The 71,923-nt window shown below is 51.4% G+C and overlaps 1 protein-coding gene across 1 annotated transcript; it reads right to left on the reverse strand.

Annotated features, from left to right (window-relative positions):
- Window positions 1–22,680: 22,680 nt before the first annotated feature.
- Window positions 22,681–45,522, reverse strand: LOC147105425 (type 1 phosphatidylinositol 4,5-bisphosphate 4-phosphatase-like). The gene is made up of 6 exons (XM_086011723.1): window positions 45,304–45,522; window positions 44,114–44,220; window positions 31,779–31,884; window positions 31,605–31,657; window positions 29,521–29,611; window positions 22,681–26,471 (listed from the first exon to the last, which is right to left on the reverse strand). The coding sequence occupies exons 1-6, from the start codon at window positions 45,394–45,396 to the stop codon at window positions 26,328–26,330; spliced, it is 594 nt and encodes a 197-aa protein (XP_085867849.1). The 5' UTR covers window positions 45,397–45,522; the 3' UTR covers window positions 22,681–26,327.
- Window positions 45,523–71,923: the final 26,401 nt, after the last annotated feature.

Below are 71,923 nucleotides of genomic sequence, written 5' to 3' on the forward strand. Positions count from 1 at the left end.
TCCGCAAAGCGGACGCCCAATCTGCGTTTGGTCTCCCCAATGTAGAGGAGACCGCATCGTGAGCAGCGAACACAGCACACCAAACTGCGAGAAGCACAAGCAAATCGCTACCTCACCTGGAAGGGGCGTCCGGGGCCCTGGACAGTGGGAAGGGAGGAGGCAAAAGGGCACGTGCCGCATCTCCCGCGCCCGCACGGGAAGGCGCCAGGCGAAGGAGCAGGGCTGCCGGGGGCGATCGAGGAGCGGACCAGGGCGTCGCGGAGGGAGCGGTCCCCCCGGAACGCTGAAAGGGGAGGTGAGGGGAAGACGTGTTTGGTGGTGGGATCACGCCGGAGGTGGTGGAAATGGCGGAGGACGATCCGCCGAATGTGGAGGCTGGTGGGGCGAAAGGTGAGGACAAGGGGAACCCCACCGTGGCTCTGGGAGGGAGGGGCAGGGGCGAGAGCAGAAGTGCGGGAAACAGAACGGACACGGTCAAGGGCCGTGTCAACCCTGGTAGAGGGGAATCCTCGGCTGAGGAAAAAGGAAGACATGTCAGAAGCACTAGTATGGAAGGTGGCATCGTCAGAACAGACGCGGCGGAGACGGAGAAACTGGGAGAATGGAACAGAGTCCCCACAGGAAGCGGGGTGGGAGGAAGTGTAGTCCAGGTAGCTGTGGGAGTCGGTGGGCTTGTAGTGGATGTTTGTTGAAAGCCGATCGCCAGAAATGGAGATGGAGAAGTCAAGGAAGGGAAGGGAAGAGTCGGAGATAGACCATGTGAAGGTGAGGGCAGGGTGGAAATTGGAAGTAAAGTGAACGAACTTATCCAGTTCAGGGCGAGAGCAGGAAACGGCACCAACACAGTCATCGATGAGCAGGACTGGAACAAAGAATGTTCCACATGTCCCATGAACAGGCAGGCATAGCTAGGGCCCATGCGGGCCCCCACAGCAACACCCCCAATTTGGAGGAAGCGAGCGGAGCCAAAGGAGAAGCCGTTCAACGTGAGAACAAGTTCAGCCAGGCGGAGGAGGGTGGTGGCGGATGGGGACCGGCCGGGCCCCTGTTCAAGGAAGAAACAGAGCGCCCGAAGGCCGTCCTGGTGGGGGACGGAGGCGCAGAGGGACCGAACGTCCATTGTGAAAAGGAGACGGCTGGGGCCAGGAAACTGGAAACTGTTAAAGTGACGGAGGGCATCGGAAGAGTCGCAAATGTAGGTGGGAAGAGACTGGACAAGGGGAGAAAAAATAGAGTCGAGATAGGAAGAGATAAGTTCCGTGGGGCAAGAACAGGCTGAAACGATGGGTCTACCAGGGCAGTCCTGTTTGTGGATCTTGGGAAGGAGGTAGAAGCGGGCTGTGCGGGGTTGGGGGACTATGAGGTTGGCGGCCATGGAGGGAAGATCTCCAGAGGAGATGAGGTCAGTGGCACACTTGGAACCAATGGCTTGATGTTTGCTAGTGGGGTCATGGTCCAGGCGGAGGTAGGAGGAGGTGTTGGAGAGTTGGCGTTCAGCTTCCGCACGGTAGAGGTCGGTTCGCCAAACAACAACAACACCACCCTTATCAGCAGGTTTAATGATAATGCTAGGGTTGAATTGGAGAGAATGGAGTGCTGCAAGTTCAGAGGGAGTTAGGTTGGAGTGAGTGAGGGGAGCAGAGAAATGGAGACGGCCAATGTCACGTCGGCAGTTGGCAATGAAAAGATCTAGAGAGGGTAGAAGTCCAGAGGGAGGGGTCCAAGTAGAACGAGAATTTAGAAAGCGGGAGAAAGGATCAGCCGTGCGGGGGGAAGACTCCTGGCCAAAGAAGTGGGCACGGAGACGAAGGCGACGGAAGAAGAGCTCAGCAACCTGCCGAGCTCGCAATTCATTCAGGTGGGGGCGTAAGGGGATGAAGCTCAGGCCTTTGTTGAGGACTGAACGTTCGGGGTTAGAGAGAGGAAGGTCAGAGGGGATAGTGAAAACACGGCAGGGCGTGAGACTGGAAGAAGGGATCGGATCGGAGGAAAGTAAAGGGGAAGAAGATTCTGGGGGGTCGTTGGTGTCCATGAGTTGACAAAGCTTGCGATCCTTGACATCAGAAAGGAAGAAAAAAAGTATTTTGTTGAAGCGTCGGATGAGTCGAAGGATGAAATGGAACTGTGGACCATTTTTCCAGTTTCTCCATCTCCGCCGCGTCTGTTCTGACGATGCCACCTTCCATACTAGTGCTTCTGACATGTCTTCCTGATATACCTATCAATTCGTCCAATGAAAAGCGACGAGTTAGGAAAGTAACTATAGGTTTTTATTGACTAAATAACAGAGCCCACCCTCATGGGTGATCGGATCCAGCAAGGAGGAATACCAGCCAGTCGACTACCTTTATACCTGGGCAGGTAGGTGGAGCCATGGGCGGAGTCAGTGATGGTCAGCCCAGGTATAACAGTGTGACAAGAGGCGACCTCGTATAGTGATACAACAGTGAGAACAGTGAGAACAATATAACAGTGATAACTATAGTGTAACGATAGTGAACGATAAAAGTGGTTTACCACACTTCCTTTTTCCTCAGCCGAGGATTCCCCTCTACCAGGGTTGACACGGCCCTTGACCGTGTCCGTTCTGTTTCCCGCACTTCTGCTCTCGCCCCTGCCCCTCCCTCCCTCCCAGAGCCACGGTGGGGTTCCCCTTGTCCTCACCTTTCGCCCCACCAGCCTCCACATTCGGCGGATCGTCCTCCGCCATTTCCACCGCCTCCGGTGTGATCCCACCACCAAACACATCTTCCCCTCACCTCCCCTTTCAGCGTTCCGGGGGGACCGCTCCCTCCGCGACGCCCTGGTCCGCTCCTCGATCGCCCCCGGCAGCCCTGCTCCTTCGCCTGGCGCCTTCCCGTGCGGGCGCGGGAGATGCGGCACGTGCCCTTTTGCCTCCTCCCTTCCCACTGTCCAGGGCCCCGGACGCCCCTTCCAGGTGAGGCAGCGATTTGCTTGTGCTTCTCGCAGTTTGGTGTGCTGTGTTCGCTGCTCACGATGCGGTCTCCTCTACATTGGGGAGACCAAACGCAGATTGGGCGACCGCTTTGCGGAACACCTCCGTTCAATCCGTGCGGGAGACCCTGAGCTTCCGGTCACCTGTCACTTTAATTCACCGCTTCACTCCCACTCTGACCTCACCGTCCTCGGGCTATTGCATTGTTCCACTGAAGCTCAACGTAAGCTCGAGGAACAGCACCTCATCTTTCGATTGGGCACTTTGCAGCCTGCCGGACTCAACATCAAGTTCGGCAGTTTCGGATGATAATCCCTGCCCCCATTTTTCGTGCAGTATGATTTTTGCCATTCCCATTTGCAACATTTTGTCTTTCCTGCCTCTTACAAAAGTACAGGATATTCTTTCTGTTTCTTCCTCCCCTCCTGGCCCCCCCCCCACCACTGTCTCTGCGCCTGCTTAATATCTGTTACATCTCCAGCTTTTTCCAGTTCTGATGAAGGGTCCCAGACCTGAAACGTTAACTCTGTTTCTCTCTCCACGGATGCTGCCTTGCCTGCTGAGTATTTCCAGCATTTTCTGTTGTTATTTCCCAATCGACACAACCTCTCCTCCCTTAGCAGAAGGGTCAATAACCAGGGGAAATAGATTTAAAGTAACTGGTAGGAGGCTTAAAGGGGATTTGAAGAGAATTTTTTTCCCCCCAGAGGGTGGTGGGGGTCTGGAACTCACTGCCTGAAAGGGTGGTAGAGGCAGAAACCCCTCATCACATTTAATAAGTACTTGGATATGTGCTTGAAGTGCCGTAACCTGCAGGGCTACGGACCAAGTGCTGGAAAGTGGGATTAGGGTGGATAGCTCTCTGTCAGCGGGCACGGCCAAATGTGTCATGCCCAGCAATGCCTCTCTCCCGGACGAGCTTAACACTTTTTACGCCCGGTTTGAGGCCAACAGCAACAAGGGCGCCCGCGGCTCAGGACGACCGGGTCTTCTCAATCTCCGTGGCTGACGTGAGCAAGACTTTTAAGAGAGTGAACGCCCACAAAGCACCCGGTCCAAATGGAATCCCTGGGCGTGTCCTTAGAGCATGCGCTGACCAGCTGGCAGCCGTGTTTACGGATATATTCAACCGTTCACTGTACCAGTCTGTAGTCCCCACCTGCTTCAAGATGACATCGGTTATTCCAGTCCCCAAAAAAACAAAAGTAACCTGTTTAAATTACTACCGCCCCATAGCACTCACTTCTGTCATCATGAAGTGCTTTGAGAGGCTGGTCAAAACCCACATCAACTCCTTACTAACTGATACACTGGACCCACTCCAATTTGCTTACCGCCCAAAAAGATCTAGGGATGATGCCATCGCCACTGTACTGCACACTGCCTTATCACACCTGGATAAGAGGAACACCTATGTGAGAATGTTGTTCATTGATTATAGTTCAGCATTCAATACCATTATCCCCTCCAAACTTGTCAACAAGCTCAGTGAGCTAGGACTTGACACCTCCCTATGCAACTGGATCCTGGACTTCCTGACGGGCAGACCCCAGGTGGTGAAAATAGGCAGAAACACCTCCTCCACCCTGACCCTGAACACGGGAGCTCCACAGGGTTGTGTGCTCAGCCTCCTTCTGTACTCCCTGTTTACTCACGATTGTGTGGCCACGCACAACTCCAACTCCATCATCAAGTTTGCTGATGACACTACCGTTGTAGGCCTGATCACAGATGGCGATGAGACAGGCTACAGGGAGGAGGTAAGAGCCCTAGCAGAATGGTGCAAGGACAACAACCTCTCCCTCAACATCAGCAAAACAAAGGAGATGATCGTGGACTACAGGAAGCGGCAGGGGGAGGGACACATCCCAATCTACATCGAAGGGGCTGAGGTGGAGAGGGTCAGCAGCTTCAAATTCCTGGGTGTATTCATTACGGAGGACTTAACGTGGTCCCATCACATCGACGTTGTAACCAAGAAGGCATGCCAACACCTGTTCTTCCTCAGGAGACTGAAGAAATTTGGAATGGCCCCCCAGATTCTCACCAACTTCTACCGGTGCACCATCGAGAGTATCCTGTCCGGCTGCATCACTACCTGGTATGGCAACTGCACCGCCACAGACCGCAAGGCTCTACAGATGGTAGTGAAAGCTGCACAACACACTATAGGAATTAAACTACCTGCTGTGCAGCATATCTACCCCGAGAGGTGCCGGGGGAAGGCCCTGAGAATCATTAAAGACGCGAGCCACCCCAGCCACAACCTCTTCGCCCTGCGCCCGTCCGGTAAGAGATACCGAAGCATACGGTCTCGTACCAGCAGGTTTCGAAACAGCTTCTACCCCCAGGCCATAAGACTCATGAACGATTATTTTATTATTATTTATTATTACTGTCTTTCTATTCGTATTTCTATTAGTATTTTTAGCATTGTTATGCCATATTTATTTCAATGTTGGGAGGACGTGTAAAAATCAACATTTCATTGTGCAGTACACACATCTGCTGCATATATGACAAATAAAAAAAAATTGAATTGAAAAATGGCTGTAACTTTCTATGATTCATTAATAAACCTGAAGCTCACGGTAACCTGGCAGTCAACTTGTGCTCCTGTTAACATCGTCATCCACAGTGCAGCGAATGCTGGGCTAATTTGATCAAGGGTGTCCTTGATAATCACCACATGCCCTACAATACCACAACTCCCGTGCAGCTGTCCACATGGAGTGGTGGCACAGATAGTCGTGGCAGCTCATTCGCACTATTTCCGGGTGCTGACGCCCCAGTGTCTGGAGCGTGTTGGATATTTCCTGCGCACACCTTTCCTCTTTCTCAGCAATCATCTTCACGAGGACAGCTGAGAATGATTCCACGTTGAGGTACATTTTAGCAGTCTTTTTACAGCCCACTGGAAGTTCAGAATTGCTCCTTTTGGTGTTAGAGGTTATTACTGCCCTCTCGCTAAGCTGTCTGATGCACTCTCAGCAGCTCCGTTCAGGTCTTTACTCTGTATTCTACTACTCTTCAATCTGAATAAACATTTTAACAAATTAATTTTTATGATCAATGAAAGACTGTCTTTGTTCACTCACTGACGGTCTGAAATCAGATCTCTGGTCCGATGACTCTTTCCTCTCTGCCTTCTTTCTCTCCAAGAATTAACACTGTTTCTTTGCACCGTGTTTCCAGCCAGCTCCCCGGGGATCTTCCAAGGTTGGGGTGGATTTGATGAACGCACTTGCCTTTACGCTCCGCTCTCGTTGCTCGCTTATGCACAAATGCACTGTTTGTGCCACTTTGCTGCATTTTGTCCGCCCCTGTGGTTTCTGTGTTGTTATGGTTTCCATTGTGAGTTACAGTTGTGATGCGGCACTGGGTCATCTGCCCATATAAGCCCTGTCAGCTCTTTGTGGCAGTTTAAGGTGGATGGTGGGGGTTAAGGCCCAGACCTGTGATACAGACAAGGCAACATTCCCAACACTTGGCAGCCAATATTGGATTGAGCAGCTGTTTGTTCCTAATAAAGAACCCACCACACCACAGACACTCAAAGTACTTGTGACAAAAGATGTGGAAATGGGAGTGTAAGGCAGGCATTTCGAGCAGAATTGTCCCCAAATTGGGATGTGCGTGCGTCAGGGATTGAAGCTGCTTAATGACGTCATATGGAAGTTGTGACATCAGAACGCTGCATTGTGACATCAGAGTGGTCCGTTGTGACATCAGAGCGGTCCGTTGTGACATCAGAGCGGTCCGTTGTGACATCAGAGCGGTCCATTGTGACATCAGAGCGGTCCGTTGTGATATTTGTTCCACTCTTCTTATTACGTCCGTGAATGATTGAGACACGGACAGCAGGAGTTGAACAAAACAAGTCTTTACTGATGGAAGTCAATAGTGAAACTGAAACAACAGAGGCTCGCTAGCGCCTTTTATACAGGGGTGGTCACTGCCGGTACTGCAGTCTGAGACCAGTTATTCTCTTAAAGGTACATACACACTTCTCCCCTTTTAAATCTCTTGTTCTCTGTTGCCCACCACCCCAGGTTTCTCACCCACACATCCTCCCTGCTTTCCTCCTTCAGTCTCTGCACTCAATGGCTCCTCATCCTCGGTCATTTCAATCTCCATCTCAACTCCCCTTATCCTTTCTCCTCTGATTTTACTGCCCTCCTGTTGGCCCTTAAACACTCCTACCCATCACGGCCACCCCCCCGCTACTTTGCCATCTCTCCTGGCCTCACTACTTCCATGGTCTCAATCACGGACAAGGCCATCTCTGACCAATTCATTGTATCACCCATAACCCCCTACCACCTTCCAACCCCATTTCCATCTTCGTCCACCCCTGCAAACAACTCTCGCTTACAGGAACATAGGAACAGAAGGAGGCCATTCAGCCCCTCGGGTTTGCTCCCCCGTTCAATTAGATCATTGCTGATCTGTTTCAACTCCATTTACCCACCTTTGCTTCATATGCCTTCACAACCTTACCTAACAAAAATCTATCTCTTTCAGTCTTGAAATTGCCAATTGTCCTAAAATCGAGTCTTTTGTGGGAGACAGTTCCAGATTTCTACTAACCTATGTGTTAAAAAATGGTTTCTGATTTCACCCCTGAATGGCTTGGCAGCTGCACAGAATGATACCTCTCCACTCACTGATCAATGACACATGTCACTTAATGTAGCATCTATTCAGATACAGGACTGTACATCTCCACTCACTCACTGACCAATGACCACATAGATTCATACAGCACAGAAGGAAGTCATTCAACCCATCACGCCTGTGCCAGCTATTTAATTAATCCCACTTCCTGGCTCTTTCCCCATAGCCCTGTAAATATTTTCCCTTTGTGATGAAATATTCCATTCATCACTGCCTGTGACTGTGGTTGGTTTCAGGTTTCCCCTCACCATTGTATTGCCTGTGACTGTGGTTGGTTTCAGGTTTCTCCTCACCATTGTATTGTATATTGGAATGTATGGAATGTGTTGTGTGTAGAGCTCCGCCCATACCTGGCCTCTATGTAAGCCAGCTCAGTCTGGCCTCATATCCAGTACTGCAGAGCTCCAGATGGAAGATACCTCTCTCCACTGCGTGTTATCTTCTAAGTTAATAAAAGCCTTGTTTTGTTCCGCTAACATCGAGTCTCGGGATTATTGAGGCACATCAATTTTATTAACTTATTTTTCAACACAATGGATCAACTCCTGAAACCCGAACGTTTGGATTTGGATCAGCATGCTCCGGACGCATCAGCACGCTTCGGACACTGGTTTATGTGTATGGAATTCTTCCTGGACAATTCCGCAGCCGTCAAAGACGCTACGGACGCTGTGAGTATGAAACTCGGAATTCTGCGGAATTGGGTAAGCCACCGGGTTTACCCCCTCATCCAAGACGCCAACACGTACCTGGCCGCCTGCGACATCTTAAAGGCGCATTACCAGCAGCCTACGAATGAGGTGTCTGCTAGGCATCTGCTCGCCACTCGCGCACAGCGACCTGGGGAATCGGTGGAGGAGTTCCTAGGCACCCTGAAAATGCTTGGCAAAGACTGCAAGTGCCGAGATGTAAAAGCCACAGTGTACACCGACGAGCTTGTTCGCGATGCCTTTATCACAGGCCTCAGCTCCACTTACATCCGGCAAAGACTGCTGGAAGAAACGGGATTGGACCTGAAACAGGCTGCGGACACCGCGCGATCCCTGGATGTGGCCCAGAGAAACTCGGACGCCTACTCTTCAGCCCGCGCCGTCCACGCCGCCACGTGTGCACCAAGGGCGCCGCCATCTTGGAAGGCATCTTCCCCGCCCGGCAGCCCGACACCGTCGGGGCCCCGCTCTCCCCCCAGAAGCCCTACGACAGCCGCGACGCGTCGGGGACCCAACTGCTACTTCTGCGGGCAGCCAAAGCACACCAGAAACCTGTGCCCGGCGAAAGGCACCACCTGCTTTAAGTGCGGTAAGAAGGGGCACTTCGGGAAGGTGTGCAGAGGGAACCCCGCCGGAAAACCAAAACCCGCCACCGCCGCGTGTGCGCCGTGGGAGCGGCCATCTTGAACGCCATCTTGCCCGACCTCGTGGGGTCCGCCATCTTGTGAGCAGACAGCGTGGACGCCATCTTGTCTCGATCAGGGCCCTACAGTGGCATCGGTCACAGTGGACCAGACCAGGCCCCACCCGCTATCCAAATCAATGGTGGACATCGAGGTAAACGGGTGCCGGGTTAAATGTTTAATTGACAGCGGAAGCACGGAGAGTTTTATCCACCCTGAACTGGCACAACAACTCTCCCTAAAGGTGGTCCCTACTCGGGGTACCCTCTCTATGGCTGATAAAACCCAGACATCGACCATTCTGGGTTACTGCACGGTACAATTGTCCATTAACGGGACTGTATACGATAATTTTAAAGTATTAATCATGAAGAATCTATGCGCGAGCGTGATCTTGGGCCTGGATTTCCAGTGCAACCACCAAAGCATCACGCTCAAGTACGGTGAGTCCCAGCCGCCCCTCACAGTGTGCGGCCTGGCTACCCTGAAGGTAAAGCCGCCTTCGCTATTCGCGAACCTTACCCCTAACTGCCGGCCAATAGCGACCAAAAGCAGGAGGTACAGCTGGGAGGACAGGCGGTTTATCGCGACCGAGGTAGACAGGCTCCTGAAAGAGCGCATTATTGAATGCAGCAATAGCCCGTGGCGCGCCCAAGTGGTGGTGGTAAGGGGTAGCGAGAAGAAACGGATGGTGATCGACTATAGCCAAACGATCAACAGGTACACCCAACTAGACGCCTACCCGCTACCCCGCATATCAGAAATGGTGAACCAAATCGCCCAATACCGGGTGTTCTCCACCATCGACCTCAAGTCAGCGTACCACCAGCTCCCTATCAGACCAGAGGACCGCCCGTACACCGCCTTCGAGGCGAACGGACGCCTCTACCAATTCCTCAGAGTCCCCTTTGGGGTGACGAATGGGGTCTCGGTCTTCCAGAGGGAGATGGATCGCATGGTCGATGACCACCACTTGCAGGCAACCTTCCCCTACCTCGACAACGTCACCATCTGTGGTCACAACCAGCAGGATCACGACTCGAACCTCGAGAGGTTCCTGAAAACCGCACAAAAACTCAACCTCACCTACAACGAGGACAAGTGCGTTTTCAACACCACGCGCCTCTGCATACTAGGCAGCGTGGTGGAGAATGGGGAAATCGGACCAGACCCCGACCGATTGCGCCCCCTACGGGAGCTGCCCCTGCCCAACACTCCCAAAGCCCTGAAAAGGTGCCTGGGGTTATTTTCTTATTATTCCCAATGGGTCCCCAACTACTCCGACAAAGCCCGCCCCCTCTTGAAAGCATCCTCTTTTCCGCTCTCTGCTGAGGCCCACGCCGCCTTCAAAAGCATTAAGCAGGATATTGAGCGGGCCACGCTACAGGCAGTGGACGAGAACACTCCATTTCAAGTGGAAAGTGATGCGTCTGACTTTGCCTTGGCGGCCACCCTCAACCAGGCGGGGCGGCCCGTAGCTTTCTTCTCGAGGACCCTCCAAGGGCCCGAGATCAGACACTCCTCCGTGGAAAAGGAGGCCCAAGCCATCGCGGAGGCAGTGCGCCACTGGCACCACTACCTAGCCGGCAAACGCTTCACCCTACTTACCAACCAGCGGTCGGTAGCGTTTATGTTCAATAATAAACAGAGGGGGAAGATCAAAAATGATAAGATTCTTAGGTGGCGGATCGAGCTCTCCACCTTCGAGTATGACATCATTTACCGGCCAGGGGCCCTTAACGAATCCCCAGATGCCCTCTCACGAGGGATGTATGCCAGCGCCACCGGGGATCGGCTACAGACCCTCCACAACGACCTCTGCCACCCAGGGGTCACGCGGCTGTTCCACTTCATAAAGTCCCGCAACTTACCCTACTCGATTGAGGAAGTTCGGTCTCTGACCAGGAACTGCCGCACTTGCGCTGAGTGCAAGCCTCAGTTCTACCGCCCAGATAGAGCCCACTTAATCAAAGCTACACGGCCCTTTGAGCGGCTCAGCTTAGATTTCAAGGGCCCCCTCCCGTCCGTCGACCGCAATGTTTACTTCCTGAACATTGTGGACGAATACTCCTGGTTCCCATTCGCCTTCCCCTGCCCAGACATGACCAGCGCCACGGTCATTAAATGCCTCAACAGCCTGTTCTGCCTGTTCGGTATGCCGAGCTACATCCACACGGATAGGGGGGCGTCCTTCATGAGTGAAGAGCTACGCCAGTACATGCTGTCCAGGGGTATCGCCACGAGCCGTACCACCAGCTACAACCCCCGGGGTAACGGTCAAGTGGAGCGAGAGAATGGGACAGTATGGAAAGCAGTCACTCTAGCTCTAAGGACCAAGGGCCTCCCTCTCTCCCACTGGCAGGAAGTCCTCTCAGATGTGCTCCATTTGATACGGTCGCTATTGTGTACTGCCACTAATGCCACGCCTCATGAACGAATGTTTAGCTTTCCCCGGAAATCTACCTCAGGCGTATCCATGCCATCATGGCTCTCCACCCCAGGTCCGGTATTCGTGCGAAGGCATGTGAGGGGCCATAAGACGGACCCTCTCGTGGAGCCAGTGCACCTACTCCACGCCAACCCCCAATACGCGTATGTCCGGCACGCCGACGGAAGGGAGGACACCGTGTCAATAAAAGACGTCGCCCCAGCTGGTAACGACAACAACCACGGCAATAGCAGCAACAACAACCACAGCAACTCTTACACACCCACTATTCTTTCATCACCCCCGGAAGAACAGCGACCAACGGCACCCCCACCAACTACCCCTTCAACAACCCTGGCGGCACCCCCGGCAGAGACCCAGGAGGCCACCGGGGACACCCAGCCGACACCCGCGACACCACAACAGGCACGTCGGTCGCAGAGGACTACCAAACCCCCGAACAGACTAAATCTATAGAAGGGGTGAATGTGATGAAATATTCCATTCATCACTGCCTGTGACTGTGGTTGGTTTCCCCTCACCATTGTATTGCCTGTGACTGTGGTTGGTTTCAGGTTTCTCCTCACCATTGTATTGTATATTGGAATGTATGGAATGTGTTGTGTGTAGGGCTCCGCCCATACCTGGCCTCTATGTAAGCCAGCTCAGTCTGGCCTCATATCCAGTACTGCAGAGCTCCAGATGGAAGATACCTCTCTCCACTGCGTGTTATCTTCTAAGTTAATAAAAGCCTTGTTTTGTTCCGCTAACATCGAGTCTCGGGATTATTGAGGCACATCACCCTTCTAATATTTATCCAATTCAATTCAATTCAATTTTATTTGTCATATATGCAGCAGACGTGTGTACTGCACAATGAAATGTTGATTTTTACACGTCCTCCCAACATTGAAATAAATATGGCATAACAATGATAAAAATACTAATAGAAATACGAATAGAAAGACAGTAATAATAAATAATAATAAATTAATCGTTCATGAGTCTTATGGCCTGGGGTAGAAGCTGTTTCGAAACCTGCTGGTACGGGACCGTATGCCTCGGTATCTCTTACCGGATGGGAGCAGGGCGAAGAGGTTGTGGCTGGGGTGGCTCGCGTCTTTAATGATTCTCAGGGCCTTCCCCCGGCACCTCTCGGGGTAGATATCCTGCACAGCAGGTAGTTTAATTCCTATAGTGTGTTGTGCAGCTTTCACTACCACCTGTAGAGCCTTGCGGTCTGTGGCGGTGCAGTTGCCATACCAGGTAGTGATGCAGCCGGACAGGATACTCTCGATGGTGCACCGGTAGAAGTTGGTGAGAATCTGGGGGGCCATTCCAAATTTCTTCAGTCTCCTGCGGAAGAACAGGCGTTGGCATGCCTTCTTGGTTACAACATCGATGTAAATATCCCCCATAGCCCTGTAAATATTAATTAGCAATCTTGTTGTACGAGGCCCCTTGGGTCGGAGCAATCATAATATGATCGAATTCTTCATTGAGATGGAGAATGAAGTAGTTGACTCAGAGACAAGGGTCCTCAATTTAAATAAAGGAAACTATGATGGTCTGAGGAGCGAGTTGGGTAGGATTGAGTGGGGAATGGCGCTCAAAGGGTTGACGGTGGATAGGCAATGGCAAACATTCAAAGACCGAATGGATGAGCTACAGAATTTGTTCATCCCAGTTTGGCGTAAAAATAAAACAAAAAAAGTGACTCAACCGTGGCTAACAAGGGAAATTAGGGATAGCATAAGATCCAAGGAGAGCACATATAAATTGGCCAGAAAAAGCAATAATCCTGAGGATTGGGAGCAGTTTAGGAGTCAACAAAGGAGGACAAAGGGATTAATTAAGAAAGGGAAAATAGAATATGAGAGTAAGCTAGCAGGGAACATAAAAACTGACTGTAAAAGCTTTTATAGATATGTGAAGAGAAAAAGATTAGTGAAGTCAAGCGTAGGTCCCTTACAGTCAGAATCAGGGGAATTTATAATGGGAAACAAGGAAATGGCAGACCAACTAAATGCATACTTTGGTTCTGTCTTCACAAAGGAGGACACAAATAACCTCCCAGAGATGCCAGGGAACATAGGGCCCGATGAAAGTGAGGAACTGAAAGAAATCAGTATTTGTAGGAAAATGGTGTTAGGAAAATTGATGGAACTGAAGGCCGATGGTCTACATCCCAGGGTACTTAAGGAAGTGGCCCTAGAGATAGTAGATGCATTACTGATCATCTTCCACAACTCGATAGACTCTGGAACGGTACCCATGGATTGGAGGGTAGCTAATGTTACCCCACTATTCAAAAAAGGTGGTAGAGAAAAAGCGGGGAATTATAGACCGGTAAGCCTGACATCGATAGTGGGGAAAATGCTAGAGTCTATTATAAAAGATGTAATAGCAGAGCACTTGGAAAGCAGTGACAGGACCGGACAAAGTCAACAAGGATTTACAAAAGGTAAATCATGCTTGACTAATCTACTGGAATTTTTTGAGGATGTAACTGGTAAAATAGATAAGGGAGAACCAGTGGATGTGGTGTATTTGGACTTTCAGAAGGCTTTCGATAAGGTCCCACACAAGAGATTAGCGTGCAAAATTAAGGCACATGGGATTGGGGGCAAGGTATTGACTTGGATAGAGAACTGGTTGGCGGACAGAAAGCAAAGAGTTGGAATAAACGGGTCGTTTTCCGAGTGGCAGGCAGTGACTAGTGGGGTACCGCAAGGATCGGTCCTAGGACCCCAGCTGTTCACAATATATATTAATGATCTGAACGAGGGAATTGGATGTAATATCTCCAAATTTGCCGATGACACAAAGCTGGGCGGGAGGGTAAGCTGCGAGGAGGATGTCAGGAAACTCCAGTACGATTTGGACAGGTTGGGTGATTGGGCAGAAACATGGCAAATGCACTATAATGTGGATAAATGTGAGGTTATCCACATTGGTGGCAAAAACAGGAAGGCAGATTATTATTTGAATGGCAATAGATTGGGAGAAGGGGAAGTGCAAAGAGACCTGGGTGTCCTTGTGCACCAGTCGCTGAAGGTAAGCATGCAGGTGCAGCAGGCGGTTAAGAAGGCAAATGGTATGTTGGCCTTCGTAGCAAGAGGGTTCGAGTACAGGAACAAGGATGTCTTGCTACAGTTGTACAGGGCCTTGGTGAGACCGCACCTTGAGTATTGTGTGCAGTTTTGGTCACCATACCTGAGGAAGGACGTTCTTGCCATGGAGGGAGTGCAGCGAAGATTCACCAGGCTGATACCTGGGATGGCAGGAATGACGTATGAGGAGAGATTGTGTCGATTGGGCTTATACTCACTGGAGTTTAGAAGATTGAGAGGGGATCTCATCGAAACCTATAAAATTCTGTCAGGTCTGGACAGACTAGATGCAGGAAGGATGTTTCTGATGGCCGGGGAGTCCAGAACCAGGGGTCATAGTCTAAGGATAAGGGGTAAGCCATTTAGGACTGAAATGAGGAGGAATTTCTTCACCCAGAGAGTGGTGAACCTGTGGAATTCTCTGCCACAGAGGGCGGTGGAGGCCAGTTCATTAAATATATTCAAGAAGGAGTTGGATATGTTTCTTGAGGCTGAAGGGATCAAGGGATATGGGGAAAAGGCAGGGACAGGGTACTGAATTTGGATGATCAGTCATGATCACATTGAATGGCGGAGCAGGCTCGAAGGGCCGAATGGCCTACTCCTGCTCCTATCTTCTATGTTTATGTTTCTATCAACAACTTTTTAGTATAGTACCATTAACTCGAGTAAGGGGCCTGGTATGTTCGTTCACAGTTATGATCTTTCGCCAACAACAAAAGGTCACTTTCAATACCAGACCATGGATCCAGCAATTTGAAGTCACATGGCAAACATGTTCTCTGCTGAAAATTAAGCAAACATGAACATCAAGCCCCTTCCTTTGCCCCTTTTGCTCCCTCCCGCCATCCATCTAATAGCAGTTGGTATTAAATTAGGTTTCTGAATTCAAGCCCTGCTTCATGACTGGAGTCCATGTAGATCTTCCGTGTTGAAGAGATGATTCAGGTCGAGATGGTAATTACCTATCGATAGCTCTAGTGAAGAACTAACCATGCCAAATGCAGTGGGCTGTAAGTGCTTTGGGGCATCCCGAGGTCCTGAAAGGCGCTATATAAATGCAAATTATTTTTTAAAATTTCTTTCACAATCTTCACAGCTTTGTGAGACACGATGGGGTGTTTATGTCTGCACGCTGTCTTCGGTTAATTGCCTTTATTCTCGTTACATACTCCTGAACTGTTCCAGTTTCTTCCGATGAATACTGCACTGAATACCTCCACTGTTCGTTCCTTTGACAGATGGGGGCTTTCCACCTGATCACAGCGGTTAATGAATCTTGCATCACTCTGCTTCCATAATGACGTTTTATCTCCTCTGATTCTGTGCCCCAATCTCTGGTCTTCATGCTATCTGTACTCATTCAACTTACCAATTACAGCAAGTGTCCCCACGGAGTGAATGTCGTGTGGTTGCAGCCTGTTTAGTCATGGGCTGATTAGGAAGTGTTTGTGTGGACTCTGGAACAGTACCCATGGATTGGAGGGTAGCTAATGTTACCCCACTATTCAAAAAAGGTGGTAGAGAAAAAGCGGGGAATTATAGACCGGTAAGCCTGACATCGGTAGTGGGGAAAATGCTAGAGTCTATTATAAAAGATGTAATAGCAGAGCACTTGGAAAGCAGTGACAGGATCGGACAAAGTCAACATGGATTTACAAAAGGTAAATCATGCTTGACTAATCTACTGGAATTTTTTGAGGATGTAACTGGTAAAATAGATAAGGGAGAACCAGTGGATGTGGTGTATTTGGACTTTCAGAAGGCTTTCGATAAGGTCCCACACAAGAGATTAGCGTGCAAAATTAAGGCACATGGGATTGGGGGCAAGGTATTGACTTGGATAGAGAACTGGTTGGCGGACAGAAAGCAAAGAGTTGGAATAAACGGGTCGTTTTCCAAGTGGCAGGCAGTGACTAGTGGGGTACTGCAAAGATCGGTCCTAGGACCGGTCCTTAGCACGGTGGCATAGTGGTTAGCACTGTTGCCTCACAGCGCCAGGGACCCGGGTTCAAATCCGGCCTCGGGCGACTGTCTGTGTGGAGTTTGCACATTCTCCCCGTGTCTGCGTGGGTTTCCTCCGGGTGCTCCGGTTTCCTCCCACAGTCCAAAGATGTGCGGGTTAGGTTGATTTGGCTATGATAAATTGACCCTTCGTGTTAGGGGATTAAATACGTGGGGTTACGGGGATAGGGTGGGATGTGTGTCGGTGCAGGCTCGATGGGCCGAAATGGCCTCTATCTGCACTGTGGGGATTCTGTGATTCTGTGACCCCAGCTGTTCACAATATATATTAATGATCTGGACGAGGGAATTGGATGTAATATCTCCAAATTTGCAGACGACACAAAGCTGGGTGGGAGGGTAAGCTGTGAGGAGGATGTCGTGAAACTCCAGCACGATTTGGACAGGTTGGGTGATTGGGCAGAAACATGGCAAATGCACTATAATGTGGATAAATGTGAGGTTATCCACTTTGGTGGCAAAAACAGGAAGGCAGATTATTATTTGAATGGCAATAGAGTGGGAGAAGGGGAAGTGCAAAGAGCCCTGGGTGTTCTTGTGCACCAGTCGCTGAAGGTAAGCATGCAGGTGCAGCAGGCGGTTAAGAAGGCTAATGGTATGTTGGCCTTCGTAGCAAGAGGGTTCGAGTACAAGAACAAGGATGTCTTGCTACAGTTGTACAGGGCCTTGGTGAGACCGCACCTTGAGTATTGTGTGCAGTTTTGGTCACCTCACCTGAGGAAGGACGTTCTTGCCATGGAAGGAGTGCAGCGAAGATTCACCAGGCTGATACCTGGGATGGCAGGAATGACGTATGAGGAGAGATTGTGTCGATTGGGCTTATACTCACTGGAGTTTAGAAGATTGAGAGGGGATCTCATCGAAACCTATAAAATTCTGTCAGGCCTGGACAGACTAGATGCAGGAAGGATGTTTATGATGGCCGGGGAGTCCAGAACCAGGGGTCATAGTCTAAGGATAAAGGGGTAAGCCATTTAGGACTGAAATGAGGAGGAATTTCTTCACTCAGAGAGTGGTGAACCTGTGGAATTCTCTACCACAGAGGGGGGTGGAGGCCAGTTCATTAAATATATTCAAAAAGGAGTTGGATATATTTCTTAAGGCTAAAGGGATCAAGGGATATGGGGAGAAGGCAGGGACAGGGTACTGAATTTGGATGATCAGCCATGATCTCATTGAATGGCGGAGCAGGCTCGAAGGGCCGAATGGCCTACTCCTGCTCCTATCTTCTATGTTTCTATGAATGCCCAGTTCACTCAGCTTGGTACGACCACAGCTCTCCTTTGTGTTTCAGTGCCGAAGGGCCTACTGGCGGACATGTTAGAAAGTGAGGATCTGGAGAAACACGAGTTGACGTTTTTGAATGACCTGCTGAACCCTAATCCCAGTGCACCGATGACTTCAGCCATGAGTGGCAGAGCACCTTTGGAAGATGGTACACCAGCTCTACAGCAGACGCCGCAACCTCGAAACCAAGATAGAGTCCATGTTCTCAGCCTGTGCTCAGGACACAGCAGACCAGCTACGAGACACCGCCAAACAGACAAGGCAACAAAACTACGCTACCTACATGCACAACAAGAACAGGAAGCTTGAGAAACTCGGCATCACCACCAGCAGCAACCAAGCCTCCCCCGGTACCACGGTTGAAACCACAGGGAAGTTCATCGTCAACTTGTCCGACCACACCGTTCGACCAGACAAAATTGAAGTTCTCAGCCGAGGGCTCAATTTCTGCCCCACCACCAAAATGGACCCCATCGGTCTCGCGGCAGACACAGAGGAATTCATCAGGATAATGAGGCTCCGGGAATTCTTCCACAAATCCCAAGATGTCAGCAGCGAACCCAATGAGACAATCAATGATCCAGAACAGCAGACAGAGGGATCCGCAGTGCAGCAACCGAAGAAGAGTCAAATTGGACCCCTCCGGAGGGTCGCTGCCCTAAGCTTGACATGTATGCTCAAGCTGTCAGGAGATGCATCAACGCCAGATTCATCAGCCGCACTCACAAGACAGTCCAGAATGTTACCCGAGCACAACGCAACGCCATCCATGCTCTCAAGACCAACCGCAACATCGTCATCAAACCAGTAGACAAAGGAGGAGCCATCATCATACAGAACAGAATGGACTATTGCAAAGAAGCATACCGACAACTGGACGTCCAGGAACACTACAGACAATTACCCGCAGATCCGACCAAAGAACACACCCACCAACTCAACAGACTGATCAAAACCTTCGATCCAGACCTTCAAAGCTTCCTATGTGCTCTCATCCCACGTACTCCCCGTGTGGGAGACTTCTACTGCCTCCCACCTCCCAAAGATACACAAAGCCAACACACCCGGACGTCCTATCGTATCAGGCAACGGAACCCTGTGCGAGAACCTCACTGGATACGTCGAGGGCATCCTGAAACCCATCGTACAGGGAACCCCCAGCTTCAGTCGTGACACTACAGACCTCTTACAGAAACTCAGCACCCACGGACCAGTTGAACCAGGAACACTCCTCGCCACAATGGACGTCTCGGCACTCTACACCAGTATCCCCCACGATGACGGTATCGCTGCGACAACCTCAGTACTCAACACCAACAACAGCCAATCTCCAGACGCCATCCTACAACTCATCCGCTTCATCCTTGACCACAATGTCTTCACCTTCGACAACCAGTTCTTTACCCAAACACACGGAACAGCCATGGGGACCAAATTCGCACCCCAATACGCCAACATCTTCATGCACAAGTTCGAGCAAGACTTCTTCACTGCACAGGACCTCCAACTAATGCTATACACCAGATACATCGACGACATTTTCTTCCTATGGACCCACGGCGAAGAATCACTGAAAAGATTACACGATAACATCAACAAGTTCCATCCCACCATCAAATTCACCATGGACTACTCCTCAGAATCGGTTTCATTCTTGGACACACGAATCTCCATCAAAGACGGACACCTCAGCACTTCACTCTACCGCAAGCCCACGGACAACCTCATGATGCTCCACTTCTCCAGCTTCCACCCTAACCACGTTAAAGAAGCCATCCCCTATGAACAAGCCCTGCGAATATACAGGATCTGCTCAGACGAGGAGGAACGCGATGGACACCTACAGACGCTGAAAGACACCTCGTAAGAATGGGATATGACGCTCGACTCGTCGAACGACAGTTCCGATGGGCCACAGCGAAAAATCGCATAGACCTCCTCAGAAGACAAACATGACACACAACCAACGGAGTACCCGTCGTCGTCCAGTACTTCCCCAGAGCGAAGAAACTACGCCATGTTCTTCGCAGCCTTCAACATGTCATCGATGATGACGAACACCTCGCTAAGGCCATCCCCACGCCTCCACTACTCGCCTTCAAACAGCCGCCTAACCTCAAACAGACCATCGTTCGCAGCAAATTACCCAGCTTTCAAGAGAACAGCGACCACAACACCACACAACCCTGCCATGGCAACCTCTGCAAGACATGACAGATCAACACAGATACCATCATCACACGTGAGGACACCACCCACCAGGTACATGGTACATACTCATGTGACTCGGCCAACGTTGTCTACCTCATACGTTGCAGGAAAGGATGCCCCGGAGCATGGTACATCGGCGAAACCATGCAGACACTGCGACAACAGATGAACGGACACCGCGCAACAATCGCCAGGCAGGAGTGTTCCCTCCCAGTCGGGGAACACTTCAGCAGTCAAGGACATTCAGCCTCCGATCTTCGGGTAAGCATTCTCCAAGGCGGCCTTCGAGACACACAACGCAAAATCGCCGAGCAGAAACTGATAACCAAGTTCCGCACTCATGAGGATGGCCTCAACCGGGATCTTGGGTTCATGTCATGCTACATGTAACCCCACATGACGTAGAGTCATCCAGACTTGAGTCGCCGTTGGCTTGTTCTCTCTACACAGATGCAGCCAGACCTGCTGTAATTTCCAGCAAAAAACTGTTTTCTGTTTGTTTTTTGTTTTTCATACAGACCCCAGCATCTGCAACATTTGACCCCTTGTGACCCCACCTCATTGTTCTTTGATGTAATGTTTTCCTGACTGACCTGTTTGGACACCATTCACACCTTTGATTGCTGTGATTATCTCTCTGCCGAGGTGTGATAAAGGGCAGTTAGAAGGATTACCTGTAATCATCTGGCAGTGCTCTCTGACTATATATGCTGTGCTTATATGCATCTCTTCACTTCACCTGACGAAGGAGCAGCGCTCCGAAAGCTTGTGATTTCAAATAAAGCTGTTGGACTATAACCTAGTGTTGTGTGACTTCTCACATTTGTCCACCCCAGTCCAACACCGGCATCTCCACATCATATCTTTATAAAGGGAGTAATCCTGACACACCACCATCTAGCGGCTGGGAGGGCTCACTGCAGCCCGGCATCTTTATAAAAAGTGAGACATCCTGACAGCGCCATCTAGCAGCCCAGAGGACTCACTGCAGCCTCGCATCTTTATAAAGGGAGTCATCCTGACACAGCGCCATCTAGCGGCCGGGAGGGCGCACTGTAGCCCGGCATCTTTATAAAGGGAGTCATCCTGACACAGCGCCATCTAGCTGTCCGGAGGGCGCACTGCAGCCAGGCATCTTTATAAAGATGATAGCTAAATACTGCTGATGCTGGAAATCCGAAATAACAGAAAATGCTGGAAAAACTCAGCAGGCCAGGCAACATGCGTGGAGAGAGCCCTCACCCCTGCCCCTCCCTCCCAGAACCACGATAGGGTTCCCCTTGTCCTCACCTTTCACCCCACCAGCCTCCACATTCAACGGATCATCCTCCGCCATCTCCGCCACCTCCAGCGTGATCCCACCACCAAACGCATCTTCCCCTCCCCCTTTCAGCATTCCATAGGGACCGTTCCCTCTGAGACACCCTAGTCCACTCTTCTATCGCTCCCAGCACCCCTTCCTCTTCGCCCGGCACCTTCCCGTGCAAGCGCAGGAGGTGTAACACCTGCTCTTATACCTCCCCCCTGTCCAGGGCCCCAAACACCCCTTCCAGGTGAAACAGCGATTTACTTGTACTTCTTGCAATCTAGTACACTGTATTCGCTGCTCACGATGCGGTCTCCTCTACATTGGGGAGACCAAACGCAGATTGGGTGACCGCTTTGCGGAACACCTCCGTTCAGTCCGTAAGGGTGACCCCGAGCTTCCGGTCACCTGTCTTTTCAATTCACCGCCCCATTCCCGCTCGGACCTCACCGTCCTCGGGCTCTTGCATTGTTCCACGGAAGCTCACTGTAAACTCGAGGAACAGCACCTCATCTTCCGATTAGGCACTTTACAGCCTTCCTGACTCTCTTCCACGTGGCAGCTGTCTTTCACTCTGCCAGCGTATTTCACACTTCACTTAGAGCCATTGTCTATTCTTTACCTATCCTATTACTATCTCGTCTCAGCCTGAATATCTCTTAATGTCTCTTCTTTCATCCCCTCCCCCAGAGTCCAGGGAATTTTGGTATATTGCAACCAATGCATCCACTATCTCTGCAGCCACTTCTTTGAAGACCCTGGGATGCAGGCCGTCAGGTCCAGGGGACTTGTCATCTTTTAGTCCCATTATTTTACCGAGTACTATTTCCTTAGTGATAGTCTTTAGTTCCCCACTCCCTGTGGCCCCTTGATTATCCATTATTGGGATGTTGTTAGTGTCTTCTACCGTGAAGACAGATACAAAATATTTGTTCAGAGTCTCTGCCATTTCCCCGTTTCCCATTATTAACTCCCCAGTCTCATCCTCTAAGGGACCAACGTTTACTTTAGCTACTCTCTTCCTTTTTATATACCTGTAGAAGCTCTTACTATCTGTTTTAATGTTTCTTGCCAGCTTACTCTCATAATTCATCTCTCTATTATTTTTTTCGTCCCGGGCACCGGGAGCGATCCCCAGGATTCCCAACACAGTCACTGAGAGTGATTCTCTCACTACCCCATCCCCAGACTCAGGTCGCCCCCCCATCTCTGTCGATGTTAGTTGATTCCTTGCAGAACGGAGGGAAACTGCAGCTATCAGAAGGAGGATCCAAAACTATGATGTAAAATTGTTTACTTTTTTATTATGTTAAATCAACGTAGAATTTTTTTTAGTCAACACTTTAAATAGAACACATGATACAATGAGCATTGCAGTTAACATGATTCACCAGTCTGAGGCGCTGTGGACCATACAATGAGTGCTGAAGTACCAACAGGGGGCGCTGCGGGCACGATACAATACCGCGCCCCACCACCAGGGGGGGGGAACGCTGCAGGAGCAATACAATACCACGTCCCACCAACAGGGGGCGCTGCGGACACGATACAATACCGCGTCTCACCAACAGGGGGCACTACGGGCACAATACCGCGTCTCACCAACAAGGGGCGCTGCGGGCATGATACAATACCGCGTCCCACCAACAGGGGGCGCTGTGGGTGCAATACAATACCGCGTCCCACCAACAGGGGGCGATGCGGGCACGATACAATACCGCGCCCCACCACCAGGGGGGGGGAACGCTGCAGGAGCAATACAATACCGCGTCCCACCAACAGGGGGCGCTGCGGACACGATACAATACCGCGTCTCACCAACAGGGGGCACTGCGGGCACAATACCGCGTCCCACCAACAAGGGGCGCTGCGGGCATGATACAATACCGCGTCCCACCAACAGGGGGCGCTGCGGGTGCGATACAATACCGTGTCCCACCAACAGGGGGCGCTGCGGGCATGATACAATACCGCGCCCCACCAACAGGAGGCGCTGCGGGCAGGATACAATACTGCGCCCCACCAACAGGGGGCGCTGCGGGCGCGATACAATACCGCGTCCCACCAACAGGAAGTGCTGCGGGCACGATACAATACCGTGTCCCACCAACAGGGGGCACTGCGGGCACGATACAATACCACGTCCAACGAACAGGCTGCGCTACACCCCAGGATGGCCCCCCCGTGGTTCAGCAATTTAAATGGGACAGTCACAGTTCCCCCGCGCCCCCCCCCCCCCAACTCCACCCCGTCCAGTACAGCCACTGGGGGACTCGTCCTCCCGCACAGCCCCACTGTAGGGGGCGTGGCTGAGGGGGTCTCGGCCCACCTCGCGTTCCCACTCTCTCGGAGGCCTGGTGTAATCTGGGGGCAAATGCGCCAAATCAATTCGGCGACTTCATTGTGCTCCACTTGAAAAGGAAGTGAATGTGGAAACGGCTCCGAGAATTGCACATGGACTGGGGGGAGGTTGTCCATCTTCAGACCAGGTCTCAGCTCAGGGGGTGTTCAGCCCCAGCTCGGGGAGTATCCGTCTTCAGACCAGGTCTCAGCCCGGGGGGGTGGGGTCCGGACCCAGCTCGGGGATATCTGGCACCAGTCCGGGGATATCCAGCCCATCACAGCCCAGGGGTACCTTTGTGAGGTGCACTGTCACAGTCAGCTTGTTGAGGAACACTGACCGGTCATTCCTGTGAGGGAGGGGGGGGGGGGGGCGGTGGCGGAAGGAGGCAGCAGCCCCTCTGTTTGGACTTAGCTGGTGGTACAGAACAAAGATGAATTTGAGATCGATTATAAATAGGTGAAGACACAGTGATGAGCACATTTAACGGGTTAGCACAGCGGTTTGGAACAAGGTAGCTCCAGACCCTAATAACGCACCCATCTGCCGCGGAGGCTCGGAGACGGAGACAGATGTCGGAGCAGTAGCAGGAGTCGGAGACAGAGCAGGAGCCAGAGAGGGAGACTCTCAGCTAACAAAGTCAGTTACCAATTAGCCCACAGCATAAAGACCCTTAAGGCCCAGGTCAGTGGTGAGAGGATCGAAGGGTGTTACTGGACAGAGAGACGGGTCTGTAGCGAGAGGATCGAAGGGTGTTACTGGACAGAGAGACGGGTCTGTAGCGAGAGGATCGAAGGGTGTTACCGGACAGAGAGACGGGTCTGTAGTGAGAGGATCGAAGGGTGTTACTGGACAGAGAGACGGGTCTGTAGCGAGAGGATCGAAGGGTGTTACCGGACAGAGAGACGGGTCTGTAGCGAGAGGATCGAAGGGTGTTACTGGACAGAGAGACGGGTCTGTAGTGAGAGGATCGAAGGGTGTTACTGGACAGAGAGACGGGTCTGTAGCGAGAGGATCGAAGGGTGTTACTGGACAGAGAGACGGGTCTGTAGTGAGAGGATCGAAGGGTGTTACCGGACAGAGAGACGGGTCTGTAGCGAGAGGATCGAAGGGTGTTACTGGACAGAGAGACGGGTCTGTAGCGAGAGGATCGAAGGGTGTTACTGGACAGAGAGACGGGTCTGTAGCGAGAGGATCGAAGGGTGTTACCGGACAGAGAGACGGGTCTGTAGCGAGAGGATCGAAGGGTGTTACTGGACAGAGAGACGGGTCTGTAGTGAGAGGATCGAAGGGTGTTACTGGACAGAGAGACGGGTCTGTAGCGAGAGGATCGAAGGGTGTTACCGGACAGAGAGACGGGTCTGTAGTGAGAGGATCGAAGGGTGTTACTGGACAGAGAGACGGGTCTGCAGTGAGAGGATCGAAGGGTGTTACTGGACAGAGAGACGGGTCTGTTGAGAGGATCGAAGGGTGTTACTGGACAGAGAGACGGGTCTGCAGTGAGAGGATCGAAGGGTGTTACTGGACAGAGGTACGGGTCTGTTGAGAGGATCGAAGGGTGTTACTGGACAGAGAGACGGGTCTGTAGTGAGAGGATCGAAGGGTGTTACTGGACAGAGAGACGGGTCTGTTGAGAGGATCGAAGGGTGTTACTGGACAGAGAGACGGGTCTGTAGCGAGAGGATCGAAGGGTGTTACCGGACAGAGAGACGGGTCTGCAGCGAGAGGATCGAAGGGTGTTACTGGACAGAGAGACGGGTCTGTAGCGAGAGGATCGAAGGGTGTTACTGGACAGAGAGAGACGGGTCTGCAGTGAGAGGATCGAAGGGTGTTACTGGACAGAGAGACGGGTCTGTTGAGAGGATCGAAGGGTGTTACTGGACAGAGAGACGGGTCTGTAGCGAGAGGATCGAAGGGTGTTACTGGACAGAGAGACGGGTCTGTAGTGAGAGGGTCGAAGGGTGTTACTGGACAGAGAGAGACGGGTCTGTAGTGAGAGGATCGAAGGGTGTTACTGGACAGAGAGACGGGTCTGCAGCGAGAGGATCGAAGGGTGTTACCGGACAGAGAGACGGGTCTGTAGTGAGAGGATCGAAGGGTGTTACTGGACAGAGAGACGGGTCTGCAGTGAGAGGATCGAAGGGTGTTACTGGACAGAGAGACGGGTCTGTTGAGAGGATCGAAGGGTGTTACTGGACAGAGAGACGGGTCTGTTGAGAGGATCGAAGGGTGTTACTGGACAGAGAGACGGGTCTGTAGCGAGAGGATCGAAGGGTGTTACTGGACAGAGAGACGGGTCTGCAGTGAGAGGATCGAAGGGTGTTACTGGACAGAGAGACGGGTCTGCAGTGAGGATCGAAGGGTGTTACTGGACAGAGAGACGGGTCTGTAGTGAGAGGATCGAAGGGTGTTACTGGACAGAGAGACGGGTCTGTAGTGAGAGGATCGAAGGGTGTTACTGGACAGAAACACACGGACCGTGCTCGGGTGCAAGGATTCGAGTTCTATCGTTAGTGTGCAGTAGATTCCTGGGGTCACGGACGGAGCGGACTCCCTCTCCCTCCGGCTGGCTCTTCTCCGGCCAGGGTCATCAGGAGAAGTTCTGGATGGGATGACTGACCTTCAAACAGGCCCAGTAACAGGCTCGGGCCATACAGCACACGGACAGAATGATCACCACAGCCCACGCAGCATAGATACCGTGGTACATCTGGGCATGTTTCCAGGTGGTAACCTGCCGGACCAGAGAGAGAGAGGGACAGAGGTCAGTGTCACAGCAGCCAAGGGGGGGATTAACCCCCTCACTGCCCCCATCAGGGGGATCAACCCCCTCACAGCCCCCATCAGGGGGATCCACCCCCTCACAGCCTGCCCCCATCAGGGGGATTAACCCCCTCACAGCCCCCATCAGGGGGATTAACCCCCTCACAGCCCCCGTCAGGGGGATCCACCCCCTCACAGCCCCCGTCAGGGGGATTAACCCCCTCACAGCCCCCATCAGGGGGATTAACCCCCTCACAGCCTGCCCCCATCAGGGGGATTAACCCCCTCACAGCCCCCGTCAGGGGGATTAACCCCCTCACTGCCCCCGTCAGGGGGATTAACCCCCTCACTGCCCCCGTCAGGGGGATTAACCCCCCTCACAACCTGCCCCCATCAGGGGGATTAACCCCCTCACTGCCCCCATCAGGGGGATTAACCCCCTCACAGCCTGCCCCCATCAGGGGGATTAACCCCCTCACAGCCCCCATCAGGGGGATTAACCCCCTCACAGCCCCCATCAGGGGGATTAACCCCCTCACAGCCCCCATCAGGGGGATTAACCCCCTCACAGCCCCCATCAGGGGGATTAACCCCCTCACAGCCCCCATCAGGGGGATTAACCCCCTCACAGCCCCCATCAGGGGGATTAAGCCCCTCACAGCCCCCATCAGGGGGATTAACCCCCTCACAGCCCCCATCAGGGGGATTAACCCCCTCTCAGCCCCCATCAGGGGGATTAACCCTCTCACAGCCCCCATCAGGGGATTAACCCCCTCACAGCCCCCATCAGGGGGATTAACCCCCTCACAGCCCCCATCAGGGGGATTAACCCCCTCACAGCCCCCATCAGGGGGATTAACCCCCTCACAGCCCCCATCAGGGGGATTAACCCTCTCACAGCCCCCATCAGGGGGATTAACCCCCTCACAGCCCCCATCAGGGGGATTAACCCCCTCACAGCCCCCATCAGAGGGATTAACCCCCTCACAGCCCCCATCAGGGGGATTAACCCCCTCACAGCCTGCCCCCATCAGGGGGATTAACCCCCTCACAGCCTGCCCCCATCAGGGGGATTAACCCCCTCACAGCCCCCATCAGAGGGATTAACCCCCTCACAGCCCCCATCAGAGGGATTAACCCCCTCACAGCCTGCCCCCATCAGGGGGATTAACCCCCTCACAGCCTGCCCCCATCAGAGGGATTAACCCCCTCACAGCCTGCCCCCATCAGGGGGATTAACCCCCTCACAGCCCCCATCAGGGGGATTAACCCCCTCACAGCCCCCATCAGGGGGATTAACCCCCTCACAGCCCCCATCAGGGGGATTAACCCCCTCACAGCCCCCATCAGGGGGATTAACCCCCTCACTGCCCCCATCAGGGGTATTAACCCCCTCACTGCCCCCATCAGGGGGATTAACCCCCTCACAGCCCCCATCAGGGGGATTAACCCCCTCACAGCCCCCATCAGGGGGATTAACCCCCTCACAGCCCCCATCAGGGGGATTAACCCCCTCACAGCCCGCCCCCATCAGGGGGATTAACCCCCTCACAGCCCCCATCAGGGGGATTAACCCCCTCACAGCCCCCATCAGGGGGATTAACCCCCTCACTGCCCCCATCAGGGGGATTAACCCCCTCACAGCCCCCATCAGGGGGATTAACCCCCTCACAGCCTGCCCCCATCAGGGGGATTAACCCCCTCACAGCCCCCGTCAGGGGGATTAACCCCCTCACAGCCCCCATCAGGGGGATTAACCCCCTCACTGCCCCCATCAGGGGGATTAACCCCCCTCACAACCTGCCCCCATCAGGGGGATTAACCCCCTCACTGCCCCCATCAGGGGGATTAACCCCCTCACAGCCTGCCCCCATCAGGGGGATTAACCCCCTCACAGCCCCCATCAGGGGGATTAACCCCCTCACAGCCCCCATCAGGGGGATTAACCCCCTCACAGCCCCCATCAGGGGGATTAACCCCCTCACAGCCCCCATCAGGGGGATTAACCCCCTCACAGCCCCCATCAGGGGGATTAACCCCCTCACAGCCCCCATCAGGGGGATTAACCCCCTCACAGCCCCCATCAGGGGGATTAACCCCCTCACAGCCCCCATCAGGGGGATTAAGCCCCTCACAGCCCCCATCAGGGGGATTAACCCCCTCACAGCCCCCATCAGGGGGATTAACCCTCTCACAGCCCCCATCAGGGGGATTAACCCCCTCACAGCCCCCATCAGGGGGATTAACCCCCTCACAGCCCCCATCAGGGGGATTAACCCCCTCACAGCCCCCATCAGGGGGATTAACCCCCTCACAGCCCCCATCAGGGGGATTAACCCTCTCACAGCCCCCATCAGGGGGATTAACCCCCTCACAGCCCCCATCAGGGGGATTAACCCCCTCACAGCCCCCATCAGGGGGATTAAGCCCCTCACAGCCCCCATCAGGGGGATTAACAAAATATCGAGTTACAGGTAGAAAATACCAGAGCAGGTAAGGAGTTAGAAGATGCCAGGTGGGGGGAGGGGGGGGGTCCCTGGACAACTCATTCAGATAGATTTCATAGGCCCCTCTCGCCACAGCGCCCTCGGGGCTACAAATACTGCCTGGTGCCGATAGACAAACTCACACAATGGATCGAGGCCTTCTCCTGTAAGATGAGCACCCGCCCTCACAGCAAGTGGAACTGTTGTTGCGTGAGGTGGTCTGTAGGTGGGGAATGCCATCCAGGTAGATAGCGACCCGTGATCTAAGCTTACACACCTTCAATGATTTCTGCACATATACCCACCCCCCGCCAGGTCTCGCTGTTCATGCACCCCCTTTAGAACGGTATCCTTTAGTTTATATTGCCTCTGCTCATTCTTCCTACCAAAATGTACCACTTGGCACATTTCTGCGTTAAACTTCATCTCCCACGTGTCCGCCCATTCCACCAGCCTGCCTCTGTCTTCTCGAAGTCTATCCCCGTCCTACAGCGAGTATCGCTCGAACGCTGGGAGTATTGATCGGATACTTACAGCGACTACAGCAGCTATAACAGCGAACAGGAGCCCGAGGATGAATATACACAAGCAGCGTTTCCGCGGATATCGCCGGCCTATCGATGACCTGCAAAGACCGACAGAAAGCAAAGTTAGAGAAGTAACAGGCCAGGTGGGAGCGAGGGCGCCGTGGTCAGCGCGCGCGCGGTGCCGGAGGTGGCGGGGCGGGCGCGGTGCCGGAGGGGGCGGGGCGGGTGCGGTGCCGGAGAGGGCGGGCGCGGTGCCTTCTACTGGTGCATAAAGACAACATGCGAATAACCTTGGATAGGTTTCGAGTATAAACCCCGAGGGATATCCTACGTGTAAGTGTATAGATGTATAACTCGCTCTTAATCTCAGTCAATGTTAATAAAACCAACATGTCGATTTATTTCTGGGGTTAGAATGAGAGTAGAATGGCGGTTAACATAAAAGGGAACCCAAAAAACTTCTGCCAGCATGTAAACAGTAAGCGGGTAGTAAGAGGCGGGGTGGGGCCTATTAGGGACAAAGGAGGTGATATATGCTTAGAGGCGCAGGGCAAGGCTAGAATACTCAATGAGTACTTTGTATCGGTGTTTACTAAGGAGGTGGATGCTGACAAAATATTAGAAGAAGTGGAAAAGGTAGAAGCAATGGAAGGGGTGAAAATTAATGGACAGGATGTACTAGAAAGGCTGGGTATGCTTAGAGTGGACAAGTTGCCTGGTCTAGATGGCTTGCATCCCAAGTTGCTAAGGGAATTGGGGGAGGAGATAGCGGAAGGGCTTGCCGTAATTTTCCAATCTTCCCTAGATGTGGGAGAGGTGCCTGAGGATTGGAAAGTGGTAAATGTGACACCATTGTTCAAGAAAGGGCGTAAGGACAATCCTAGTACCTACAGGCTGGTAACGGGGAGGATTGATGAAGGGAATGCAATGGATGTTGTCTACATGGATTTTCGGAAGGCGTTTGACAAAGTACCACATAGAAGGCTGGTTAACAAAATTGAGGCTCATGGAATAGGTGGGTCAGTGGCAGCTTGGATAAGGAATTGGCTTAAGGACAGAAAACAGCGAGTTGTGGTAAATGGCTGTTTTTCAGACTGGAGGATGGTAGACAGTGGTGTTCCCCAAGGGTCAGTGCTGGGGCCACTGCTTTTTTTGATATATATATAAATGACCTGGATATTGGAATACAGAGTAGAATTTCTAAATTTGCCGATGACACCAAACTTGAGGGTGTGGCAAACAGTAAGGATGATACCAATCGACTGCAACAGGACATAGAATGGCTAGCAGATTGGGCAGACAGGTGGCAGATGGAATTTAATACAGAGAAGTGTGAGGTGATGCATTGCGGCAGAGGAGAAGCTGGATTTGTTTTCATTAGAGTAAAGGAGGTTGCGGGGTGATTTGATCGAGGTGTACAAGATCATGAGGGGTTTGGATAGGCTAGACGGGGAAAGGCTGTTCCCACTAGTTGATGGTACAAGGACTAGGGGACACAGATTTAAGGTTTTGGGCAAGAGTTACAGGGGGGATGTGAGGAAAAACTTTTTTACGCAGCGAGTGGTGAGGACCTGGAACTCGCTGCCGACGGAAGTGGTGGAAGCGGAGACACTCGATGTTTTCAAGGGGAGGCTGGATAGGCACTGGAGGGAAATAAACTTGCAGGGCTACGGGGATAGAGCGGGGGAATGGGACTGACTGGATTGCTCTACAGAGAGCCGGCACAGACTCGATGGGCTGACTGGCCTCCTTCTGTGCCGTGGTGAGTCTAAGACTGAGCCAATGTAATTTATGAATCCGTTCAGCTGGCCCAATGATCCTGGGCGCGCTAGCTAAATAACGGGGCCCGCGAGGGGGAGCGTGGAGGCTGCGTGAATGATCCGAGAACTCGGGAGCTGAAGATCGGCAAGTCCGGAGGAGAGGAAACACGCACAATGTGAAAGAGGTGGGCTGTTGGTGTCTGGTTACAAAGGGCTGTTGGCCTTGGGTGGCGGTTGGGGGGGTGGAGTGAGGAAGACAGAACAGCGGGTGACTGAAGCCACCTCCAGTGATTCCTGCAGGGAGATGAATAGTGCGGACGATTATACTCACACTCGCCGGCAGTGTGGACACCGGGCTAATGTCCGGTCTGTAAACTCCCTCCACTGAAACAACACAAAGAACTTTATACAGAACCGCTCACAGCCTCACTGACCCACAGCTAATGTCGCAAACCCATTCAATTAAACACTGACCCGCAGGGCAGTGCATGAAGGATACACTCACCAGGAATGTGTTTTTGCAGTGGCCGCAGATGACGCGAGCTCCAACTGGCTGGGGATCTGGGCTGGTCGGACCAGGGTGAACTGGCCCCAGGTTTATTATCCTTTTACTGTAAGAAGTCACCAAGAGAGAGAGAGATCAAAGGAAATTCACAGTCTCACACCAAACAAGCCAGACAGCCCCTCGAACCTGTTACACGGGAACGGAGGAGGCCATTCAGCCCCTCGAGCCTGTTACACAGGAACAGGAGGAGGCCCATTCAGCCCCTCGAGCCTATTACACAGGAACAGGAGGAGGCCATTCAGCCCCTCGAGCCTGTTACACAGGAACAGGAGGAGGCCCATTCAGCCCCTCGAGCCTGTTACACAGGAACAGGAGGAGGCCCATTCAGCCCCTCGAGCCTGTTACACAGGACCAGGAGGAGCCCATTCAGCCCCTCGAGCCTGTTACACAGGAACAGGAGGAGCCCATTCAGCCCCTCGAGCCCGTTACACAGCAACAGGAGGAGGCCCATTCAGCCCTCGAGCCTATTACACAGGAACAGGAGCAGCCTATTCAGCCCCTCGAGCCTGTTACACAGGAACAGGAGGAGGCCCATTCAGCCCCTCGACCCTGTTACACAGGAACAGGAGGAGGCCATTCAGCCCCTCGAGCCTATTACACAGGAACAGGAGGAGGCCATTCAGCCCCTCGAGCCTATTACACAGGAACAGGAGGAGGCCATTCAGCCCCTCGAGCCTGTTACACAGGAACAGCCTATTCAGCCCCTCGAGCCTGTTACACAGGACCAGGAGGAGGCCCATTCAGCCCCTCGAGCCTGTTACACAGGAACAGGAGGAGGCCCATTCAGCCCCTCGAGCCTATTACACAGGAACAGGAGGAGGCCATTCAGCCCCTCGAGCCTGTTACACAGGACCAGGAGGAGGCCCATTCAGCCCCTCGAGCCTGTTACACAGGAACAGGAGGAGGCCCATTCAGCCCCTCGAGCCTATTACACAGGAACAGGAGGAGGCCATTCAGCCCCTCGAGCCTGTTACACAGGACCAGGAGGAGGCCCATTCAGCCCCTCGAGCCTGTTACACAGGACCAGAAGGAAGCCATTCAGTCCCCTCGACCCTGTTACACAGGAACAGGAGGAGGCCCATTCAGCCCCTCGAGCCTGTTCCGCCAGTCAATTTGGTCATGGCTGATCTGTACGTCAACTCCATACCCTTACCCGACAAAAATCTATAAATCTGAAGCTGCAATTGACCCCCTGCATCCACAGTTTTTTGTGGGAGAGAGTTCCAGATTTCCACTCCCCTTTGTGTGAAGAAGTGCTTCCTGACATCACCCCTGAACGGCCTGGCTCTAAGTTTAACGTTACGTCCCCTTGTTCTGGACTCCCCCCACCAGAGGAAACAGTTTCTCTCCATCTACTCCTTTAATCATCTTAAACATGTACACAGATCCCTGAAGGCAGCAGGACAGGTGGATAAGGTGGTTAAAAAGGCATATGGGATACTTGCCTTCATTAGCCGAGGCCTAGACTATAAGAGCAGGGAGGTTATGATGGAGCTGTATAAAACGCTGGTGAGGCCACAGCTGGAATACTGTGTGCAGTTCTGGTCGCCTCACTATAGGAAGGATGTGATTGCTTTGGAGAGGGTGCAGAGGAGATTCACCAGGATGTTACCTGGGCTGGAGCGTTTCAGCTATGAAGAGAGACTGGACAGGCTGGGGTTGTTTTCCTTGGAGCAGAGAAGGCTGAGGGGGGACCCGATTGAGGTGTACAAAATTATGAGGGGCATAGATAGGGTGGATAGAAAGGAACTTTTCCCCTTAGTAGAGGGGTCAATAACCAGGGGGCATAGATTCAAGGTAAGGGGCAGGAGGTTTAGAGGGGATTTGAGGAAGAACTTTTTCACCCAGAGGGTGGTTGGAATCTGGAACTCACTGCCTGAAAGGGTGGTAGAGGCAGGAACCCTCACAACATTCAAGAAGCATTTGGATGAGCACTTGAAACGCCATAGCATACAAGGCTACGGACCAAGTGCTGGAAAATGGGATTAGAATAGACAGGGCTTGATGGCCGGCGCGGACACGATGGGCCAAAGGGCCTCTTTCTGCGCTGTATGACTCGATGACTTCGATTAGATCACCCCTTAATCTTCTATACTCGAAGCAATACAAGCCCAGTCTGTGCAACCTGTCCTCGCAATTTGAAACATAGAAGATAGGAGCAGGAGTAGGCCATTCGGCCCCTCAAGCCCACTCCACCATTTAATGAGATCATGGCTGATCGTCCAAATTCAGTACCCTGTCCCTGCCTTCTCCCCATATCCCTTGATCCCTTTAGCCTTAAGAAATAGATCCAACTCCTTCTTGAATATATTTAATGAATTCCACAGGTTCACCACTCTCTGGGTGAAGAAATTCCTCCTCATCTCAGTCCTAAATGGCTTACCCCTTATCCTTAGACTGTGACCCCTGGTTCTGGACTCCCCCGCCATCGGGAACATCCTTCCTGCATCTAGTCTGTCCAGTCCTGTCAGAATTTTAAAAGTTTCAATGAGATCCCCTCTCATTCTTCTAAACTCCAGCGAGTACAAGCCCAATCGACCCAATCTCTCCTCATACGTCATTCCTGCCATCCCAGGTATCAGCCTGGTGAATCTTCGCTGAACTCCTTCCATGGCAAGAACATCCTTCCTCAGATAAGGCGACCAAAACTGCACACAATACTCAAGGTGTGGTCTCACCAAGGCCCTGTACAACTGCAGCAAGACATCCTTGTTCCTGTACTCGAATCCTCTCGCTACGAAGGCCAACATACCATTTGCCTTCTTAACCGCCTGCTGCACCTGCATGCTTACCTTCAGCGACTGGTGCACAAGGACGCCCAGGTCTCGTTGCACTTCCCCTTCTCCCAACCTACTGCCATTTAGATAATAATCTGCCTTCCTGTTTTTGCCACCAAAGTGGACAACCTCACATTTATCCACGTTATATTGCATCTGCCATGTTTCTGCCCAATCACCCAACATGTCCAAATCATCCTGGAGTTTCTCGACATCCTCCTCACAGCACACACACCCACCCAGCTTTGTATCGTCCGAAATCTCTCGGCGCCTCCTCAGTTCCAAGTCTCTCATCATTTAGAAAAAGACTTTTTTTTTTTTAACCCCCTACCACCATGAGCAAAGGGTCCTAATCACATTTACCTGTCCTGTTCCCGTATCCGGTCACCCCCCCCATTGCCATCATTGCCCCCTCGCTCTCTCCAATCTAACCTACAATTAGTGACACAGTTTCAGCCCCAGCGGTGACCCTGGCAGTGAATCCCACAGCCCCGCAACTCTCCTGCGCCCGGCTTTAAATCTCTTACCTTTACATTTTTATCTGCAGCCCCTCGACCTTCACCACCTCAACGACTGAAAACAGTCGGATTCTCTCGACCCCGGTCCCATCCTCCCAACATTTAAAAAACTTCAAAATGTGAAAATGGAAAGAGTGGGTGGGGGGGGGGGGGGGGGGGGGTGGCGGCGGGGAAGAGGAGTGGGACTAATTAGAGAGCTCGATCAAAGAGCTAGCACAGGCACGATGGGCCGAATGGTCTCCTTCAGTGCTGTATCATTCTCTGATTCTATCATTTCGCCCCATAATCTCTGTTTTTTTTTTAAAGTCTTTTATGGGATCAGGGCGTCGCTGGCAAGGCCGGCATTTATTGCCCATCCCTAATTGCCCTCGAGAAGGTGGTGGTGAGCCGCCTTCTTGAACCGCTGCAGTCCGTGTGGTGAAGGTACTCCCACAGTGTTGTTAGGGAGGGAGTTCCAGGATTTTGACCCAGCGACGATGAAGGATCGGCCGATATATTTCCAAGTCAGGATGGCGTGTGACTCGGAGGGGAACTTGGAGGTGGTGGTGTTCCCATGCGCCTGCTGCCCTTGTCCTTCTAGGTGGAAGAGGTCGCGGGTTTGGGAGGTGCTGCCGAAGAAGCCTTGGCGAGTTGCTGCAGTGCATCTTGTAGATGGTACACACTGCAGCCACGGTGCGCCGGTGGTGGAGGGAGTGAATGTTTAAGGTGGTGGATGGGGTGCCAATTAAGCAGGCTGCTTTGTCCTGGGTGGTGTCGATCTTCTTGAGTGTTGTTGGAGCTGCACTCATCCAGGCCAGTGGAGAGTATTCCATCACACTCCTGACTTGTGCCTTGTAGATGGTGGCAAGGCTTTGGGGAGTCAGGAGGTGAGACACGCGCCGCAGAATACACAGCCTCTGACCTGCTCTTGTTGCCACAGTATTTATGCGGCTGGTCCAGTTAAGTTTCTGGTTAATGGTGACCCCCAGGGTGTTGATGGTGGGGGATTCGGCGATGGTAATCCCATTGAATGTCAAGGGGAGATGGTTAGACTCTCGCTTGTTGGAGATAGTCATTGCCTGGCACTTCTGTGGCGTGAATGTTACCTGCCACGTTCTTCTAATAACAACTCCCCTGGGATCCCGGGATTATTCCACTGGGCCTTCACCCTTAGCCCAACTGACTGACGTAAAATAGTCCTTTTCTCTATCACACTATCGCTCATCCCACTCTCTACCACTTCACCTCCTCTCCGATAGCCCTCGCTCTCCTCTTTGAAGACGCTCCTTAAAACCGACCTCGTTGACCAAGCTTGGGATTACCCGCCTTCATATCTCCTTGTGTGGCTCGCTCTCCAAATGTGTCTGATTTACAATCCTGTGAAACGCCTTCGGACGTTTTACTACATTAAAGGCACAATGAATGATTGTCTACCCTCACTGTCTGTACACTGACTGGTGTCTCTCAGTCCCTCTCTCTCTCAGGGAGATATCTGTACACTGACTGGTGTCTCTCAGTCCCTCTCTCTCAGGGAGATATCACTACACTGACTGGTGTCTCTCAGTCCCTCTCCCTCGGAGATATCTGTACACTGAATGGTGTCTCTCAGTCCCCTCTCCCTCAGGGAGATATCACTACACTGACTGGTGTCTCTCAGTCCCCTCTCTCTCAGGGAGATATCTGTACACTGACTGGTGTCTCTCAGTCCCCTCTCTCAATCGTCGCTAAGCAAAAGGAAAAATATCTGTCATATTGGGCAGAAACAACAAAAACCCAAAGCAAACTCAATTGCTACTTGGCCCTAAACAGACAATACAACATAGCTGATTACCTGACCATGGTAAAGGATAACAAACTGAGAAGAACCTTGACAAGGTACAGACTTAGCGAACATAGCCTAGCGATCGAAAAAGGCAGACCAGGCTGCCAAGAGAAGACAGGATATGCTCTCACTGCAGTCAGGGAGTAGTTGAGACAGAGATGCACTTCCTCACAGCCTGTGGAAAATATCAGGGCATCAGAGAGAATTTCTACCAAAAATTCTCACAAATATGCCCTGAATTCAGAAATCTGACTGACAACCAAAAACTCCCATTCCTACTGGGGGAGGAGAGAAGCTGTGTAACACTGGCGGCACACTATGTTACAGCTTGCCATGAACAGAGGGACAACCAGTAAACTAAGACAAGAGTATATATAAACAAGGCGAATGTATATTTATAAACTCAGGGATATACCTGTTTATACACTGTATGAATGGAACCGCGTTTATGTGTTCAACCATAAATGTATTTTGATGCTTTGGCAAGATAAGATGTACCTTATCATGCCAATAAAGCGATTTGTATTGTATTGTCTCTCAGTCCCCTCTCTCTCAGGGAGATATCTGTACACTGACTGGTGTCTCTCAGTCCCCTCTCCCTCGGAGATATCTGTACACTGACTGGCGTCTCTCAGTCCCTCTCCCTCGGAGATATCTGTACACTGACTGGCGTCTCTCAGTCCCTCTCCCTCAGCGAGATATCTGTACACTGACTGGTGTCTCTCAGTCCCTCTCCCTCAGGGAGATATCTGTACACTGACTGGTGTCTCTCAGTCACTCTCCCTCAGGGAGATATCTGTACACTGACTGGTGTCCTTCAGTCCCACTCTCCCTCAGGGAGATATCTGTACACTGACTGCTGTCTCAGTCCCACTCTCCCATGGAGATATCTGTACACTGACTGGTGTCTCTCAGTCCCCTCTCCCAGGGAGATATCTGTACACTGACTGGTGTCTCTCAGTCCCCTCTCTCTCAGGGAGATATCTGTACACTGACTGGTGTCTCTCAGTCCCTCTCTCTCAGGGAGATATCTGTACACTGACTGGTGTCTCTCAGTCCCCTCTCTCTCAGGGAGATATCTGTACACTGACTGGTGTCTCTCAGTCCCTCTCTCTCAGGGAGATATCTGTACACTGACTGGTGTCTCTCAGTCCCTCTCTCTCAGGGAGATATCTGTACACTGACTGGTGTCTCTCAGTCCCCTCTCTCTCAGGGAGATATCTGTACACTGACTGGTGTCTCTCAGTCCCTCTCTCTCAGGGAGATATCTGTACACTGACTGGTGTCTCTCAGTCCCCTCTCCCTCCGGGAGATATCTGTACACTGACTGGTGTCTCTCAGTCCCCTCTCTCTCGGAGATATCTGTACACTGACTGGTGTCTCTCAGTCCCTCTCTCTCAGGGAGATAGAAACATAGACGATAGGAGCAGGAGTCGGCCATTCGGCCCCTCGAGCCCGCTCCGCCATTCAATGAGATCATGGCTGATCATCCAAATTCAGTACCCTGTCCCTGCCTTCTCCCCATATCCCTCTAGCCTTAAGAAATATATCCAACTCCTTTTTGAATATATTTAATGAACTGGCCTCCACCGCCCTCTGTGGTAGAGAATTCCACAGGTTCACCACTCTCTGGGTGAAGAAATTCCTCCTCATCTCTGTCCTAAATGGCTTACCCCTTATCCTTAGACTATGACCCCTGGTTCTGGACTCCCCGGCCATCATAAACATCCTTCCTGCATCTAGTCTGTCCAGGCCTGACAGAATTTTATAGGTTTCGATGAGATCCCCTCTCATTCTTCTAAACTCCAGTGAGTATAAGCCCAATCGACACAATCTCTCCTCATACGTCATTCCTGCCATCCCAGGTATCAGCCTGGTGAATCTTCGCTGCACTCCCTCCATGGCAAGAACGTTCTTCCTTACGTAAGGTGACCAAAACTGCACACAATACTCAAGATGTGGTCTCACCAAGGCCCTGTACAACTGCAGCAAGACATCCTTGATCCTGTACTCGAACCCTCTCGCTACGAAGGCCAACATACCATTTGCCTTCTTAACCGCCTGCTGCGCCTGCATGCTTACCTTCAGCGACTGGTGCATAAGAACACCCAGGTCTCTTTGCACTTCCCCTTCTCCCAATCTATTGCCATTCAAATAATAATCTGCCTTTCTGTTTTTGCCACCAAAGTGGATAACCTCACATTTAACCACATTATAGTGCATTTGCCATGTTTCTGCCCAATCACCCAATCTGTCCAAATCGTACTGGAGTTTCTCGACATCCTCCTCACAGCTTACCCTCCCACCCAGCTTTGTGTCGTCTGCAAATTTGGAGATATTACATCCAATTCCCTCGTCCAGATCATTAATATATATTGTGAACAGCTGGGGTCCTAGGACCGATCCCTGCGGTACCCCACTATTCACTGCCTGCCACTCGGAAAACGACCCATTTATTCCAACTCTTTGCTTTCTGTCCGCCAACCAGTTCTCTATCCAAGTCAATACCTTGCCCCCAATCCCATGTGCCTTAATTTTGCACACTAATCTCTTATGCGAGACCTTATCGAAAGCCTTCTGAAAGTCCAAATACACCACATCCACTGGTTCTCCCTTATCTATTTTACCAGTTACATCCTCAAAAAATTCCAGTAGATTAGTCAAGCATGATTTACCTTTTGTAAATCCATGTTGACTTTGTCCGATCCTGTCACTGCTTTCCAAGTGCTCTGCTATTACATCTTCTTTCCTAGATTCTAGCATTTTCCCTACTACCGATGTCAGGCTTACCGGTCTATAATTCCCTGCTTTTTCTCTACCACCTTTTTTGAATAGTGGGGTAACATTAGCTACCCTCCAATCCATGGGTACTGTTCCAGAGTCTATTGAGTTCTGGAAGACGACCAGCAATGCATCTACTATTTCTAGGGCCACTTCCTTAAGTACCCTGGGATGTAGATTATCAGGCCCTGGGGATTTATCAGCCTTCAGTCCCATCAATTTTCCTAACACCATTTCCCTACAAATACTGATTTCTTTCAGTTCCACCCTTTCATCAGGCCCTATGTTCCCCGGCATCTCTGGGAGGTTATTTGTGTCCTCCTTTGTGAAGACAGAACCAAAGTATGAATTTAGTTGGTCTGCCATTTCTTTGTTACCCATTATAAATTCCCCTGATTCTGACTGCAAGGGACCTAAGCTTGATTTCACCAATCTTTTTCTCTGTACACTGACTGCTGTCTCAGTCCCTCTCCCTCAGGGAGATATCTGTACACTGACTGGTGTCCCTCAGTCCCCTCTCTCTCAGGGAGATATCTGTACACTGACTGGTGTCTCAGTCCTCTCTCCCTCAGGGAGATATCTGTACACTGACTGGTGTCTCTCAGTCCCCGCTCTCTCTCAGGGAGATACATAGAAGATAGGAGCAGGAGTAGGCCATTCGGCCCCTCGAGCCTGCTCCGCCATTCGATGAGATCACAGAATCACAGAAACCCCACAGTGCAGATAGAGGCCATTTCGGCCCATCGAGCCTGCACCGACACATATCCCACCCGATCCCCGTAACGCCTACACCAACACATATCCCCGTAACCCCACGTATTTAATCCCCCTAACACTAAGGGTCAATTTATCATAGCCAATCAACCTAACCCGCACATCTTTGGACTCATGGCTGATCATCCAAATTCAGTACCCGGTCCCTGCTTTCTCCCCATACCCCTTGACCCCTTTAGCCTCAAGAAATATATCTAACTCCTTCTTGAATATATTTAAAGACTTGGCCTCAACCGCCTTCTGTGGTAGAGAATTCCACAGGTTCACCACTCTCTGGGTGAAGAAATTCCTCCTCATCTCTGTCCTAAATGGCTTACCCCTTATCCTTAGGCTGTGACCCCTGGTCCTGGACTCTCCGACCATCGGGAACATTCTACCTGCATCTAGTTTGTCCAGACCTGTCAGAATTTTATAAGTTTCGATGAGATCCCCTCTCATTCTTCTAAACTCCAGCGAGTAGAAGCCCAATCGACCCAATCTCTCCTCATACGTCATTCCTGCCATCCCAGGTATCAGCCTGGTGAATCTTCGCTGAACTCCTTCCATGGCAAGAACGTCCTTCCTCAGATAAGGCGACCAAAACTGCACACAATACTCAAGGTGCGGTCTCACCAAGGCCCTGTACAACTGCTGCAAGACATCCTTGTTCCTGTACTCAAACCCTTTCGCTATGAAGGCCAACATACCATTTGCCTTCTTCACCACCTGCTGCACCTGCATGCTTACCTTCAGCGACTGGTGCACAAGGACACCCAGGTCTCGTTGCACTTCCCCTTCTCCCAATCTATTGCCATTCAGATAATAGTCTGCCTTTCTGTTTTTGACACCAAAGTGGATAACCTCGCATTTATCCACGTTATATTGCATCTGCCACGCTTCTGCCCAATCACCCAACCTGTCCAAATCATCCTGGAGTTTCTCGGTATCCTCCTCGCAGCACACACGCCCACCCAGCTTTGTGTCGTCTGCAAACTTGGGAGATATTACATCTAGTTCCCTTATCTAGATCATTAATGTATATTGTGAACAGCTGGGGTCCAAGGACCGATCCCTGCGGTACCCCACTAGTCACTGCCTGCCACTCGGAAAAAGACCCGTTTATTCCAACTCTCTGCTTTCTGTCTGCCAACCAGTTCTTTATCCAAGTCAATACCTTGCCCCCAATCCCATGTGCCTTAACTTTACACGCTAATCTCTTATGCGGGCCCTTATCGTAAGCCTTTTGAAAGTCCAAATACACCACATCTACTGGTTCTCCCTTATCTATTTTCCCAGTTACATCCTCAAAAAATTCCAGTAGATTAGTCAAGCACGATTTATCGTTTGTAAATCCATGTTGACTTTGTCCGATCCTGTCACTGTTTTCCAAGTGCGCAGCTATTACATCTTTTATAATGGACTCCAGCATTTTCCCCACTACCGATGTCAGGCTTACTGGTCTATAATTCCCCGTTTTCTCTCTACCACCCTTTTTGAATAGTGGGGTAACATTAGCTACCCTCCAATCCATGGGTACAGTTCCAGATTTTTGGAAGATGACCAGCAATGCATCTACTATTTCTAGGGCCACTTCCTTAAGTACCCTGGGATGTAGATTATCAGGCCCTGGGGATTTATCAGCCTTCAATCCCGTCAATTTCCCTAACACCATTTCCCTACAAATACTGATTTCTTTCAGTTCCTCCCTCTCATCAGACCCTATGTTCCCCGACATCTCTGGGAGGTTATTTGTGTCCTCCTTTGTGAAGACAGAACCAAAATATGCATTTAATTCGTCTACCATTTCTTTGTTCCCCATTATAACTTCCCCTGCTTCTGACTGCAAGGGACCTACACTTGATTTCACTAATCTTTTTCTCTTCACATATCTATAAAAGCTCTTAGTCAGTTTTTATGTTCCCTGCAAGCTTACTTTCATATTCTATTTTTCCCTTCTTAATTAATCCCTTTGTCCTCCTTTGTTGAATCCTAAACTGCTCCCAATCCTCAGGGTTACCGCTTTTTCTGGCTAATTTATATGCCCTCTCCTTGGATCTTATGCTATCCCTGTGGTAAACCACTGTTATTGTATCCTACTGTTATCGTTATTGCATATTGTTACCTCTGGTTGGCGCTGTGTACCAATGCATGCCTCAGCTGGCTAATTTGCCTGGTTAGCCACGGTTGAGTCACCCTTTTTGTTTTATTCTTATCCCAAACTGGGATGAACAACTTCTGTAGTTCATCCATGCGGTCTTTGAATGTTTGCCATTGCCTATCCACCGTCAACCCTTTGAGTAACATTCCCCAGTCAATCCTACCCAACTCGCGCCTCATACCATCGTAGTTTCCTTTATTTAAATTCAGGATCCTAGTCTCCGAGTCAACTACTTCACTCTCCATCCTAATGAAGAATTCTATCATATTATGATCGCTCTGACCCAAGGGGCCTCGTACAACAAGATTGCTAATTAATCCTCTCTCATTACAGAATACCCAGTCTAAGATGGCCTGATCTCTGGTTGGTTCCTCGACATATTGTTCCAGAAAACCATCCTGTAAACACTCCAGGAATACCCCCTCCACAGTATTGTTACTAATTTGGTTAGCCCAATCTATATGTAAATTAAAGTCACCCATGATGACTGCTGTGCCCTTATTGCAAGCGTCTCTAATTTCCTATTTAATGCCATCCCCAACCTCCGTATTACTGTTTGGAGGTCTATATACCACTCCCACTAACGTTTTCTGCCCTTGATATTTCTCAGTTCTACCCATACAGATTCCGCATCATCAGAGTTAATAGCCTTCCTTTCAATTGTGTTAATCCCCTCTTTAACCAGCAATGCTACCCCACCTCCCTTTCTTATTTGCCTATCCTTCCTAAATATTGAATACCCCTGGATGTTGAGTTCCCAGCCTTGGCCACCCTGGAGCCATGTTTCTGTAATCCCAATCAAATCACTGACTGGTGTCTCTCAGTCCCTCTCTCTCAGGGAGATATCTGTACACTGACTGGTGTCTCTCAGTCCCCTCTCCCTCAGGGAGATATCTGTACACTGACTGGTGTCTCTCAGTCCCCTCTCCCTCAGGGAGATATCTGTACACTGACTGGTGTCTCTCAGTCCCTCTCTCTCAGGGAGATATCTGTACACTGACTGGTGTCTCTCAGTCCCCTCTCCCTCAGGGAGATATCTGTACACTGACTGGTGTCTCTCAGTCCCCTCTCCCTCAGGGAGATATCTGTACACTGACTGGTGTCTCTCAGTCCCTCTCTCTCAGGGAGATATCTGTTCACTGACTGGTGTCTCTCAGTCCCTCTCTCTCAGGGAGATATCTGTACACTGACTGGTGTCTCTCAGTCCCTCTCTCTCAGGGAGATACCTGTACACTGACTGGTGTCTCTCAGTCCCCTCTCTCTCAGGGAGATATCTGTACACTGACTGGTGTCTCTCAGTCCCTCTCTCTCAGGGAGATACCTGTACACTGACTGGTGTCTCTCAGTCCCCTCTCTCTCAGGGAGATATCTGTACACTGACTGGTGTCTCTCAGTCCCCTCTCCCTCAGGGAGATATCTGTACACTGACTGGTGTCCCTCAGTCACTCTCTCAGGGAGATACCTGTACACTGACGGACGTCTCTCACCAGTAGGGTCGGGGACAGGCAATCCTCTGCGAAGTCACTTTACAGATCAGGAGACAGTTACACGGACATCGGACGTACTTCTTCCCCACGGGAGCATTCTTAATCGGCTGCAGAGAGCGAAAGAGAGAGCAAGAGAGAGCAGTGTAAGCATGGAATCAGGAAGCAAACCAATCGGCACTGTGTACCCCACCAGGCCCCACCGTGCAGGCAAACTACGGTTTGAACCCAATCCAAGGTTGCAGAGTAGGTTCCAGGATCGTGTCTGTGCAATCGTTAACTCGATATCCGAGAGGATTTAAAAAGATGGCTTCCCAGGACACTACAAGGGTCTTGAAGCCAAGTTCATTCAGACAGTGGAGAGAGAAACAGTCAACATTTCAGGTCGAAGACCCTTCGTCAGGACAAGGCCTTGGACAACGTGAAGCGCTTTCCATACCTCGGGAGCCTACTGTCAACAAGGGCAGATGTGGACGACGAAGTCCAACACCGCCTTCAGTGTGCCAGTGCAGCCTTCGGTCGCCTGAGGAAGAGTGTGTTTGAAGACCAGGACCTCAAACCCGGCACTAAGCTCATGGTCTACAGAGCAACAGTGATACCCGCCCTGCTGTATGCCTCAGAGACATGGACCATGTACAGCAGGTACCTCAAAGCACTGGAGAGGTACCACCAACGCTGCCTCCGCAAGATCCTGCAAATCCATTGGCAGGATAGGCGCACTAATGTCAGTGTACTTGCTCAGGCCAACATCCAAGCTTTGACCACGCTCAATCAGCTCCGATGGACGGGTCACATTGTCCACATGCCCGATACGAGACTCCCAAAACAAGCGCTCTACTCGGAGCTCCGGCACAGCAAGAGAGCCCCAGGTGGGCAGAGGAAACGCTTCAAGGACACCCTCAAAGCCTCCTTGAAAAAGTCCTGATGACGAGTCATCGACCTGAAACATTGACTCTGTTTCTCTCTCTCCACGGATGTTGCCCTGGCCAGCTGAGTTTCTCCAGCGTTTTCTGTTGTTGTTTTGGATTTCCAGCATCCGCAGTATTTTGGAATCGTATTAATTCAGACAGTTCTTGCCGTCACTCTTATGTTACCGGTCTACGAGAGGATTGCAGGGGATAATCATGGCATTACCGAAGATGGCCAAGCACTAGGGGAACAACCTGACAACTCACTCCCCGCCCCCAGCTCACCGTGGCCTCGTTACAGATTCCGCACTTCACCACGTGCTGCTGCATTTTGCCTTCGACGTTGATGAGGGACTGGCAGACGCGGCAGTTGATCATCGGGCTGCTCCCACTCTCGGGGCTGGTCAGCGGAGAGTAGGGGGGAGGGTCCTCACCTGGGAGTACAGCAGGAGCGCCCTCCGAGAACTCCGGGAAACCTGGAGAGACAGTGGGGGTCAGTACATAGACATAGAAAATAAAATATAGGAGCAGGAGTCGGCCATTCGGCCCTTCGAGCCTGCTCCGCCATTCAATATGATCAGGGCTGATCCTCTATCTCAATACCATATTCCCGCTCTCTCCCCATATCCCTTGATGCCTTGTGTCTAGAAATCTATCTATCTCCTTCTTAAATATATTCAGTGACTTGGCCTCCACAGCCTTCTGTGGTAGAGAATTCCACAGGTTCACCACCCTCTGAGTGAAGAAATTTCTCCTCATCTCAGTCCTAAATGTCCTACCCCGTATCCTGAGACTGTGACCCCTCGTTCTAGACCCCCCCAGCCAGGGAAAACATCCTCCCTCCTTCCAGTCTGTCTAGCCCTGTCAGAATTTTATACATTTCAATGAGATCTCCTCTCATTCTTCTAAACTCTAGTGAATACAGGCCTAGTCGACCCAATCTCTCCTCATACGACAGCCCTGCCATTCCAGGAATCAGTCTGGTGAACCTTCGCTGCACTCCCTCTATGTCGAGTATATCCTTTCTCAGGTAAGGAGACCAAAACTGCACACAGTACTCCAGGTGTGGTCTCACCAAGGCCCTGTACAACTGTAGTAAGACATCCTTGCTCCTGTACTCAAATCCTCTTGCAATGAAGGCCAACATACCATTTGCCTTCCTAACTGCTTGCTGCACCTGCATGTTTGCTTTCAGTGACTGGTGTACAAGGACACCCAGGTCCCTTTGTACAGCAGCATTTCCCAATCTAGCACCAAGTCCAGGCCCGCCACCACTACAGACAGACAGGTCCCGCCACCACTACAGCCCCCACCCCACAGGCAGGCAGGTCTCATCTGTGACTGCGGTTGTAATCTCTAGACTTGACTATTCCAACGCACTCCTGGCCGGCCTCGCATCTACCACCCTACGTAGACCTGAGCTCGTCGAAAAACTCTGCTGCCCCGTGTCCGAACTCGCACCAAGTCCCCGTTCACCCATCACCCCTGCGCTCACTGACCCACATTGGCTCCTGGTCCTGCAACGCCTCGATTTTAAAATTCTCATCCTCGTGTTCAAATCCCACCACGGCCCTCGCCCCCCTCCCCATCTCTGTAAACTCCTCCAGCCCCACAACCCACCGGGATCTCTGCGCCACTCCAATTCTGGCCTCTTGCGCAGCCCAATCCACCATTGGTGGCCGTGCCTTCAGCTGCCGGGGCCCCAAGCTCTGGTATTCCCGCCCTAAACCTCACCGCCTCTCTCTCCTCCTTTAAGACGCTCCTTAAAACCGACATCTTTGACCCAGCGTTTGGTCACTTGTCCTAATATCTCCTTATGTGTCTCGGTGTCAAATTTTGTTTGGAAATCGCTCCTGTGAAGCATCTTGGGGCGTTATACAATGTTAAAGGCTCTGTATCAAACACCATACTGTACCTGCCCTGGGAGTGTTTGATGGGACAGTGTAGAGGGAGCTTTACTCTGTATCTAACCCGTGCTGTACCTGCCCTGGGAGTGTTTGATGGGACAGTGTAGAGGGAGCTTTACTCTGTATCTAACCCGTGCTGTACCTGCCCTGGGAGTGTTTGATGGGACAGTGTAGAGGGAGCTTTACTCTGTATCTAACCCGTGCTGTACCGGCCCTGGGAGTGTTTGATGGGACAGTGTAGAGGGAACTTTACCCTGTATCTAACCCGTGCTGTACCTGCCCTGGGAGTGTTTGATGGGACAGTGTAGAGGGAGCTTTACTCTGTATCTAACCCGTGCTGTACCTGCCCTGGGAGTGTTTGATGGGACCGTGTAGAGGGAGCTTTACTCTGTATCTAACACCATACTGTACCAGCCCTGGGAGTGTTTGATGGGACAGTGTAGAGGGAGCTTTACTCTGTATCTAACCCCGTGTTGTACCTGCCCTGGGAGAGTTTGATGGGACAGTGTAGAGGGAGCTTTACTCTGTATCTAACACCATACTGTACCTGCCCTGGGAGTGTTTGATGGGACAGTGTAGAGGGAGCTTTACTCTGTATCTAACCCCGTGCTGTACCTGCCCTGGGAGTGTTTGATGGGACAGTGTAGAGGGAGCTTTACTCTGTATTTAACCCGTGCTGTCCTGGGAGCGTTTGATGGGATAGTGCAGAGGGAGCTTTACTCTGTATCTAACCCGTGCTGTACCTGTCGTGGGAGTGTTTGATGGGACAGTGTAGAGGGAGCTTTACTCTGTATCTAACCCCGTGCTGTACCTGCCCTGGGAGTGTTTGATGGGACAGTGTAGAGGGAGCTTTACTCTGTATCTAACCCCGTGCTGTACCTGCCCTGGGAGTGTTTGATGGGACAGTGTAGATGGAGCTTTACTCTGTATCTAACACCATACTGTACCTGGCCTGGGAGTGTTTGATGGGACAGTGTAGAGGGAGCTTTACTCTGTATCTAACCCCGTGCTGTACCTGCCCTGGGAGTGTATGATGGGACAGTGTAGAGGGAGCTTTACTCTGTATCTGAGCCGTGCTGTACCTGCACTGCGAGTGTTTGATGGGACAGTGTCGAGGGAGCTTTACTCTGTATCTAACCCGTGCTGTACCTGTCGTGGGAGTGTTTGATGGGACAGTGTAGAGGGAGCTTTACTCTGTATCTAACCTGTGCTGTACCTGCTCTGGGAGTGTTTGATGGGACAGTGTAGAAGGAGCTTTACTTTGTATCTAACCCGTGCTGTACCTGCCCTGGTAGTGTTTGATGGGACAGTGCAGAGGGAGCTTTACTCTGTATCTGACCCGTGCTGTACCTGCCCTGGGAGTGTTTGATGGGACAGTGTAGAGGGAGCTTTACTCTGTATCTAACCCCGTGCTGTACCTGCCCTGGGAGTGTTTGATGGGACAGTGTAGAGGGGGCTTTACTCTGTATCGAATCTGTGCTGTACCTGTCCTGCGAGTGTTTGATGGGACAGTGTAGATGGAGCTTAACTCTGTATCTAACACCATACTGTAGCTGCCCTGGGAGTGTTTGATGGGACAGTGTAGAGGGAGCTTTACTCTGTATCTAACCCCGTGCTGTACCTGCCCTGGGAGTGTTTGATGGGACAGTGTAGAGGGAGCTTTCCTCGGTATTTAACCCGTGCTGTCCTGGGAGCGTTTGATGGGATAGTGTAGAGGGAGCTTTACTCTGTATCTAACCCGTGCTGTACCTGTCGTGGGAGTGTTTGATGGGACAGTGTAGAGGGAGCTTTACTCTGTATCTAACACCATACTGCACCTGCCCTGGGAGTGTATGATGGGACAGTGTCGAGGGAGCTTTACTCTGTATCTAACACCATACTGTACCTGCCCTGGGAGTGTTTGATGGGACAGTGTAGAGAGAGCTTTACTCTGTATCTAACACCATACTGTACCTGCCCTGGGAGTGTTTGATGGGACAGTGTAGAGGGAGCTTTAACACCATACTGTACCTGCCCTGGGAGTGTTTGATGGGACAGTGTAGAGGGAGCTTTACTCTGTATCTAACCCGTGCTGTCCTGGGAGCGTTTGATGGGATAGTGTAGAGGGAGCTTTACTCTGTATCTAACCCCGTGCTGTACCTGCCCTGGGAGTGTGTGATGGTATAGTGCAGAGGGAGCTTTACTCTGTATCTAACCCGTGCTGTACCTGTCGTGGGAGTGTTTGATGGGACAGTGTAGAGGGAGCTTTACTCTGTATCTAACCCATGCTGTACCTGCCCTGGGAGTGTTTGATGGGACAGTGTAGAGGGAGCTTTACTCTGTATCTAACCCGTGCTGTACCTGCCCTGGGAGTGTTTGATGGGACAGTGTAGAGGGAGCTTCACTCTGTATCTGACCCGTGCTGTACCTGCCCTGGGAGTGTTTGATGGGACAGTGTAGAGGGAGCTTTACTCTGTATCTAACCCCGTGCTGCACCTGCCCTGGGAGTGTTTGATGGGACAGTGTAGAGGGAGCTTTACTCTGTATCTAACCCATGCTGGTTTGGGAGCGTTTGATGGGATAGTGTAGAGGGAGCTTTACTCTGTATCTAACACGTGCTGTACCTGCCCTGGGAGTGTTTGATGGGACAGTGTAAAGGGAGATTTACTCTGTATCTAACCCGTGCTGTACCTGCCCCGGGAGTGTTTGATGGGACAGTGTAGAGGGAGCTTTACTCTGTATCTAACCCGTGCTGTACCTGCCCTGGGAGTGTTTGATGGGACCGTGTAGAGGGAGATTTACTCTGTATCTAACCCGTGCTGTACCTGCCCTGGGAGTGTTTGATGGGACAGTGTAGAGGGAGCTTTACTCTGTATCTAACCCGTGCTGTACCTGCCCTGGGAGTGTTTGATGGGACAGTGTAGAGGGTGCATTACTTTGTATCTAACACCATACTGTACCTGCCCTGAGAGTGTTTGATGGGACAGTGTAGATGGAGCTTTACTCTGTATCTAACACCATACTGTACCTGCCCTGGGAGTGTTTGATGGGACAGTGTAGAGGGAGCTTTACTCTGTATCTAACCCATGCTGTACCTGCCCTGGGAGTGTTTGATGGGACAGTGTAGAGGGAGCTTTACTCTGTATCTAACCTGTGCTGTACCTGCCCTGGGAGTGTTTGATGGGACAGTGTAGAGGGAGCTTTAACACCATACTGTACCTGCCCTGGGAGTGTTTGATGGGACAGTGTAGAGGGAGCTTTACTCTGTATCTAACCCGTGCTGTCCTGGGAGTGTTTGATGGGACAGTGTAGAGGGAGCTTTACTCTGTATCTAACCCCGTGCTGTACCTGCCCTGGGAGTGTGTGATGGTATAGTGCAGAGGGAGCTTTACTCTGTATCTAACCCGTGCTGTACCTGTCGTGGGAGTGTTTGATGGGACAGTGTAGAGGGAGCTTTACTCTGTATCTAACCCATGCTGTACCTGCCCTGGGAGTGTTTGATGGGACAGTGTAGAGGGAGCTTTACTCTGTATCTGACCCGTGCTGTACCTGCCCTGGGAGTGTTTGATGGGACAGTGTAGAGGGAGCTTTACTCTGTATCTAACCCCGTGCTGTACCTGCCCTGGGAGTGTTTGATGGGACAGTGTAGAGGGAGCTTTACTCTGTATCTAACCCATGCTGTCCTGGGAGCGTTTGATGGGATAGTGTAGAGGGAGCTTTACTCTGTATCTAACACGTGCTGTACCTGCCCTGGGAGTGTTTGATGGGACAGTGTAGAGGGAGCTTTACTCTGTATCTAACCCCGTGCTGTACCTGCCCTGGGAGTGTATGATGGGACAGTGTAAAGGGAGCTTTACTCTGTATCTAACCCGTGCTGGACCTGCCCTGGGAGTGTTTCATGGCACAGTGTTGAAGGAGCTTTACTCTGTATCTAACCCGTGCTGTCCCTGCCCTGGAAGTGTTTGATGGGACAGTGTCGAGGGAGCTTTCTCTGTATCTAACCCGTGCTGTACCTGCCCTGGGAGTGTTTGATGGGACAGTGTAGAGGGAGATTTACTCTGTATCTAACCCGTGCTGTACCTGCCCCGGGAGTGTTTGATGGGACAGTGTAGAGGGAGCTTTACTCTGTATCTAACCCGTGCTGTACCTGCCCTGGGAGTGTTTCATGGCACAGTGTAGAGGGAGCTTTACTCTGTATCTAACCCGCGCTGTACCTGTCGTGGGAGTGTTTGATGGGACAGTGTAGAGGGAGATTTACTCTGTATCTAACACCATACTGTACCTGCCCTGGGAGTGTGTGATGGGACAGTGTGGAGGGAGCTTTACTCTGTATCTAACACCATACTGTCCCTGCCCTGGGAGTGTTTGATGGGACAGTGTAGAGGGTGCTTTACTCTGTATCTAACACCATACTGTACCTGCCCTGGGAGTGTTTGATGGGACAGTGCAGAGGGAGCCTTACTCTGTATCTAACACCATACTGTACCTGCCCTGGGAGTGTTTGATGGGACAGTGTAGAGAGAGCTTTACTCTGTATCTAACACCATACTGTACCTGCCCTGGGAGTGTTTGATGGCACAGTGTAGAGGGAGCTTTACTCTGTATCTAACCCGTGCTGTACCTGCCCTGGGAGTGTTTGATGGGACAGTGTAGAGAGAGCTTTACTCTGTATCTAACACCATACTGTACCTGCCCTGGGAGTGTTTGATGGGACAGTGTAGAGGGAGCTTTACTCTGTATCTAACCCGTGCTGTCCTGGGAGCGTTTGATGGGATAGTGCAGAGGGAGCTTTACTCTGTATCTAACCCCGTGCTGTACCTGCCCTGGGAGTGTTTGATGGGACAGTGTAGAGGGAGCTTTACTCTGTATCTAACACGTGCTGTACCTGCCCTGGGAGTGTTTGATGGGACAGTGTAGAGGGAGCTTTATCACCATACTGTACCTGCCCTGGGAGTGTTTGACGGCACAGTGTAGAGGGAGCTTTACTCTGTATCTAACCCGTGCTGTACCTGCCCTGGGAGTGTTTGATGGGACAGTGTAGAGGGAGCTTTACTCTGTATCTAACCCTGTGCTGTACCTGCCCTGGGAGTGTTTGATGGGACAGTGTAGATGGAGCTTTACTCTGTATCTAACCCCTGCTGTCCCTGCCCTGGGAGTGTTTGATGGGACAGTGTCGAGGGAGCTTTCTCTGCATCTAACCCGTGCTGTACCTGCCCTGGGAGTGTTTGATGGGACAGTGTAAAGGAGATTTACTCTGTATCTAACCCCGTGCTGTACCTGCCCCGGGAGTGTTTGATGGGACAGTGTAGAGGGAGCTTTACTCTGTATCTAACCCGTGCTGTACCTGCCCTGGGAGTGTTTCATGGCACAGTGTAGAGGGAGCTTTACTCTGTATCTAACCCGTGCTGTCCCTGCCCTGGGAGTGTTTGATGGGACAGTGTCGAGGGAGCTTTCTCTGTATCTAACCCGTGCTGTACCTGCCCTGGGAGTGTTTGATGGGACAGTGTAGAGGGAGATTTACTCTGTATCTAACCCGTGCTGTACCTGCCCCGGGAGTGTTTGATGGGACAGTGTAGAGGGAGCTTTACTCTGTATCTAACCCGTGCTGTACCTGCCCTGGGAGTGTTTCATGGCACAGTGTAGAGGGAGCTTTACTCTGTATCTAACCCGCGCTGTACCTGTCGTGGGAGTGTTTGATGGGACAGTGTAGAGGGAGATTTACTCTGTATCTAACACCATACTGTACCTGCCCTGGGAGTGTGTGATGGGACAGTGTGGAGGGAGCTTTACTCTGTATCTAACCCATGCTGGAGCTGCCCTGGGAGTGTTTGATGGGACAGTGTAGAGGGAGCTTTACTCTGTATCTAACCCGTGCTGTACCTGCCCTGGGAGTGTTTGATGGGACAGTGTAGAGGGAGCTTTACTCTGTATCTAACACCATACTGTCCCTGCCCTGGGAGTGTTTGATGGGACAGTGTAGAGGGTGCTTTACTCTGTATCTAACACCATACTGTACCTGCCCTGGGAGTGTTTGATGGGACAGTGTAGAGAGAGCTTTACTCTGTATCTAACCCGTGCTGTACCTGCCCTGGGAGTGTTTGATGGGACAGTGCAGAGGGAGCCTTACTCTGTATCTAACACCATACTGTACCTGCCCTGGGAGTGTTTGATGGGACAGTGTAGAGAGAGCTTTACTCTGTATCTAACACCATACTGTACCTGCCCTGGGAGTGTTTGATGGGACAGTGTAGAGGGAGCTTTACTCTGTATCTAACCCGTGCTGTACCTGTCGTGGGAGTGTTTGATGGGACAGTGTAGATGGAGCTTTACTCTGTATCTAACATCATACTGTACCTGCCCTGGGAGTGTTTGATGGGACAGTGTAGAGGGAGCTTTACTCTGTATCTAACCCGTGCTGTCCTGGGAGCGTTTGATGGGATAGTGCAGAGGGAGCTTTACTCTGTATCTAACCCCGTGCTGTACCTGCCCTGGGAGTGTTTGATGGGACAGTGTAGAGGGAGCTTTACTCTGTATCGAACCTGTGCTGCACCTGTCCTGGGAGTGTCTGATGGGACAGTGTGGAGGGAGCTTTACTCTGTATCTAACCCGTGCTGTACCTGTCGTGGGAGTGTTTGATGGGACAGTGTAGAGGGAGCTTTACTCTGTATCTAACCCGTGCTGTACCTGCCCTGGGAGTGTTTGATGGGACAGTGTAGAGGGAGCTTTACTCTGTATCTAACCCGTGCTGTACCTGCCCTGGGAGTGTTTGATGGGACAGTGTAGAGGGAGCTTTACTCTGTATCGAACCCGTGCTGTCCTGGGAGTGTTTGATGGGACAGTGTAGAGGGAGCTTTACTCTGTATCGAACCTGTGCTGTACCTGTCCTGGGAGTGTTTGATGGGACAGTGTCGAGGGAGCTTTACTCTGTATCTAACCCGTGCTGTACCTGCCCTGGGAGTGTTTGATGGGACAGTGTAGAGGGAGCTTTACTCTGCATCTAACACCATACTGTAGCTGCCCTGGGAGTGTTTGATGGGACAGTGTAGAGGGAGCTTTACTCTGTATCTAACCCCGTGCTGGACCTGCCCTGGGAGTGTTTGATGGGACAGTGTAGAGGGAGCTTTCCTCAGTATTTAACCCGTGCTGTCCTGGGAGCGTTTGATGGGATAGTGTAGAGGGAGCTTTACTCTGTATCTAACCCCGTGCTGTACCTGCCCTGGGAGTGTTTGATGGGACAGTGTAGAGGGAGCTTTCCTCAGTATTTAACCCGTGCTGTCCTGGGAGCGTTTGATGGGATAATGTAGAGGGAGCTTTACTCTGTATCTAACCCGTGCTGTACCTGTCGTGGGAGTGTTTGATGGGACAGTGTAGAGGGAGCTTTACTCTGTATCTAACACCATACTGCACCTGCCCTGGGAGTGTATGATGGGACAGTGTAGAGGGAGCTTTACTCTGTATCTAACACCATACTGTACCTGCCCTGGGAGTGTTTGATGGGACAGTGTAGAGAGAGCTTTACTCTGTATCTAACACCATACTGTACCTGCCCTGGGAGTGTTTGATGGGACAGTGTAGAGGGAGCTTTACTCTGTATCTAACCCCGTGCTGTACCTGCCCTGGGAGTGTATGATGGGACAGTGTAGAGGGAGCTTTACTCTGTATCTGAGCCGTGCTGTACCTGCACTGCGAGTGTTTGATGGGACAGTGTCGAGGGAGCTTTACTCTGTATCTAACCCGTGCTGTACCTGTCGTGGGAGTGTTTGATGGGACAGTGTAGAGGGAGCTTTACTCTGTATCTAACCTGTGCTGTACCTGCTCTGGGAGTGTTTGATGGGACAGTGTAGAAGGAGCTTTACTTTGTATCTAACCCGTGCTGTACCTGCCCTGGTAGTGTTTGATGGGACAGTGCAGAGGGAGCTTTACTCTGTATCTGACCCGTGCTGTACCTGCCCTGGGAGTGTTTGATGGGACAGTGTAGAGGGAGCTTTACTCTGTATCTAACCCCGTGCTGTACCTGCCCTGGGAGTGTTTGATGGGACAGTGTAGAGGGGGCTTTACTCTGTATCGAATCTGTGCTGTACCTGTCCTGCGAGTGTTTGATGGGACAGTGTAGATGGAGCTTAACTCTGTATCTAACACCATACTGTAGCTGCCCTGGGAGTGTTTGATGGGACAGTGTAGAGGGAGCTTTACTCTGTATCTAACCCCGTGCTGTACCTGCCCTGGGAGTGTTTGATGGGACAGTGTAGAGGGAGCTTTCCTCGGTATTTAACCCGTGCTGTCCTGGGAGCGTTTGATGGGATAGTGTAGAGGGAGCTTTACTCTGTATCTAACCCGTGCTGTACCTGTCGTGGGAGTGTTTGATGGGACAGTGTAGAGGGAGCTTTACTCTGTATCTAACACCATACTGCACCTGCCCTGGGAGTGTATGATGGGACAGTGTCGAGGGAGCTTTACTCTGTATCTAACACCATACTGTACCTGCCCTGGGAGTGTTTGATGGGACAGTGTAGAGAGAGCTTTACTCTGTATCTAACACCATACTGTACCTGCCCTGGGAGTGTTTGATGGGACAGTGTAGAGGGAGCTTTAACACCATACTGTACCTGCCCTGGGAGTGTTTGATGGGACAGTGTAGAGGGAGCTTTACTCTGTATCTAACCCGTGCTGTCCTGGGAGCGTTTGATGGGATAGTGTAGAGGGAGCTTTACTCTGTATCTAACCCCGTGCTGTACCTGCCCTGGGAGTGTGTGATGGTATAGTGCAGAGGGAGCTTTACTCTGTATCTAACCCGTGCTGTACCTGTCGTGGGAGTGTTTGATGGGACAGTGTAGAGGGAGCTTTACTCTGTATCTAACCCATGCTGTACCTGCCCTGGGAGTGTTTGATGGGACAGTGTAGAGGGAGCTTTACTCTGTATCTAACCCGTGCTGTACCTGCCCTGGGAGTGTTTGATGGGACAGTGTAGAGGGAGCTTCACTCTGTATCTGACCCGTGCTGTACCTGCCCTGGGAGTGTTTGATGGGACAGTGTAGAGGGAGCTTTACTCTGTATCTAACCCCGTGCTGCACCTGCCCTGGGAGTGTTTGATGGGACAGTGTAGAGGGAGCTTTACTCTGTATCTAACCCATGCTGGTTTGGGAGCGTTTGATGGGATAGTGTAGAGGGAGCTTTACTCTGTATCTAACACGTGCTGTACCTGCCCTGGGAGTGTTTGATGGGACAGTGTAAAGGGAGATTTACTCTGTATCTAACCCGTGCTGTACCTGCCCCGGGAGTGTTTGATGGGACAGTGTAGAGGGAGCTTTACTCTGTATCTAACCCGTGCTGTACCTGCCCTGGGAGTGTTTGATGGGACCGTGTAGAGGGAGATTTACTCTGTATCTAACCCGTGCTGTACCTGCCCTGGGAGTGTTTGATGGGACAGTGTAGAGGGAGCTTTACTCTGTATCTAACCCGTGCTGTACCTGCCCTGGGAGTGTTTGATGGGACAGTGTAGAGGGTGCATTACTTTGTATCTAACACCATACTGTACCTGCCCTGAGAGTGTTTGATGGGACAGTGTAGATGGAGCTTTACTCTGTATCTAACACCATACTGTACCTGCCCTGGGAGTGTTTGATGGGACAGTGTAGAGGGAGCTTTACTCTGTATCTAACCCATGCTGTACCTGCCCTGGGAGTGTTTGATGGGACAGTGTAGAGGGAGCTTTACTCTGTATCTAACCTGTGCTGTACCTGCCCTGGGAGTGTTTGATGGGACAGTGTAGAGGGAGCTTTAACACCATACTGTACCTGCCCTGGGAGTGTTTGATGGGACAGTGTAGAGGGAGCTTTACTCTGTATCTAACCCGTGCTGTCCTGGGAGTGTTTGATGGGACAGTGTAGAGGGAGCTTTACTCTGTATCTAACCCCGTGCTGTACCTGCCCTGGAGTGTGTGATGGTATAGTGCAGAGGGAGCTTTACTCTGTATCTAACCCGTGCTGTACCTGTCGTGGGAGTGTTTGATGGGACAGTGTAGAGGGAGCTTTACTCTGTATCTAACCCATGCTGTACCTGCCCTGGGAGTGTTTGATGGGACAGTGTAGAGGGAGCTTTACTCTGTATCTGACCCGTGCTGTACCTGCCCTGGGAGTGTTTGATGGGACAGTGTAGAGGGAGCTTTACTCTGTATCTAACCCCGTGCTGTACCTGCCCTGGGAGTGTTTGATGGGACAGTGTAGAGGGAGCTTTACTCTGTATCTAACCCATGCTGTCCTGGGAGCGTTTGATGGGATAGTGTAGAGGGAGCTTTACTCTGTATCTAACACGTGCTGTACCTGCCCTGGGAGTGTTTGATGGACAGTGTAGAGGGAGCTTTACTCTGTATCTAACCCCGTGCTGTACCTGCCCTGGGAGTGTATGATGGGACAGTGTAAAGGGAGCTTTACTCTGTATCTAACCCGTGCTGGACCTGCCCTGGGAGTGTTTCATGGCACAGTGTTGAAGGAGCTTTACTCTGTATCTAACCCGTGCTGTCCCTGCCCTGGAAGTGTTTGATGGGACAGTGTCGAGGGAGCTTTCTCTGTATCTAACCCGTGCTGTACCTGCCCTGGGAGTGTTTGATGGGACAGTGTAGAGGGAGATTTACTCTGTATCTAACCCGTGCTGTACCTGCCCCGGGAGTGTTTGATGGGACAGTGTAGAGGGAGCTTTACTCTGTATCTAACCCGTGCTGTACCTGCCCTGGGAGTGTTTCATGGCACAGTGTAGAGGGAGCTTTACTCTGTATCTAACCCGCGCTGTACCTGTCGTGGGAGTGTTTGATGGGACAGTGTAGAGGGAGATTTACTCTGTATCTAACACCATACTGTACCTGCCCTGGGAGTGTGTGATGGGACAGTGTGGAGGGAGCTTTACTCTGTATCTAACACCATACTGTCCCTGCCCTGGGAGTGTTTGATGGGACAGTGTAGAGGGTGCTTTACTCTGTATCTAACACCATACTGTACCTGCCCTGGGAGTGTTTGATGGGACAGTGCAGAGGGAGCCTTACTCTGTATCTAACACCATACTGTACCTGCCCTGGGAGTGTTTGATGGGACAGTGTAGAGAGAGCTTTACTCTGTATCTAACACCATACTGTACCTGCCCTGGGAGTGTTTGATGGCACAGTGTAGAGGGAGCTTTACTCTGTATCTAACCCGTGCTGTACCTGCCCTGGGAGTGTTTGATGGGACAGTGTAGAGAGAGCTTTACTCTGTATCTAACACCATACTGTACCTGCCCTGGGAGTGTTTGATGGGACAGTGTAGAGGGAGCTTTACTCTGTATCTAACCCGTGCTGTCCTGGGAGCGTTTGATGGGATAGTGCAGAGGGAGCTTTACTCTGTATCTAACCCCGTGCTGTACCTGCCCTGGGAGTGTTTGATGGGACAGTGTAGAGGGAGCTTTACTCTGTATCTAACACGTGCTGTACCTGCCCTGGGAGTGTTTGATGGGACAGTGTAGAGGGAGCTTTATCACCATACTGTACCTGCCCTGGGAGTGTTTGACGGCACAGTGTAGAGGGAGCTTTACTCTGTATCTAACCCGTGCTGTACCTGCCCTGGGAGTGTTTGATGGGACAGTGTAGAGGGAGCTTTACTCTGTATCTAACCCTGTGCTGTACCTGCCCTGGGAGTGTTTGATGGGACAGTGTAGATGGAGCTTTACTCTGTATCTAACCCCTGCTGTCCCTGCCCTGGGAGTGTTTGATGGGACAGTGTCGAGGGAGCTTTCTCTGCATCTAACCCGTGCTGTACCTGCCCTGGGAGTGTTTGATGGGACAGTGTAAAGGAGATTTACTCTGTATCTAACCCCGTGCTGTACCTGCCCCGGGAGTGTTTGATGGGACAGTGTAGAGGGAGCTTTACTCTGTATCTAACCCGTGCTGTACCTGCCCTGGGAGTGTTTCATGGCACAGTGTAGAGGGAGCTTTACTCTGTATCTAACCCGTGCTGTCCCTGCCCTGGGAGTGTTTGATGGGACAGTGTCGAGGGAGCTTTCTCTGTATCTAACCCGTGCTGTACCTGCCCTGGGAGTGTTTGATGGGACAGTGTAGAGGGAGATTTACTCTGTATCTAACCCGTGCTGTACCTGCCCCGGGAGTGTTTGATGGGACAGTGTAGAGGGAGCTTTACTCTGTATCTAACCCGTGCTGTACCTGCCCTGGGAGTGTTTCATGGCACAGTGTAGAGGGAGCTTTACTCTGTATCTAACCCGCGCTGTACCTGTCGTGGGAGTGTTTGATGGGACAGTGTAGAGGGAGATTTACTCTGTATCTAACACCATACTGTACCTGCCCTGGGAGTGTGTGATGGGACAGTGTGGAGGGAGCTTTACTCTGTATCTAACCCATGCTGGAGCTGCCCTGGGAGTGTTTGATGGGACAGTGTAGAGGGAGCTTTACTCTGTATCTAACCCGTGCTGTACCTGCCCTGGGAGTGTTTGATGGGACAGTGTAGAGGGAGCTTTACTCTGTATCTAACACCATACTGTCCCTGCCCTGGGAGTGTTTGATGGGACAGTGTAGAGGGTGCTTTACTCTGTATCTAACACCATACTGTACCTGCCCTGGGAGTGTTTGATGGGACAGTGTAGAGAGAGCTTTACTCTGTATCTAACCCGTGCTGTACCTGCCCTGGGAGTGTTTGATGGGACAGTGCAGAGGGAGCCTTACTCTGTATCTAACACCATACTGTACCTGCCCTGGGAGTGTTTGATGGGACAGTGTAGAGAGAGCTTTACTCTGTATCTAACACCATACTGTACCTGCCCTGGGAGTGTTTGATGGGACAGTGTAGAGGGAGCTTTACTCTGTATCTAACCCGTGCTGTACCTGTCGTGGGAGTGTTTGATGGGACAGTGTAGATGGAGCTTTACTCTGTATCTAACATCATACTGTACCTGCCCTGGGAGTGTTTGATGGGACAGTGTAGAGGGAGCTTTACTCTGTATCTAACCCGTGCTGTCCTGGGAGCGTTTGATGGGATAGTGCAGAGGGAGCTTTACTCTGTATCTAACCCCGTGCTGTACCTGCCCTGGGAGTGTTTGATGGGACAGTGTAGAGGGAGCTTTACTCTGTATCGAACCTGTGCTGCACCTGTCCTGGGAGTGTCTGATGGGACAGTGTGGAGGGAGCTTTACTCTGTATCTAACCCGTGCTGTACCTGTCGTGGGAGTGTTTGATGGGACAGTGTAGAGGGAGCTTTACTCTGTATCTAACCCGTGCTGTACCTGCCCTGGGAGTGTTTGATGGGACAGTGTAGAGGGAGCTTTACTCTGTATCTAACCCGTGCTGTACCTGCCCTGGGAGTGTTTGATGGGACAGTGTAGAGGGAGCTTTACTCTGTATCGAACCCGTGCTGTCCTGGGAGTGTTTGATGGGACAGTGTAGAGGGAGCTTTACTCTGTATCGAACCTGTGCTGTACCTGTCCTGGGAGTGTTTGATGGGACAGTGTCGAGGGAGCTTTACTCTGTATCTAACCCGTGCTGTACCTGCCCTGGGAGTGTTTGATGGGACAGTGTAGAGGGAGCTTTACTCTGCATCTAACACCATACTGTAGCTGCCCTGGGAGTGTTTGATGGGACAGTGTAGAGGGAGCTTTACTCTGTATCTAACCCCGTGCTGGACCTGCCCTGGGAGTGTTTGATGGGACAGTGTAGAGGGAGCTTTCCTCAGTATTTAACCCGTGCTGTCCTGGGAGCGTTTGATGGGATAGTGTAGAGGGAGCTTTACTCTGTATCTAACCCCGTGCTGTACCTGCCCTGGGAGTGTTTGATGGGACAGTGTAGAGGGAGCTTTCCTCAGTATTTAACCCGTGCTGTCCTGGGAGCGTTTGATGGGATAATGTAGAGGGAGCTTTACTCTGTATCTAACCCGTGCTGTACCTGTCGTGGGAGTGTTTGATGGGACAGTGTAGAGGGAGCTTTACTCTGTATCTAACACCATACTGCACCTGCCCTGGGAGTGTATGATGGGACAGTGTAGAGGGAGCTTTACTCTGTATCTAACACCATACTGTACCTGCCCTGGGAGTGTTTGATGGGACAGTGTAGAGAGAGCTTTACTCTGTATCTAACACCATACTGTACCTGCCCTGGGAGTGTTTGATGGGACAGTGTAGAGGGAGCTTTACTCTGTATCTAACCCATGCTGTACCTGCCCTGGGAGTGTTTGATGGGACCGTGTAGAGGGAGATTTACTCTGTATCTAACCCGTGCTGTACCTGCCCTGGGAGTGTTTGATGGGACAGTGTAGAGGGAGCTTTACTCTGTATCTAACCCGTGCTGTACCTGCCCTGGGAGTGGTTGATGGGACAGTGTAGAGGGTGCATTACTTTGTATCTAACACCATACTATACCTGCCCTGGGAGTGTTTGATGGGACAGTGTAGATGGAGCTTTACTCTGTATCTAACACCATACTGTACCTGCCCTGGGGGTGTTTGATGGGACAGTGTAGAGGGAGCTTTACTCTGTATCTAACCCATGCTGTACCTGCCCTGGGAGTGTTTGATGGGACAGTGTAGAGGGAGCTTTACTCTGTATCTAACCTGTGCTGTACCTGCCCTGGGAGTGTGTGATGGGACAGTGTAGAGGGAGCTTTACTCTGTATCTAACACCATACTGTACCTGCCCTGGGAGTGTTTGATGGGACAGTGTAGAGGGAGCTTTACTCTGTATCTAACCCGTGCTGTCCTGGGAGCGTTTGATGGGATAGTGTAGAGGGAGCTTTACTCTGTATCTAACCCCGTGCTGTACCTGCCCTGGGAGTGTGTGATGGTATAGTGCAGAGGGAGCTTTACTCTGTATCTAACCCGTGCTGTACCTGTCGTGGGAGTGTTTGATGGGACAGTGTCGAGGGAGCTTGACTCTGTATCTAACCCGTGCTGTACCTGCCCTGGGAGTGTTTGATGGGACAGTGCAGAGGGAGCTTTACTCTGTATCTGACCCGTGCTGTACCTGCCCTGGGAGTGTTTGATGGGACAGTGTAGAGGGAGCTTTACTCTGTATCTAACCCCGTGCTGTACCTGCCCTGGGAGTGTTTGATGGGACAGTGTAGAGGGAGCTTTACTCTGTATCTAACCCATGCTGTCCTGGGAGCGTTTGATGGGATAGTGTAGAGGGAGCTTTACTCTGTATCTAACACGTGCTGTACCTGCCCTGGGAGTGTTTGATGGGACAGTGTAGAGGGAGCTTTATCACCATACTGTACCTGCCCTGGGAGTGTTTGACGGCACAGTGTAGAGGGAGCTTTACTCTGTATCTAACCCGTGCTGTACCTGCCCTGGGAGTGTTTGATGGGACAGTGTAGAGGGAGCTTTACTCTGTATCTAACCCCGTGCTGTACCTGCCCTGGGAGTGTTTGATGGGACAGTGTAGATGGAGCTTTACTCTGTATCTAACCCGTGCTGTCCCTGCCCTGGGAGTGTTTGATGGGACAGTGTCGAGGGAGCTTTCTCTGTATCTAACCCGTGCTGTACCTGCCCTGGGAGTGTTTGATGGGACACTGTAGAAGGAGCTTTACTCTGTATCTAACCCGTGCTGTACCTGCCCTGGGAGTGTTTCATGGCACAGTGTAGAGGGAGCTTTACTCTGTATCTAACCCGTGCTGTCCCTGCCCTGGGAGTGTTTGATGGGACAGTGTCGAGGGAGCTTTCTCTGCATCTAACCCGTGCTGTACCTGCCCTGGGAGTGTTTGATGGGACAGTGTAGAGGGAGATTTGCTCTGTATCTAACCCGTGCTGTACCTGCCCCGGGAGTGTTTGATGGGACAGTGTAGAGGGAGCTTTACTCTGTATCTAACCCGTGCTGTACCTGCCCTGGGAGTGTTTCATGGCACAGTGTAGAGGGAGCTTTACTCTGTATCTAACCCGCGCTGTACCTGTCGTGGGAGTGTTTGATGGGACAGTGTAGAGGGAGATTTACTCTGTATCTAACACCATACTGTACCTGCCCTGGGAGTGTGTGATGGGACAGTGTGGAGGGAGCTTTACTCTGTATCTAACCCATGCTGTACCTGCCCTGGGAGTGTTTGATGGGACAGTGTAGAGGGAGCTTTACTCTGTATCTAACCCATGCTGGACCTGCCCTGGGAGTGTTTGATGGGACAGTGTAGAGGGAGCTTTACTCTGTATCTAACACCATACTGTCCCTGCCCTGGGAGTGTTTGATGGGACAGTGTAGAGGGTGCTTTACTCTGTATCTAACACCATACTGTACCTGCCCTGGGAGTGTTTGATGGGACAGTGCAGAGGGAGCCTTACTCTGTATCTAACACCATACTGTACCTGCCCTGGGAGTGTTTGATGGGACAGTGTAGAGAGAGCTTTACTCTGTATCTAACACCATACTGTACCTGCCCTCGGAGTGTTTGATGGCACAGTGTAGAGGGAGCTTTACTCTGTATCTAACCCGTGCTGTACCTGTCGTGGGAGTGTTTGATGGGACAGTGTAGATGGAGCTTTACTCTGTATCTAACATCATACTGTACCTGCCCTGGGAGTGTTTGATGGGACAGTGTAGAGGGAGCTTTACTCTGTATCTAACCCGTGCTGTCCTGGGAGCATTTGATGGGATAGTGCAGAGGGAGCTTTACTCTGTATCTAACCTGTGCTGTACCTGTCCTGGGAGTGTCTGATGGGACAGTGTAGAGGGAGCTTTACTCTGTATCTAACCCGTGCTGTACTTGCCGTGGGAGTGTTTGATGGGACAGTGTAGAGGGAGCTTTACTCTGTATCTAACCCGTGCTGTCCTGGGAGCGTTTGATGGGATAGCGTAGACGGAGCTTTACTCTGTATCGAACCCCGTGCTGTACCTGCCCTGGGAGTGTTTGATGGGACAGTGTAGAGGGAGCTTTACTCTGTATCTAACCCGTGCTGTACCTGCCCTAGGAGTGTTTGATGGGACAGTGTAGAGGGAGCTTTACTCTGTATCTAACCCGTGCTGTACCTGCCCTGGGAGTGTTTGATGGGACAGTGTAGAGGGAGCTTTACTCTGCATCTAACACCATACTGCAGCTGCCCTGGGAGTGTTTGATGGGACAGTGTAGAGGGAGCTTTACTCTGTATCTAACCCCGTGCTGTACCTGCCCTGGGAGTGTTTGATGGGACAGTGCAGAGGGAGCCTTACTCTGTATCTAACACCATACTGTACCTGCCCTGGGAGTGTTTGATGGGACAGTGTAGAGAGAGCTTTACTCTGTATCTAACACCATACTGTACCTGCCCTGGGAGTGTTTGATGGGACAGTGTCGAGGGAGCTTTACTCTGTATCTAACCCGTGCTGTACCTGTCGTGGGAGTGTTTGATGGGACAGTGTAGATGGAGCTTTACTCTGTATCTAACATCATACTGTACCTGCCCTGGGAGTGTTTGATGGGACAGTGTAGAGGGAGCTTTACTCTGTATCTAACCCGTGCTGTCCTGGGAGCGTTTGATGGGATAGTGCAGAGGGAGCTTTACTCTGTATCTAACCCCGTGCTGTACCTGCCCTGGGAGTGTTTGATGGGACAGTGTAGAGGGAGCTTTACTCTGTATCTAACACGTGCTGTACCTGCCCTGGGAGTGTTTGATGGGACAGTGTAGAGGGAGATTTACTCTGTATCTAACACCATACTGTACCTGCCCTGGGAGTGTGTGATGGGACAGTGTAGAGGGAGCTTTACTCTGTATCTAACACCATACTGTACCTGCCCTGGGAGTGTTTGATGGGACAGTGCAGAGGGAGCCTTACTCTGTATCTAACACCATACTGTACCTGCCCTGGGAGTGTTTGATGGGACAGTGTAGAGAGAGCTTTACTCTGTATCTAACACCATACTGTACCTGCCCTGGGAGTGTTTGATGGCACAGTGTAGAGGGAGCTTTACTCTGTATCTAACCCGTGCTGTACCTGCCCTGGGAGTGTTTGATGGGACAGTGTAGAGAGAGCTTTACTCTGTATCTAACACCATACTGTACCTGCCCTGGGAGTGTTTGATGGGACAGTGTCGAGGGAGCTTTACTCTGTATCTAACCCGTGCTGTACCTGTCGTGGGAGTGTTTGATGGGACAGTGTAGATGGAGCTTTACTCTGTATCTAACCCGTGCTGTCCTGGGAGCGTTTGATGGGATAGTGCAGAGGGAGCTTTACTCTGTATCTAACCCCGTGCTGTACCTGCCCTGGGAGTGTTTGATGGGACAGTGTAGAGGGAGCTTTACTCTGTATCTAACACGTGCTGTACCTGCCCTGGGAGTGTTTGATGGGACAGTGTAGAGGGAGCTTTATCACCATACTGTACCTGCCCTGGGAGTGTTTGACGGCACAGTGTAGAGGGAGCTTTACTCTGTATCTAACCCGTGCTGTACCTGCCCTGGGAGTGTTTGATGGGACAGTGTAGAGGGAGCTTTACTCTGTATCTAACCCCGTGCTGTACCTGCCCTGGGAGTGTTTGATGGGACAGTGTAGATGGAGCTTTACTCTGTATCTAACCCCTGCTGTCCCTGCCCTGGGAGTGTTTGATGGGACAGTGTCGAGGGAGCTTTCTCTGCATCTAACCCGTGCTGTACCTGCCCTGGGAGTGTTTGATGGGACAGTGTAAAGGAGATTTACTCTGTATCTAACCCCGTGCTGTACCTGCCCCGGGAGTGTTTGATGGGACAGTGTAGAGGGAGCTTTACTCTGTATCTAACCCGTGCTGTACCTGCCCTGGGAGTGTTTCATGGCACAGTGTAGAGGGAGCTTTACTCTGTATCTAACCCGTGCTGTCCCTGCCCTGGGAGTGTTTGATGGGACAGTGTCGAGGGAGCTTTCTCTGTATCTAACCCGTGCTGTACCTGCCCTGGGAGTGTTTGATGGGACAGTGTAGAGGGAGATTTACTCTGTATCTAACCCGTGCTGTACCTGCCCCGGGAGTGTTTGATGGGACAGTGTAGAGGGAGCTTTACTCTGTATCTAACCCGTGCTGTACCTGCCCTGGGAGTGTTTCATGGCACAGTGTAGAGGGAGCTTTACTCTGTATCTAACCCGCGCTGTACCTGTCGTGGGAGTGTTTGATGGGACAGTGTAGAGGGAGATTTACTCTGTATCTAACACCATACTGTACCTGCCCTGGGAGTGTGTGATGGGACAGTGTGGAGGGAGCTTTACTCTGTATCTAACCCATGCTGTACCTGCCCTGGGAGTGTTTGATGGGACAGTGTAGAGGGAGCTTTACTCTGTATCTAACCCGCGCTGTACCTGTCGTGGGAGTGTTTGATGGGACAGTGTAGAGGGAGATTTACTCTGTATCTAACACCATACTGTACCTGCCCTGGGAGTGTGTGATGGGACAGTGTGGAGGGAGCTTTACTCTGTATCTAACCCGTGCTGTACCTGCCCTGGGAGTGTTTGATGGGACAGTGTAGAGGGAGCTTTACTCTGTATCTAACACCATACTGTCCCTGCCCTGGGAGTGTTTGATGGGACAGTGTAGAGGGTGCTTTACTCTATCTAACACCATACTGTACCTGCCCTGGGAGTGTTTGATGGGACAGTGTAGAGAGAGCTTTACTCTGTATCTAACACCATACTGTACCTGCCCTGGGAGTGTTTGATGGCACAGTGTAGAGGGAGCTTTACTCTGTATCTAACCCGTGCTGTACCTGCCCTGGGAGTGTTTGATGGGACAGTGCAGAGGGAGCCTTACTCTGTATCTAACACCATACTGTACCTGCCCTGGGAGTGTTTGATGGGACAGTGTAGAGAGAGCTTTACTCTGTATCTAACACCATACTGTACCTGCCCTGGGAGTGTTTGATGGGACAGTGTAGAGGGAGCTTTACTCTGTATCTAACCCGTGCTGTACCTGTCGTGGGAGTGTTTGATGGGACAGTGTAGATGGAGCTTTACTCTGTATCTAACATCATACTGTACCTGCCCTGGGAGTGTTTGATGGGACAGTGTAGAGGGAGCTTTACTCTGTATCTAACCCGTGCTGTCCTGGGAGCGTTTGATGGGATAGTGCAGAGGGAGCTTTACTCTGTATCTAACCCCGTGCTGTACCTGCCCTGGGAGTGTTTGATGGGACAGTGTAGAGGGAGCTTTACTCTGTATCGAACCTGTGCTGCACCTGTCCTGGGAGTGTCTGATGGGACAGTGTGGAGGGAGCTTTACTCTGTATCTAACCCGTGCTGTACCTGTCGTGGGAGTGTTTGATGGGACAGTGTAGAGGGAGCTTTACTCTGTATCTAACCCGTGCTGTACCTGCCCTGGGAGTGTTTGATGGGACAGTGTAGAGGGAGCTTTACTCTGTATCGAACCCGTGCTGTCCTGGGAGCGTTTGATGGGATAGCGTAGACGGAGCTTTACTCTGTATCTAACCCCGTGCTGTACCTGCCCTGGGAGTGTTTGATGGGACAGTGTAGAGGGAGCTTTACTCTGTATCGAACCTGTGCTGTACCTGTCCTGGGAGTGTTTGATGGGACAGTGTCGAGGGAGCTTTACTCTGTATCTAACCCGTGCTGTACCTGCCCTGGGAGTGTTTGATGGGACAGTGTAGAGGGAGCTTTACTCTGCATCTAACACCATACTGTAGCTGCCCTGGGAGTGTTTGATGGGACAGTGTAGAGGGAGCTTTACTCTGTATCTAACCCCGTGCTGGACCTGCCCTGGGAGTGTTTGATGGGACAGTGTAGAGGGAGCTTTCCTCAGTATTTAACCCGTGCTGTCCTGGGAGCGTTTGATGGGATAGTGTAGAGGGAGCTTTACTCTGTATCTAACCCCGTGCTGTACCTGCCCTGGGAGTGTTTGATGGGACAGTGTAGAGGGAGCTTTCCTCAGTATTTAACCCGTGCTGTCCTGGGAGCGTTTGATGGGATAATGTAGAGGGAGCTTTACTCTGTATCTAACCCGTGCTGTACCTGTCGTGGGAGTGTTTGATGGGACAGTGTAGAGGGAGCTTTACTCTGTATCTAACACCATACTGCACCTGCCCTGGGAGTGTATGATGGGACAGTGTAGAGGGAGCTTTACTCTGTATCTAACACCATACTGTACCTGCCCTGGGAGTGTTTGATGGGACAGTGTAGAGAGAGCTTTACTCTGTATCTAACACCATACTGTACCTGCCCTGGGAGTGTTTGATGGGACAGTGTAGAGGGAGCTTTACTCTGTATCTAACCCGTGCTGTACCTGCCCTGGGAGTGTTTGATGGGACCGTGTAGAGGGAGATTTACTCTGTATCTAACCCGTGCTGTACCTGCCCTGGGAGTGTTTGATGGGACAGTGTAGAGGGAGCTTTACTCTGTATCTAACCCGTGCTGTACCTGCCCTGGGAGTGTTTGATGGGACAGTGTAGAGGGTGCATTACTTTGTATCTAACACCATACTATACCTGCCCTGGGAGTGTTTGATGGGACAGTGTAGATGGAGCTTTACTCTGTATCTAACACCATACTGTACCTGCCCTGGGGGTGTTTGATGGGACAGTGTAGAGGGAGCTTTACTCTGTATCTAACCCATGCTGTACCTGCCCTGGGAGTGTTTGATGGGACAGTGTAGAGGGAGCTTTACTCTGTATCTAACCTGTGCTGTACCTGCCCTGGGAGTGTGTGATGGGACAGTGTAGAGGGAGCTTTACTCTGTATCTAACACCATACTGTACCTGCCCTGGGAGTGTTTGATGGGACAGTGTAGAGGGAGCTTTACTCTGTATCTAACCCGTGCTGTCCTGGGAGCGTTTGATGGGATAGTGTAGAGGGAGCTTTACTCTGTATCTAACCCCGTGCTGTACCTGCCCTGGGAGTGTGTGATGGTATAGTGCAGAGGGAGCTTTACTCTGTATCTAACCCGTGCTGTACCTGTCGTGGGAGTGTTTGATGGGACAGTGTCGAGGGAGCTTGACTCTGTATCTAACCCGTGCTGTACCTGCCCTGGGAGTGTTTGATGGGACAGTGCAGAGGGAGCTTTACTCTGTATCTGACCCGTGCTGTACCTGCCCTGGGAGTGTTTGATGGGACAGTGTAGAGGGAGCTTTACTCTGTATCTAACCCCGTGCTGTACCTGCCCTGGGAGTGTTTGATGGGACAGTGTAGAGGGAGCTTTACTCTGTATCTAACCCATGCTGTCCTGGGAGCGTTTGATGGGATAGTGTAGAGGGAGCTTTACTCTGTATCTAACACGTGCTGTACCTGCCCTGGGAGTGTTTGATGGGACAGTGTAGAGGGAGCTTTATCACCATACTGTACCTGCCCTGGGAGTGTTTGACGGCACAGTGTAGAGGGAGCTTTACTCTGTATCTAACCCGTGCTGTACCTGCCCTGGGAGTGTTTGATGGGACAGTGTAGAGGGAGCTTTACTCTGTATCTAACCCCGTGCTGTACCTGCCCTGGGAGTGTTTCATGGCACAGTGTAGAGGGAGCTTTACTCTGTATCTAACCCGTGCTGTCCCTGCCCTGGGAGTGTTTGATGGGACAGTGTCGAGGGAGCTTTCTCTGCATCTAACCCGTGCTGTACCTGCCCTGGGAGTGTTTGATGGGACAGTGTAGAGGGAGATTTGCTCTGTATCTAACCCGTGCTGTACCTGCCCCGGGAGTGTTTGATGGGACAGTGTAGAGGGAGCTTTACTCTGTATCTAACCCGTGCTGTACCTGCCCTGGGAGTGTTTCATGGCACAGTGTAGAGGGAGCTTTACTCTGTATCTAACCCGCGCTGTACCTGTCGTGGGAGTGTTTGATGGGACAGTGTAGAGGGAGATTTACTCTGTATCTAACACCATACTGTACCTGCCCTGGGAGTGTGTGATGGGACAGTGTGGAGGGAGCTTTACTCTGTATCTAACCCATGCTGTACCTGCCCTGGGAGTGTTTGATGGGACAGTGTAGAGGGAGCTTTACTCTGTATCTAACCCGTGCTGGACCTGCCCTGGGAGTGTTTGATGGGACAGTGTAGAGGGAGCTTTACTCTGTATCTAACACCATACTGTACCTGCCCTGGGAGTGTTTGATGGGACAGTGTAGAGGGAGCTTTACTCTGTATCTAACACCATACTGTACCTGCCCTGGGAGTGTTTGATGGGACAGTGCAGAGGGAGCCTTACTCTGTATCTAACACCATACTGTACCTGCCCTGGGAGTGTTTGATGGGACAGTGTAGAGAGAGCTTTACTCTGTATCTAACACCATACTGTACCTGCCCTCGGAGTGTTTGATGGCACAGTGTAGAGGGAGCTTTACTCTGTATCTAACCCGTGCTGTACCTGTCGTGGGAGTGTTTGATGGGACAGTGTAGATGGAGCTTTACTCTGTATCTAACATCATACTGTACCTGCCCTGGGAGTGTTTGATGGGACAGTGTAGATGGAGCTTTACTCTGTATCTAACACCATACTGTACCTGCCCTGGGAGTGTTTGATGGGACAGTGTAGATGGAGCTTTACTCTGTATCTAACCTGTGCTGTACCTGTCCTGGGAGTGTCTGATGGGACAGTGTAGAGGGAGCTTTACTCTGTATCTAACCCGTGCTGTACCTGTCGTGGGAGTGTTTGATGGGACAGTGTAGAGGGAGCTTTACTCTGTATCTAACCCGTGCTGTACTTGCCGTGGGAGTGTTTGATGGGACAGTGTAGAGGGAGCTTTACTCTGTATCTAACCCGTGCTGTACCTGCCCTGGGAGTGTTTGATGGGACAGTGTAGAGGGAGCTTTACTCTTTATCTAACCCGTGCTGTACCTGCCCTGGGAGTGTTTGATGGGACAGTGTAGAGGGAGCTTTACTCTGTATCTAACCCGTGCTGTCCTGGGAGCGTTTGATGGGATAGCGTAGACGGAGCTTTACTCTGTATCGAACCCCGTGCTGTACCTGCCATGGGAGTGTTTGATGGGACAGTGTAGAGGGAGCTTTACTCTGTATCGAACCTGTGCTGTACCTGTCCTGGGAGTGTTTGATGGGACAGTGTAGAGGGAGCTTTACTCTGTATCTAACCCGTGCTGTACCTGCCCTAGGAGTGTTTGATGGGACAGTGTAGAGGGAGCTTTACTCTGTATCTAACCCGTGCTGTACCTGCCCTGGGAGTGTTTGATGGGACAGTGTAGAGGGAGCTTTACTCTGCATCTAACACCATACTGCAGCTGCCCTGGGAGTGTTTGATGGGACAGTGTAGAGGGAGCTTTACTCTGTATCTAACCCCGTGCTCTACCTGCCCTGGGAGTGTTTGATGGGACAGTGCAGAGGGAGCCTTACTCTGTATCTAACACCATACTGTACCTGCCCTGGGAGTGTTTGATGGGACAGTGTAGAGAGAGCTTTACTCTGTATCTAACACCATACTGTACCTGCCCTGGGAGTGTTTGATGGGACAGTGTCGAGGGAGCTTTACTCTGTATCTAACCCGTGCTGTACCTGTCGTGGGAGTGTTTGATGGGACAGTGTAGATGGAGCTTTACTCTGTATCTAACATCATACTGTACCTGCCCTGGGAGTGTTTGATGGGACAGTGTAGAGGGAGCTTTACTCTGTATCTAACCCGTGCTGTCCTGGGAGCGTTTGATGGGATAGTGCAGAGGGAGCTTTACTCTGTATCTAACCCCGTGCTGTACCTGCCCTGGGAGTGTTTGATGGGACAGTGTAGAGGGAGCTTTACTCTGTATCTAACACGTGCTGTACCTGCCCTGGGAGTGTTTGATGGGACAGTGTAGAGGGAGCTTTATCACCATACTGTACCTGCCCTGGGAGTGTTTGACGGCACAGTGTAGAGGGAGCTTTACTCTGTATCTAACCCGTGCTGTACCTGCCCTGGGAGTGTTTGATGGGACAGTGTAGAGGGAGCTTTACTCTGTATCTAACCCCGTGCTGTACCTGCCCTGGGAGTGTTTGATGGGACAGTGTAGATGGAGCTTTACTCTGTATCTAACCCCTGCTGTCCCTGCCCTGGGAGTGTTTGATGGGACAGTGTCGAGGGAGCTTTCTCTGCATCTAACCCGTGCTGTACCTGCCCTGGGAGTGTTTGATGGGACAGTGTAAAGGGAGATTTACTCTGTAT

The sequence above is a fragment of the Somniosus microcephalus genome, chromosome 18, assembly GCF_052327205.1.
Source record: "Somniosus microcephalus isolate GS21.2 chromosome 18, FLI_Smic_1.0, whole genome shotgun sequence".
NCBI classification, from domain to species: Eukaryota; Metazoa; Chordata; class Chondrichthyes; order Squaliformes; family Somniosidae; genus Somniosus; species Somniosus microcephalus.

Excerpts from the sequence above, each read along its gene's own strand:
- LOC147105425 (XM_086011723.1), bottom strand. The coding sequence starts at position 45,396 with ATGATCAACTGCCGCGTCTGCCAGTCCCTCATCAACGTCGAAGGCAAA. Across the intron at positions 31,885-44,113 it reads GCCTGTCCCCGACCCTACTG|TAAAAGGATAATAAACCTGG; the intron begins GTGAGAGACGTC and ends GACTTCTTACAG. Across the intron at positions 29,612-31,604 it reads TGTCCACACTGCCGGCGAGT|GTCATCGATAGGCCGGCGAT; the intron begins GTGAGTATAATC and ends CGGTCTTTGCAG.